Raw genomic sequence first — 60,948 nt, 5'->3', positions numbered from 1 at the left:
GCCAAGGCAACAAAGGAGTGGCTCAAGAAGAAGCACATTAAGGTCCTGGAGTGGCCTAGTCGGTCTCCAGACCTTAATCCCATAGAAAGTCTGTGGAGGGAGCTGACGGTTCGAGTTGCCAAACGTCAGCCTCGAAACCTTAATGACTTGAAGAAGATCTGCAAAGAGGAGTGGGACAAAATACCTCCTGAGATGTGTGCAAACCTGGTGGCCAACTACAAGAAATTTCTGACCTCTGGTATTGCCAACAAGGGTTTTGCCACCAAGTACTAAGTCATGTTTGCAGAGGGGTCAAATACTTATTTCCCTCATTAAAATGCAAATCAATTTCGTGCGTTTTTCTGGATTTTTTTGTTGTTATTCTGTCTCTCATTGTTCAAATAAACCTACCATTAAAATTCTGACTTATCATTTCTTTGTCAGTGGGCAAACATACAAAATCAGCAGTGGATCAAATACTTTTCCCCTCACTGTAACAAATTATTCATTTTTAGATGAGCTGGATATTGAGTTGTGTTTGGTATTCAACGCAACCAAATATTAACATTTGAAGGCGATGTATTTTCTGCTTGGATAGTTGTCTGCCACTGACAGACTGGCTTTAATTCTAGTTTGTCTACAAATTAATCATTTATATACCTCCATCACAACCAAAACTTAAAGAATCGGATTAAGCCAGTGGCTCAGATGAAACTTTCCAATCATTGGATACAGAACATCTCCTTTAAATGTTGATATTTGGTGACACAAACACAATTCAACATGACTTTTGTAATACAGTAAATAGCATGAAGTTAAGGCTATCTTACAAACTAATGTAAGAGTATTTATTTAACCTAATATGAGTAACACATCCATGGCCACATTGAGGTTACTGTTACTAAATGTCTTCTGTAATCATAGAAAGCGTGCATGTTCAAGACAGCATGCAAAGGTCGCTGGTCTGTGGAGATCTTCACAATTGCTATAATAATCTGCGCAGAATCTCAACCAGCATCACCTGCATCATGTACTTTTCATGTCATCTCAACTGCAACCCAGGTCATTTGGTTCTGCTATTAGATGAAGCACAGTGATAACACATGAAGTTCTTGTATAAATACAACATCTAACATTGTATTTCCATTTGAACTTTGTTCTGCTTTTTAAATGGCTGAAAGTGCACTAATAACACATTTAGATGACAACTAAACCAAAAATCCGACATTGTTTTTCCCATTGGAATTTGGTTGTGCTTTTAGATGATTTCAAAAGCATAGTGATAACACATTGGGAATTCAACAAACTCATGGCTTTCTTTTTGAGTGGGTGAATAAAGGTTGAAATCTTATTGATCAACGTCTCAACCAAATACTACCAACATTTCCATGTTGAAATGACGTTGTGCGCCCAGTGGGTAACCAACAGAACTTCTGGGCGTGTCCCGATGGACTCATGGTAGTGCACGGCATTCTACATTTAATAGTAGGAATTTGGATATGGGGAATGACTCTTCCTCTGCACACATGATGCACAATAACAATAACAAGTAGTGGACAAAACCGTATGAATCAGGCCCCACATTTGCTCACAAATAAACACTCCCGAACTCAGAGGAAACGTTCCCAAACCAAAGGGTTCCTACAATATGTTCCTTTGTAAATTAACACGAAGGAAGAATTTTGATTGAACACATTAGTACACCTTGTTCCAGAAACTGACAATGTTTAAAAAAAAGCTCATCGTTCCATAGTTGAACGTTCAAACAAAGACTTCCTAGAATGCTTTTGGAGGGAACTAATGGGGCTTGGATGAACGTTACCCCCTGGAAATGTTGTTTGTAGGGTACTGAGTGAAGTAAATAGGCCAGCACCTATGGTATTTGGTATCCTCATTCTATGCTATTTAACAAAGCTTGGTCGAGGTTTGCTGCACAGACTTGGGAGCGCAAATTAGACTTGAGTGGACAAAAGTGTATCTACTTTTGATACCAGAACAAATGACAACATACCCAGTCATTTACTTCTGGTCATCAGTAAGGGAGAAAGTACACCCAAAATCTTCTTGTTCATATGCCCGACACCTTGCGACTTGTGTGTCCAGCTCGTCTTCAGTGATATTGTCCTTATCCTTTGTCATTGGAGCAATGCCTGCCAAGACTAGAGGGACCTATTAGCTGTTTACGCTAAGATCAGGTGTTGTACTCACTAACATTAAAACAACTAACCAATCCATCAAACCGTTACAAACCGTTACTGTATTGCATATTGGATATAGCCATAGTTGTGATATTTGTTTGAATCAGACATTTTTAAAAATGGTTTTATGGTTTTGTTACCATGCTCATTCTCAGAAGACCTCTCGGAAATGAAACAAACAGATGTGCTGAGATTAGTATTCCTGGGTGTAATCTTTTGAGGCTCTTGTCCAGCATATTTGGTTTCCTTGTTAGTTGAAAAATGATTTAATCTCCCATGTCTCCAAAGCTCTTTTTCTCCTGTCATTTTACATTTTGTAGAAAAGGATTCCCAAAATGACCCCAAGAGGAGCTAGAAACTAGATTTGGCCTCTAAATTTGGCCTCCCATGGTATCTTTTGACAAGTAAACCACCCAGTACACCATGTTGAATGCGCCAAAGGACACCGGGAACAGGATGCGGGCATACTTGTCGATTTTACTGGTCCCACCCATACTGGCGGTGGTCGGCTGGGAGCATGGCGACTGCTTGGGCTCATTTTTGCCCATCATCTGAATGTGCTCCAGTCTGGGTCCTAGAAGGTCCCGGAGCGAGGAGTCAGCGGTGGGCTGGCTCTGGTTGGCTGGTGTTGTCATTGCTTTTTCAGTTGTGGGTGGAGCCAGGGGCGTGTTCATGGCAGACAGGGTCAAGGAGGAAGTGTTGGGTTGGCTGGCGGGGCCGGGGCTGGAGTGTGGTAGGATGATGGCGCCGCCAGGTGCCCCCTTAGATGAAGATGATTGGCCAGACTGGGGTTGTTTCCTGGTTACCCCTCTTGCCGCTGCTGTGCTGTTTGACTCGGCTTTCTGGCCATCTTGCTGGGACATATAGTTCATCCGTTTCCGCAGGTTACCATTGGTGTCAGGGTTATGCTGTGGAGAGGGAAAAATAACCATCAACCCAAAACTGCAGTGATGTGAATGAATTGTGCACATAGTTCACTCATGTGCAACAACAAGCAAGTCCCTTGAAGTGGAGCAATTTGAATTCAAATGTGACAATTTCTCCTTGATTCTTTGTGATAAGGTACAATATGACAATTGTACTGAGCTGAGAAATATCAACTATGCAGAGCTATACCATGTTAACCGTCAGGAACCACTGATTCTAAGCCTTTCTAAGCCTTTCCTATGTGCCGGAATATGACTGGCCTACTTTATACCGCCAACACTCTTTAGTCTGCATACATACTGCACTGCGTGGTAGAATAGCCCAGCTCACAGATGTTATTTGTGTAGGCTTTCACTCATTTCACACAAGCTTATGTCACAAAGTACTGTTCCATGGGGCGGCATGGAAGTACAGTAAAACATCAAAAGAGCTTATCTCCTGAGAGCTAGCATAGGTTTCAGCCCCAGAAGAGGGAGGTGCTGCACTATAGCCTCACCGGTGATAATTCCCCTACCGGAATGTGCTAACTGGCTAAGCGTATTGCTTACTGTCTGAGAGATGTGAGGCGCAGTGCTGTGGACACTAGGCTAGGTTTGACATCACTATGGCTGGGAGGTAAAAGGTTTTAGATAAATCTGAGCCACATCAATACACACCGCGGGCCCTAATGCCGAGATGATTTGCCCACTGTTAGCCGTGCGGGGCTGGAGCCACAGCTCTGTAGGAACAGAGTTCTCTCCCGGCGCCAGGGCTTCTGAAACTTGTACAGATGTGCCCCAGCAGTGTTGCTGTGGCAACCTGCTAATCCATTGATGTGCAGTTGTCACTAAAACTGCATTCAGGTGCGATTACTCCGCATGAAGATTTGAGATCCACAGGGCACACTTTAAACAGTCATCGGGCCATACAGGGGGAATGTATGGCCTTTTCCCGGTCAGTATCAGCCATCCATCAACAGTTGGACTGTGACATGAGATAGTTAGCATGTCATTTCCCCTTAACCGAAGGATTGTGTTCATACTACAGAAGAATGCAAATGCATGGAGTAATGAATGTAAACATGTTTGATCAACCCCCACTACACGCGATTCTGTACAAATACCATTTCATGAGACGCAGTATGACGAGCAAAACCCAAAACTTTGTCGGAGCCGTTCATACCAAAATGGCTCTTGCAAACATGCTTGCATCACATTGTAAATGTAGGTAACAAATGAAAATGGGACGAATATTCTACAACACGGGTCTTCAAAACATATTTATCTTCAAGCTGAAGATTTTTTTTTTTGAAATGATGAGAAAGCAAGCAAATGTAGGACGTTCAGAGCATATTTCGATTTTTTTTTTAGATAATATTGCTAAGCCTCTGCGCTGGATTTACAAATGGCGTGCATTGATCTAAGCAGACCGTTGTGCAGCTGTACTCTAAATGGGACAAACTTAACATGTATTCATCATTTACTATTCCTATTTGGCCTTCAGGAAGTGAATGTTTCTAGCTCGTGATATCACGGAGAGAGTGGGAGAGAAGGGAGAGAAGGCTGGCAGAGAGGGGTACAAAGAGAAAGAGAGAGGCACAAAGAGAACAAGAGAGGCGCAAAGGGAGAGAGCCAGGAAAAGAGACCCTCCAAACATAATACATTATCAATGCTAAAGTAACCTTCAGTTTACTGTCTTATATTTTAGTAAGTCCATTTATCCAATTTTGAGACTTGCAATGAATCTTAATTTGATGATCAGCATACAAATTAACGAAGGGGAATGAACAAGTGCATACTTCAGTCTCTGAAGTGGAAAAGGGTATAGGGAATGAGGATAGGTCTTAACACACCTGCAGAACTTCCTCCATATCCTTCACTTTCACTGGGGTTGTTTGGGGCGCCGGCGGGCATTTTGGCGGCTTCCTTTTCAGTCTCTCCATCTCTGCATTGGTGAAGTAGTTGACGGCAGCGAACTCTATGAGAGCCGAGAAGACAAAGGCGAAGCACACGGCAATGAACCAGTCCATGGCGGTGGCGTAGGAGACTTTGGGGAGGGAGTGGCGCGCGCTGATGCTTAACGTGGTCATGGTCAGGACCGTGGTGATGCCTGAAAATTTGAAAAAGTTTGTAACCTTGGCTGTAAATTGTAACCAAAATAATAGTTATGTCAACACACTCAAATAATACATACAGTACTAAAACAGTCGGTATAAGCCTAACCGTCCTATTATATAACCGTCCTATTATGTTAGCATTACTCAAACCATTCCTGGGGGACTCCCCCTGGCTGTTCATTGTATTTCATCTATACCAGGGCTAGCACACCTGATTCAACTTCTCATATAATCATCAATCCCTTGGCTAATTGAATCAGGTGTGCTAGTTCAGGGATACAACTACATAGAAAAATCGATGAAAATAATTTGTGGAAATCTAACACACTAATCAATGAATGCCGGCCTTAATATTTAACATGAAAAACAGGAAACTGAACGTTTCTGACACTGGAATGACCTGTAAACGTCTGGTCGATGACCTATTGACCTTTGCTTCCTGTGTTTTCCATCCTAATGAGGTTGCCCAAGCGACCACCTCACATAGCATACCTACTTTCCCTCACCTCCAATTCCTTTTAAGACAATAACCAAATTGTCTCCACTCTGAGGATTATACCTTTACAATAACTGGGGAGTTATAGTAAGCCTGCAGGTCACTTGGGATTATTAGCAAATAGCTGTAATGTGATTCAGAGAAAATCCCCTTTATGTTAGAGATACAGAAACATAACTTCATCCTCCATCTCCAAAACTCTGCCTACCTACAGAATGCATATGTAAGTGTATGAGGCAGAGGACTTCCAAAGGTACAGTAGATATTAGCTTTAATAAAAATGTGTCTTTCCTTGGATTAATTGGCAAGATCAGATGCACAATCGTTCCTGGTACAGATTAATGAGGTGTGACTGATGTAATCAGATGAGCTATAATCATCAAATTAAGGAGTAATAGCAATGACGGCTTCTGTTGGAGTACAGTCTTCATTCCTCATTGTGTGACACCTTGTTTAGATTAGAACGCATGGCTTTGGAGTTGCTTGGATTAGGACAAAATGGGTCTTGCTTACATTATATTGGGAGTAGAAAATAAGTTCTAGTCTACACTTGTTGTGTATTGATGTTCTTAAGGGCACCGGTAACACCCCGCCTGCTTACGTACATTGGAATGCTTGGAATGTATTGTTCTGTGAAATGCATTAAACAATGCCCACGTTAGTTTCTACTCCAGTCTCATGTCCTGTCCTTATATTACTTGTAGAAGTAATACAGTGTACTATAGAACACCGCTACTCTGTTCTGTAACTTCAATTAAAAATCTAATTGTATTAGTCACATGCGCCGAATACAACAGGTGTAGACCTTACAGTGAAATGCTTACTCACGAGCCCTCGACCAACAATGCAGTTAAAAAAAAATACAGATAAGAATCAGAAATAAAAGTATCAAGTAATTAAAGAGCAGCAGTAAAATAACAATAGCAAGACTATATACAGGGGGGTACCGGTGAAGAGTCAATGTGCCGGGCACCAGTTGAGGTAATATGTACAGGTAGAATTTATTAAAGTGACTATGCATAGATGATAACAACAGAGAGCAGCAGCGGTGTAAAAGAGGAGGGGGGGGGGGGCAATGCAAATAGTCTGGGTAGCCATTTGATTAGGTGTTCAGGAGTCTTATGGCTTGGGGGTAGAAGTTGTATAGAAGCCACTTGGACCCAGACTTGGAGCTTCGGTACCGCTTGCCGTGCAGTAGCAGAGAGAACAGTATGACTAGGTTGGCTGGAGTCTTTGACAATTTTTAGGGCCTTCCTCTGACTGCCTGGTATAGAGGTCCTGGGTGGCAGGAAGCTTGGCCACAATGATGTACTGGACCATTCGCACTACCCTCTGTAGTGCCTTGCGGTCAGAGGCTGAGCAGATGCCATACCAGGCAGTGATGCAACCAGTCAGGATGCTCTTGATGGTGCAGCTGTAGAACCCTTTAAGGATCGGAGGAGGACCCATGCTAAATCTATTCAGTCTCCTGAGAGGGAATAGGTTTTGTCGTGCCCTCTTCACGACTGTCTTGGCTTGCTTGGACCATGTTAGTTTGTTGGTGATGTGGACACCAAGGACACTTGAAGCTCTCAACCTGCTCCACTACAGCTCCGTCGATGAGAATGGGGGCGTGCTCGGTCCTCTTTTTCCCGTAGTCCACAATCATCTCCTTTGTCTTGATCACGTTGAGGGAGAGGTTGTTGTCCTGGCACCACATGGCCAGGTCTCTGACCTCCTCCCTATAGGCTGTCTCATTGTTGTCGTTGATCAGGCCTACCACTGTTGTGTCTTAGGCAAATGTAATGATGGTGTTGGAGTCGTGCCTGGCTGTGCAGTCATGAGTGAACAGGGAGTACAGGAGGGGACTGAGCACGCAACCCTGAGGGGCCCCTGTGTTGAGGATCAGCACGGTGGATGTGTTGTTACCTACCCTTACCACCTGGGGGTGGCCTGTCAGGAAGTCCCGGATCCAGTTGCAGAGGGAGGTGTTTAGTCCCAGGGTCCTTAGCTTATTGATGAGCTTTGAGGGCACTATGGTGTTGAATGCTGAGCTGTAGTCAATGAATAGCATTCTCACATAGGTGTTCCTTTTGTCCAGGTGGGAAAGGGCAGTGTGGAGAGCAATAGCGATTGCATCATCTGTGGATCTGTTGGGGCGGTATTCAAATTGGAGTGGGTCTACGGTTTCTGGGATAATGGTGTTGATGTGAGCCATGACCAGCCTTTCAAAGCACTTAATGGCTACAGACGTGAGAGCTACGGGTCGGTGGTCATTTAGGCAGGTTACCTTAGTGTTCTTGGGAACAGGGGCTATGGTTGTCTGCTTGAAACATGTTGGTATTACAGACTCGGACAGGGAGAGTTTGAAAATGTCAGTAAAGACACTTGACAGTTGGTCAGCGCATGGTCGCAGTACATATCCTGGTAATACATCTGTCCCTGCGGCCTTGTGAATGTTGACCTGTTTGAAGGTCTTACTCACATCAGTTGCTGTTACGGTTTTCTTCGGGTGAAAGAAAGTCGGACCAAAATGCAGCTTGGTATTCTTGATACATGTTTAATAAAATATAAACATGAACAAATACAAAACAATAAACGTAACACGAAAACCTAACAGCCTATACTGGTGCAAAACAAACACAGAGACAGGAACAATCACCCACGAAACACTCAAAGAATATGGCTGCCTAAATATGGTTCCCAATCAGAGACAACGATAAACACCTGCCTCTGATTGAGAACCACTCCAGACAGCCATAGACTTTGCTAGCGAACCCCACTAAACCACAATCCCAATACCTACGAAAACCCCAAGACAAAACACACCACATAAATAAACCCATGTCACACCCTGGCCTGACCAAAAGAATAAAGAAAACACAAAATATAAAGACCAGGGCGTGACAGTTGCGGAGAGCGTGATCACACAGTCTTCCGGAACAGCTGGTGTTCTCATGCATGTTTCAGTGTTATTTGCCCCGAAGCGAGCATAGAAGTAGTTTAGCTCGACTGGTATGCTTGTCACTGGGCATCTCTCGGCTGTGCTTCCCTTTGTAGTCTGTAATGGTAAGAAGCTCTGCCACATCCGATGAGCGTCAGAGCCGGTGTAGTACGATTCAATCTTAGTCCTGTATTGACACTTTGCCTGTTTGATGGTTCGTCGGGGGCATAGCGGGACTTCTTATAAGCTTCCGGGTTAGAGTCCCACTCCTTGAAAGTGGCAGCTCTAGCCTTTAGCTCAGTGTGGATGTTGTCTGTAATCCATGGTTTCTGGTTGGGGTATGCACGTACGGTCACTGTGGGGACAACGTCATCAATGCACTTATTGATGAAGTCAATGACTGATGTGGTGTACTCCTCAATGCCATCGGAGGAATCCCGGAACATTTTCGAGTCTGTGCTAGCAAAACACTCCTGTAGCTTAGCATCTGCTTCATCTGACCACTTTTTTGTTGATCGAGTCACTGGTGCTTCCTGCCTTAACTTTTGCTTGTTAGCAGTAATCCGGAGGAAAAAATTATAGTCAGATTTGAAGGGCGAGGGAGAGCTTTGTATGTATGTGTCTCTGTGTGTGGAGTAAAGGTGGAATTTTTTCCCCCTCTTGTTGCACATTTAGCATGCTGCTAGGACTTTTTGTAAAACGGATTTAAATTTCGCTGCATTAAAGTCCCCGGCTACTAGGAGCAGCGCCACTGGGTGAGCATTTTCTTGTTTGCTCATGGCGGAATACAGCTCATTCAATGCGGTCTAAGTGCCAGCCTCAGTCTGTGGTTGTATGTAAACAGCTAAAACTCTCTCGGTAGATTGTGTGGTCTACAGCTTATCATGACATACTCTACCTCAGGCGAGCAATAGCTTGAGACTTCCTTAGATATTGTGCACCAGCTGTTATTTACAAAAATACATAGTCCGCTGCCCCTTGTCTTAACAGATGCCGCTGTTCTATCCTGCCGGTACAGTGTATAACCAGCCAGCTGTATGTTGATAATGTCATCGTTCAGCCACGACTCCGTGAAGCATAAGATATAACAGTTTTGAATGTCCCGTTGGAAGTTTAGTCTTCCATGTAGGTCATCCATTTTATTTTCCAAAGATCGCACGTTTGCTAGCAGAATGGAAGGAAGTGGGGGTCGCCTACGAATTCTCAGAAGGCAGCCCGCCCTTTGGCGCTTGTTCCCGCGAAAACAGTATATCATTCACACTGGGCTTGTCAGACTCGTTAAAGGAAAAAAAGGATTCTGCTAGTCTGTGATGAGTAATCGTAGTGCTGATGTCCAGAAGTTATTTTTGGTCATAAGAGACGGTAGCGGCAACATTATGTACAAAATAAGTTAAAAAATAAGTTGCAAAAAAAACAAAAAAACCCACAATTGGTTGGGGACACGTAAAACGTCAACCTTCTTCTCCAGCATAAGGGTTCACGTTGTATTGACATTTCTATGCATATATTTTGTGGTGTGCAGCAGGTCAGCCACCAGGGGGAGACTCGTCGAGGCCTGGTGACAGACGGAGTATACATCACCAGGTGTTGGCTCCATCTGCTGGACGTGCCAGGCCTCGACGGGCTCTCCGGCCAGGACTAATTGGGTCTGATTGGGAGTTGGTGAGTAATCAAGGGCTGATTGCTCACCAGCTGTACAAGTCCCATAAAGCTGCCAGAAGGGCAGCACACAGGGGAGAGAGTGGGGGAAGAAAGGACTCCTGTATAGTTGGGGACGGTTGCAGAGGTAACAGGAGTGAGTTCAGTTTTTGATCCCCACAGGATACTGCAAGACCCAGAGCCCTGAAGATGGTATCCCAGAGAGGGTCTCTTGGGGGAGACCTGTTATTTTCTTTTGAACCATTATTTTAATAAACACCTTTGAAACTGAGCTAATCCTACTCTGTCCTTGTCTGACCCAACTCCCTGGTCTGCCGCAATATATATATATATATATATAACAGTAGGGTATTCAAAATGTATATGTGGACCCTGAGCCACTCTGGGGACATTCCCTGTGACTCCTCACAGTAGCCTACCGGATGTTGTAAGCCATGTTGGTACATGTTCCCCTGAGGAGGCCCTTTCATGGTTGGTCTTTCTGACTTTATAATATATGTGTTCAAACATCGCATCTACTTACAACATCCGGTAGGCTACTATGAGGATTGTGAATCACAATGAATGTCCCCAGAGTGGCTCAGGGCCCACATGTTAGTGTGTTCAGTGTCTCCTCCCGTCTCTACTGTTTCAATGAGTGCGTACAGGATGCATTGAGGACAACAAAGATTGAGAAATATTCCAGTAAGCACTCAGGTGGTAGAGAATGATTCATAGTAAAAAACAATGGGTCATTGAGAATTGAAACTGAGAAAAAAGTGAACGGGGGAAATGACACACTCCCAACACATGCTCTCACACACACACATATCCCACACAGAGCTCACACCATATTCAGTCAAATTGAGGATGGACACAGACTTACCATCGGTCAGTGTATAGGTTAAAAGGTTAGATAGAGATGAAAGAATCTACAAAAACAAGCTGCTATGCCACCTATGAAATGCTAGATGCATATCAGTCCCTCAAATGTATTGAAACATGACCAGTGCATGTCCAAGAGGCAGAACCAGTTTAACATTATTCTAGTCCCAGATCTGTTTGGGCTGTCTTGCAAACCACTTTGGCCTTCATCATGCCAAACATTGATTGGACAAACATATCTGAGACAAGGCTAGTTTTAGGCTGCAGTTGAAGTCGGAAGTTTACATACACTTAAATTGGAGCCATGAAAACTCGTTTTTCAACCACACCACAAATTTCTTGTTAACAAACTATTGTTTTGGCAAGTCGGTTAGGGCATCTACTTTGTGCATGACACAAGTAATTTTTTTACAATTGTTTACAGACAGATTATTTAACTGAAAACTCACTGTGTTACAATTCCAGTAGGTCAGAAGTTGACATACATTAAGTTGACTGTGCCTTTAAACAGCTTGGAACATTCCAGAAAATGATGTCATGGCTATAGAAGCTTCTGATAGGCTAATTGACATAATTTGAGTCAATTGGAGGTGTACCTGTGGATGTATATCAAGGCCTACCTTCAAACTCAGTGCCTCTTTGCTTGACATCATGGGAAAAAAAGAAAAGAAATCGGCCAAGACCTCAGAAAAAACCTTGTAGACCTCCACATGTCTGGTTCATCCCTGGGAGCAAATTTCAAATGCCTGAAGGTACCACATTCATCTGTACAAACAATAGTACGCAAGTATAAACACCATGGGACCACGCAGCCGTCATACCGCTCAGGAAGGAGATGCGTTCTGTCTCCTAGAGATGAACGTACTTTACTGCGAAAAGTGCAGATCAATCACAGAACAACAGCAAAGGACCTTGTGAAGATTCTGGAGGAAACGGGTACAAAAATATCTATAGCCACGGTAAAAACGAGTCCTATATCGACATAACCTGAAAGGCTGCTCAGCAAGGAAGAAGCCACTGCTCCAAAAACGCCCCAAAAAAGCCAGACTACGGTTTGCATCTGCAAAGACGTACTTTTTTGAGAAATGTCCTCTGGTCTGATGAAACAAAAATAGAACTGTTTGGCCATAACGACCATTGTTACGTTTGGAGGAAAAAGGGGGAGGCTTGCAATCTGAAGACACCATCCCAACTGTGAAGCACGGGGGTGGCAGCATCATGTTGTGGGGGTGCTTTGCTGCAGGAGGGACTGGTGCACTTCACAAAATAGATGGCATCATGAGGTAGGGAAATTATGGGGATATATTGAAGCAACATCTCAAGACATCAGTCAGGAAGTTACAGTAAAGCTTGGTCGCAAATGGGTCTTCCAAATGGACAATGACCCCAAGCATACTTCCAAAGTTGTGACAAAATAGCTTAAGGACAACAAAATCAAGGTATTGGAGTGGCCATCACAAAGCCCTGACCTCAATCCCATGGAACATTTATGGGCAGAAATGAAAATGCGTGTGCAAGCAAGGAGGCCTACAAACCTGACTCTGTTACACCAGCTCTGTCAGGAGGAATGGGCCAAATTTACCCAACTTATTGTGGGAAGCTTGTGGAAGGCTACCTGAAACGTTTGACCCAAGTTAAACAATTTAAAGGCAATTCTATCAAATACTAATTGAGTGTGTGTAAACTTCTGACCCACTGGGAATGTGATGAAAGAAATAAAAGCTGAAATAAATAATTCTCTCTACTATGATTCTGACATTTCGCATTCTTAAAATGAAGTGGTGATCTTAACTGATCTAGACAGGGAATTTTTACTAGGATTAAATGTTTAAATGTGTTTAGCTAAGGTGTATGTAAACTTACGACTTCAACTGTATATGCCACACATTTCACTAGATAATAACATATTGAGCCACCAGGGGGAGCTTCTTAATCATCCCTCAAGTCAATTCCTTTCTTTCCCTCCTTACACACGCATGCACACACACAGACACGCACACACACATGCACACAAGAGAGAGTACTGTAACAGCCCCACAGCCTGGGGGTTTGGCCAATGCAACAATATTTATGTTCCCACAACACCCTCCTGTCACATATTGGACAGTTTCATTAGCTCCCCGCTGAGACAGGAGGTGGGAGGGGACGCACTGGGGCGTTGCGTGAATCAGTGTGGCTGTGAAATAACACGCACTAGCTTCTACAGCTGCTAGGATATGAGTAGAACCCAGTGACTCAGCGATCATGTGTTTGTCTTTGTAAGAAAGTCAGCAGGCAAAGCAAATAGGCTCATAGATGCAACAGATGCAGATACACATATGTGGGGTAGCATGCAAAACAGTGCCAAAAGGTGGGTGCTCATTTATCTTTTCATCAACACACGAAAGGGCAAAAACGCATTGGAAAACAGTAAATGCACTGAAGCATACCAATTCGCCTTCTTCGCTGCCTAAGCAAGTTCTGTCTGACTCTGGCATCATAACTGAGAAGAACGGGATAAGTGATTATTTTAATCGTGATTTTATCTCGGCAGGCTTTTTATTTGAGTGTAACGGTGGTTTAAATTGACTCTGGTCAGTCAATCGGCTGTTCTTACCTCTGTCAGCCTTTTTTGTTTGTTATCATTTCAACAATTTACTACCTATGACGTGCTAGATGCCTTGCTTAAGATAGATGAGAAAAAAAATCGCCAGGGTGATATGCTTAATACATTTTTGCTGCAGCTCTCTGCCCCCTTCATTCCTCTGGACAGGTTTCATTTAAGCTTTCACTTGGATCTAGATTCATTCTAATCGCCCTTCTGGAAGGCAGACCTTTGAAATCCAGACTTGGGCAAGTCAGACTATTTTAAACCATGTCTGAGAAATGCCATTTCAGTTAGTCCAGTTAAAAAGTGCAATTTAGTCGAGGATTAGGCATCTTCTGTGTCAGTAAAACTGCCCCAATTTCTATCTACAGTGTTAAATCAGGTAACCTGCACTTGCACTTGATGTGTATGCTTTTGCCCCCACCGTTGACTATTCTCTATCTGAACTACATTCTGCCTTCAGTGTATTACAGAAAATCTTTATTGACCTGAAATTAGTACTGAATGATGGTAAAACTAAGTATATGTTGTTCTCTAGAGCGCATCAAAATAAGTCTGAAAACCATATTGATGCGTTAGTTAATGAGCTGAGTATAAAAAGGGGCTTCTTCTATAGAAATGGATCCTGCCTCTCGCTAAACAATAGAAAACAGATTCTTCAGTAGACGCTCCTATCTATATACACGTAGCTGCCACTTCATTAAAGTCGTTAGATGCAGTTCATCATAGGACACTGTGCTTTGATTACAGGTGTGCTATTACAGGTATGCCATTCAGTTTTAGTACTCATCCCTGCATTCTTAACCAGAAAGTTGGTTGGCCCTCTTTTGATGTCGTGTAGGTTTACATTGCTATGTTTTCATGTAGAAAACCCTTTTACAAAAACTCCCGCTGTACCTAACGTCTTTACTAAACTTTAGACGTATGAGTTACCACACCCAGTCTCAGGAATGGCCAACTTTAGAAATTCCTTTGGTATCAGTTAGGTAAATCAGCTTTTAGTTTTCTTGCACCTTATTTGTGGAACAATCTTCAAAATGTTCTTAAAATGTTATGTTTTGGTGCCTCTAGGGCAATTCAGAAAGCTGATTGAGGACCTTATTACTGTTTTGTTTTTTCTGAGTTTTTCTAGTGTGGCTAGCCGCTGGATAGCCACTGAATTTACTGTTAGCATGCAGCCAAGTTACTAGCTAACCATTAACTAGCGCTCTCAAATCGTATCCTGAGGTTGACATAACATGGCTAACTTAGCTAGCTAACATACATCCCTAGCTGTGTCCTCAGAGCATGTGCAGACCAGGTGGCTGGAGTGTTGACAGACATATTCAACCCCCCCTTATCCCAGTCTGTTGTCCCCACTTGCTTCAAGATGTCCACCATTGTTCCTGTACCCAAGAAAGCGAAGGTAATTGAACTGAATGACTATCGCCCTGTAACACTCACTTCTGTCAACATGAAGTGCATTGAGAGGCTAATTAAGGATCATATCATCTCCACCTTACCCTAGACCCACTACAATTTGCATACAGCCCCAACAGATCCACAGATGACACAATCTCCACTGCTCCACTGCCCTATCCAATCAGGACAAGAGGAATACCCATGCAAGAATGCTGTACCCCCTCCTCGGCTCCCGAGTGACGCAGCTGTCTAAGGCACTGCATGTCAGTGCTAGAAGCGTCAGTACACACCCTGGTTCGATTCCAGGCTGAATCACAACTAGCCGTGATTGGGAGTCCCATAGGGCGGCACACAATTGGCCGGTTAGGGTTTGGCTGGTGTAGGCCGTCATTGTAAATAAGAATTTGTTCTTAGCTGACTTGCCTAGTTAAAGAAAGAAAAAAAGAAAAAAAAAGGAATGCTCTTCATCGACTACAGCTCAGTCCTCAACACCATAGTACCCTCCAAGCTCAATTCTAAGCTAGGGACGCTGGGTCTGAAATCCGCGCTCTGCAACTGGGTCCTGGACTTCCTGGCGGGACTTCCTGCTGATCCTCAACACAGGGGGCCGACAAGGGTGCCACGCACGAACTCAATCATCAAGTTTGCAGAGGGCACAACAGTAGTAGGTCTGATTACCAACTACGACGACACAGCCTACAGGGAGGGGGAGAGGGCCCTGGCGAAGTGGGGCCAGGAAAATAACCTCTCCCTCAATGTCAACCAAACAGAGCTGATTGTGGACTTCAGGAGACAGCAGAGGGATCATGCTCCTCATCCACAACGACAACGGGGCCGCAGTGGACATCACTAACAACCTGAAATGGTCCATTCACACAGAGAGTATGGTGAAGAAGGAGCAACAGTGCCTCTAAAACTTCCATTCGAGCTTCATCACCACCTGGTACGGCAACTACAGGGCTGTTCAACCCCTACCATCTAGAAGGCTGAGACAATACAGGTGCATCAAAGCTGTGACGAGAGACTGATAAACAGCTTCTATCTCCAGACAATTAGATTGATAAACAGCTTCTATCTCAAGACCATCAGACTGACAAACAGCTTCTATCTCCAGACCATCAGACTGATAAACAGCTTCTATCTCCAGACCATCAGACTGATAAACAGCTTCTATCTCCAGACCATCAGACTGATAAACAGCTTCTATCTCCAGACCATCAGACTGATAAACAGCTTCTATCTCCAGACCATCAGACTGATAAACAGCTTCTATCTCCAGACCATCAGACTGATAAACAGCTTCTATCGCCAGACCATCAGACTGTTAAAGAGTCACCACTAGACGACCTCCGCCCAGTAACCTGTCCTGAAGTTTAGTTACTGTTACTAGCCGGCTACAACCCGGTACTCAACCCTGCACCTTAGAGATTGCTGTACATTGTCATTGAAAATTGGTCACTTTAATAATGTTTACATAATGTTTTACCCACTTCATATGTATAGTACAGTGCCTTGCGAAAGTATTCGGCCCCCTTGAACTTTGCGACCTTTTGCCACATTTCAGGCTTCAAACATAAAGATATAAAACTGTATTTTTTTGTGAAGAATCAACAACAAGTGGGACACAATCATGAAGTGGAACGACATTTATTGGATATTTCAAACTTTTTTAACAATTCAAAAACTGAAAAGTTGGGCGTGCAAAATTATTCAGCCCCCTTAAGTTAATACTTTGTAGCGCCACCTTTTGCTGCGATTACAGCTGTAAGTCGCTTGGGGTATGTCTCTATCAGTTTTGCACATCGAGAGACTGAAATTTTTTCCCATTCCTCCTTGCAAAACAGCTCGAGCTCAGTGAGGTTGGATGGAGAGCATTTGTGAACAGCAGTTTTCAGTTCTTTCCACAGATTCTCGATTGGATTCAGGTCTGGACTTTGACTTGGCCATTCTAACACCTGGATATGTTTATTTTTGAACCATTCCATTGTAGATTTTGCTTTATGTTTTGGATCATTGTCTTGTTGGAAGACAAATCTCCGTCCCAGTCTCAGGTCTTTTGCAGACTCCATCAGGTTTTCTTCCAGAATGGTCCTGTATTTGGCTCCATCCATCTTCCCATCAATTTTAACCATCTTCCCTGTCCCTGCTGAAGAAAAGCAGGCCCAAACCATGATGCTGCCACCACCATGTTTGACAGTGGGGATGGTGTGTTCAGCTGTGTTGCTTTTACGCCAAACATAACGTTTTGCATTGTTGCCAAAATGTTCAATTTTGGTTTCATCTGACCAGAGCACCTTCTTCCACATGTTTGGTGTGTCTCCCAGGTGGCTTGTGGCAAACTTTAAACAACACTTTTTATGGATATCTTTAAGAAATGGCTTTCTTCTTGCCACTCTTCCATAAAGGTCAGATTTGTGCAATATACGACCGATTGTTGTCCTATGGACAGAGTCTCCCACCTCAGCTGTAGATCTCTGCAGTTCATCCAGAGTGATCATGGGCCTCTTGGCTGCATCTCTGATCAGTCTTCTCCTTGTATGAGCTGAAAGTATAGAGGGACGGCCAGGTCTTGGTAGATTTGCAGTGGTCTGATACTCCTTCCATTTCAATATTATCGCTTGCACAGTGCTCCTTGGGATGCTTAAAGCTTGGGAAATCTTTTTGTATCCAAATCCGGCTTTAAACTTCTTCTCAACAGTATCTCGGACCTGCCTGGTGTGTTCCTTGTTCTTCATGATGCTCTCTGCGCTTTTGACGGACCTCTGAGACTATCACAGTGCAGGTGCATTTATACGGAGACTTGATTACACACAGGTGGATTGTATTTATCATCATTAGTCATTTAGGTCAACATTGGATCATTCAGAGATCCTCACTGAACTTCTGGAGAGAGTTTGCTGCACTGAAAGTAAAGGGGCTGAATAATTTTGCACCCCCAATTTTTCAGTTTTTGATTTGTTAAAAAATAAATGTCGTTCCACTTCATGATTGTGTCCCACTTGTTGTTGATTCTTCACAAAAAAATACAGTTTTATATCTTTATGTTTGAAGCCTGAAATGTGGCAAAAGGTCGCAAAGTTCAAGGGGGCCGAATACTTTCGCAAGGCACTGTATATAAAACAACGCAAGATTCAAGACTTTGTGCTTTTCAGCTAAAATTATTATATAGAATTCTTGCCACCAACAAAATGTTGAATATTTGGGGCATAAAATCATCGAAGCTCTGCAGATTTTGTTGTGAGGATACAGAATCAATAGATAATTTATTTGGTATTGCCCTCAGTTAGCCTGTTTCTGGTCTCAGGTTCAGGAATGGCTGAAAATGCATAGCATTGATCTAAAATTGACCCCAGAAATAGTACTGTCAGGAGATCTGGAGAGACAGGGTCAGTCAATTACTAATATACTAATACTCTTAGTAAAAGTATTTATCTTCAACACGCAATCTGTAGATTCTTTTCGATTAGATAGATATGTGTTGCGTAGAAACACGCAGTGGGTGGCCAGCAGAGATAGATGGGATGGGCTGAGGGAAGTTGAGGGTTGGTATGTGGAATTGGAGACAAGTGGGAGTGGAGTTGCTGTGTGAGAGAGAGAATGATGGTCAAAAGATAAAGGGAAAAAAAGTCTAAATAAAACATCATAAAAGTACATTTGAATGACACTAAGTGGCAGTATTTTTACAACTAATGCTGGTTTGCCTGAGGCTGATGCCGTGCAGGTGTTTGTACACATGCATATACACACACTCTCATTCAAATAAACACATACAAGAACACACACACACACACACATGTAATAGTGCCAGACATGAACACAAACATATACAGTTGGTATTGTTGTTATGATTTCAGTTGTCCTTGATGTCCCTTGTTGTAAATGTATTATAAAAAATAAAAAAATTGCATTGTTGTTTGCTGTTTTCTTCTGTCGTTTCCTTTTTTCTCTTTAGTTCATTCTCTTGGTTGTTGGTGCATTGGGGGGTTCTTGGGGTGGGGAATGGAATTAATTGTATTTTTCATTTCTTCCGGGGGGGACTGTGGGAGGGGTCTCGAATGGTTGAGGGACAGCTATTGGGGAACTGTGGGGGGATCTTGGAGGGTTCGGGTTTCACAAGGTTGTGATCATGAAAAAGGAAACTATGACATATTTTATATCACTATCATGCACAAGCACCTTCACACAGAAGGATGGCTCTGTTGCGGAAAGACTGACACGTTTGATAGTGTCTTGATGCTGTATTGTTTGTCCTTCATGTTTTAATACTTTAATGTTATTTGTATTTTTTGCAATACATAATTTAAAAAATATTGAAAACCACCCTCACAACATGATGCTGCCAGCCCCATGCTTCACGGTTGGGATGGTGTTCTTCGGCTTGCAAGCCTCCCCCTTTTTCCTCCAAACATAACGATGGTCATTATTGCCAAACAGTTATTTTTTTTGTTTCATCAGACCAGAGGACATTTCTAAAAAAGTACGATCTTTGTCCCCATGTGCAGTTGCAAACTGTAGTCTGGCTTTTTAATGGCGGTTTTGGAGCAATGGCTTCTTCCATGCTGAGCGGCCTTTCAGGTTATGTCGATATAGGACTCGTTTTACTGTGGATATAAATACTTTTGTACCTGTTTCCTCCAGCATCTTCACAAGGTCCTTTGCTGTTGTTCTGTGATTGATTTGCACTTCTCGCACTAAAGTACATTCATCTCTAGGAGACAGAATGCGTCTCCTTCCAGAGCGGTATGACGGCTGCGTGGTCCCATGGTGTTTATACTTGCGTACTATTGTTTGTACAGATGAACGTGGTACCTTCAGGCGTTTGGAAATTGCTCACAAGGATGAATCAGACTTGTGGAGGTCTACAATGTTTTTTCTGAGGTCTTGGCTGATTTTCTTTTGATTTTCCCATGATGTCAAGCAAAGAGGCCCTGAGTTTGAAGGTAGGCCTTGAAATACATCCACAGGTACACCTCCAATTGACTCAAATGATGTCAATTAGCCCATCAGAAACTTCCAAAGCCATGACATCATTTTCTGGAATTTTCCAAGCTGTTTAAAGGCACAGTCAACGTAGTGTATGTAAACTTCTGACCCACTGGAATTGTGATGCAGTGAATTATAAGTGAAATAATCTGTCTGTAAACAATTGTTGGAAAAAGTACTTGTGTCATGCACAAACTAGATGTCCTAACCGACTTGCCAAAACTATAGTTTGTTAACAAGATATTTGTGGAGTGGTTAAAAAACGAGTTTTAATGACTCCAACCTAAGTGTATGTAAACTTCCGACTTCACCTGTGTGTGTGTATACATACACACACACACACACACACACACACACACACACACACACACACACACACACACACACACACACACACACACACACACACACAGTGCCTTCGGAAAGTATTCAGAACCCTGCATTCAACCGAAATGTGTCTTCTGAATTTAACCCAAACCAATCAATTTCTATATATTGAACGCTGTAATACAGTATGCGATTTCCCAAGCTCAGGGGTAACACATAAGAAAGGCTGATTTACATGGAGTACTTGTAAAACCCAGGTTAATGAAAGTAATGGAAATGTGCTGTGCAATTGAGAAGTTCTAGAGCAGGGGTTCTCCAACCTTTTCACTCAGGCCCCCTTTACAGCATTGGGGAACATCCCCACCCCCGTTACGGGTGAGCACGCACCACTCATTTCTGTAGGCACAAGCACTGTTCATGACACACAATTTTCACACCCTTATTATTGGCAGAGAGAACATTTTACAGGTTTAAAGCTAATTTTCTTGCAGTTCGGTACATTTTGCCATGTCTAATGTGTATTCATTCAAAATCTATGGGCTAAAAAACCTGCCTAAAAAAAACGTTACCTGGCATGGGCTTGTTGAACAGGACATTTCTGAGAAGTTATAAATAACTCTTTAAGGTATGCAATGACTGACAAGACAAGAGGAAAACTGATGATGCACTACCCAATTTGAAAATTGCACCTTGTGCATTCTATGACAACCTTCAAGGGTAAGATGGAAGCCCATTTGTTAACAAACAGAAGTGTGGGTGGAGTGCACCTTTAAGCCGGGAACCGTGTGCACCTTGCATGGAATTAGAGTGCCTTTAAGGCTACCTTACCTGATGTTAAGTAAATATCCTCTTGTTTGCTTGGTCTCCTATGGACTATACACTCTAGCACAGTGTTTCCCAAACTGTGGGGTGCACCCCCGGGGCCCCACAGTTTGGGAACCACTGTGCTGGAGTGTATAGTTCCGGGTTTAAAAAGGTGCACTCCTTTAATCTTTGACTCCACCCACAGCGGGGCCCTGCCATTTCTGTTTGTAAACAAATGGGCTGGTTTTGGCAAATGCAACTGCCACTTGATGGATAACAACAATGAAAGTACAACACACATTTAATAAATCATAGCCCTTAATTGTTATATAAGAGGCTAAAGACAGCCAAGTCCATTGCTCAGCAGCACGTAGTCACAAAATGAAAATGGAGACAAAGACACACAGACGAGACACATCACTCTTCACACACTTTCACATCTTCTCTGCCTCTCAAAATAAGTATTTTACAGAATGGAGGGATTTGTGTGCAATACGTACCGAAAACCGTTCGAGCCGGGACCGATTCTTTATTTATCCAGAAGGACACTTGGGAGAGGATTACTGTCATGATGCAGGGGATATACGTCTGAATCATGAAGTAGCCCATTTTCCGCTTCAAGTGGAAGTGCACTGTCATCACCACGTATTCACCTGGAGGATAGCCATAGATGTGACGGTTGGTTTGTTCCATAAAAAAAAACAGACTGACGTGAGACAGTGAGCACCAGCACAGAAAATGATGGACTCCTGCTAGTTTGTATTGTGTCTTCACTGTTCTCTGAGGGATACAGCGTCAAACAAAATCATGCATTTTTACTGACAGTAGCGTAAAAGTTAATCATGATAAAATAAAATAAAATATAACTAGACAAGTTATTTTGGACAAAGCTACTGTACAGAAAACATATATTTACTGTATCTTACCAATGGCCTACCATACCTGTGATTGACTTGACCTCCTCACTGCTGACAGTGTGGCCAATGAGATCATACTGCACTAGGCTGGATGATTCTGGGGGAACCTCCACTGAATACTGTGGTCCTTTGGTCCAGGTATAAATCATCTCTGTTTTAGGGTATGCATCTGGGGGGAGAGAAGGAAAATATATATATATATTAATACAAATTCAAAATTGTAGCTGTAGATGAAAAAAACATGAGAGAAAGAGAGAGAGAGAGAGAGAGAGAGAGAGAGAGAGAGAGAGAGAGAGAGAGAGAGAGAGAGAGAGAGAGAGAGAGAGAGAGAGAGAGAGAGAGAGAGAGAGAGAGAGAGAGAGAGAGAGAGAGAGAGAGAGAGAGAGAGAGAGAGAGAGAGAGAGAGAGAGAGAGAGAGAGAGAGAGAGAGAGAGAGAGAGAGAGAGAGAGAGAGAGAGAGAGAGAGAATAGGGCCTTTATTGTGACAGAGAGAGAGCGTCATTAAGTGGAAATGTTAAAATGGTAGTCATATGTGAGTATGACTACTGTGTGCAAGTGATATCCTCTCCTTAACTCTAAGCTTTGTGAACACGAGAAACGTTTCTATCTCCCTCATCTAGTCAGCTGATCACAATGCATTTGTACGACACAATGATGTGTGATGTGATGGTGTGCAGTCCAGTTACGCATGGTTCCCCCACTTTATCTGTACATCCCTCACTGGCTTAATACATACAGACGTTGAAGATGACCTGAAATAGCGCACTCTGGATTTTGAGAGACCTTTTACTCGTAATTTGATTGAAAATGAGTGGTACAGTAGCATGGTAATAAAGGGTGTGGGTGTCTACTGTGTGCTCAAAGGGTAGACTTCTGTGTGCTCAAAGGGTAGACTTATGTGTGCTCAATGAGTCTGCGTTCAAACAAACTGCCAGGTCTCACAAGCTCTTTGTTGCATGGAAAAGTTTTTGCATATCCAACGTTGCAAAAAAACGGTGCAAAAACGTTGAAATGTGACATGAGGGTTCATACAAGAGGGCTGAAAGAAAAAACAACAACACATGCTTGGGTTCATGTCGGGGTCTGTTGTTCCCGTTTGTCGCTTCCCACAGGGGACTCAAAGTCGGCATGACACCAACTGCGCAGGGAAAATGGGCCGGCTGGGGCGTCGTGGAGTGGACTGCTGCCGGGGGCGCCGACTCACACTAGCTCTGGAGAGATCCAGAATAGGTCTGAGCTAACCTGGGGTGGGAAGAGGGATTCTGACCTTTCCCGAGCTACAGGCCCCATCGGATGCAGCGTCTGCTTCCCTGACTCTGGGCCAGGATGGGAGGATGGGATTTGGGGAAGGTAGGGGGGGGGACTATGTTAAACCAAGAATAACTTAACTGAATGATAACTGAGGAATCTATTTTGTCCTCTGCCTCTACAAATGTCACAATTGCTGATAATAGATTGGGGGAGGGTTGGGAAGTGCATGGGAAACCATCCTCCGATCCTTTCTTTTGCTTTTCCCTCAGTAGATGCTATCTTTAAATCGCTACTGTTTTCTGATAAGACCGAACCCTCATTTGAAAACTTCTTCCATTGGAGATAAGTCACTGTTTTGCTGACCGTATAGTGCTGAATTTGAGTTTCTTTGTTCTGTTTTTGGTACAAAATGAATGTCATGTATTATTAGCGTCATTGTCAGAAAAAAGCAAATTACTTCTTACTTGAGGAATATGTATGAAATTCCAAAATATGACAAAACGGGAAGAATACCACAAGCTTGACACTGCATAGGGTAACGGTAATGGTAGTATTTTTCTCAAAACAAACTAGTAATTTTTTTGTTGTTGACAAACTGGGATATATTGAGTACCTCTACACATTTCAGACAGAAGATGTGGTATATTATCTGTAACAAATACAAGGAAGTGTTAATAGGACCACCTTAAAAACAGACCCTTATTTACCACTTTATTTGCTGGTATTCCCCTTTTAAACATATCACTGGGTAGCTGGTGGATTGGGGGGGGGTTTGGGGGTGTTGTTAAACCATGGGGGCTGTTTGCATTTAACATTATGGAGGTGATAAGCAACATATGAAGAAAAGTCCGCAAAAAGTTGGCGGGATGCTGAAGTTGGCGGAAAAACGTTGTGTGAAAGGTGTATAGGTGGGTTTAAATTTGTCATGTTTTTAAAAATCCCTACCCCTTTCAGATACACCAAAAAGCAGAGGAAAAGAAGCCGGCTGGTAAATTGGTGTGATCTGTGTATTCAAATATGCATTTTTATAAACATTGCAAACTAAATCAAACAGGACAAAGAACTGTTAGAGCATGTAAACACATAAACCGTGTCAGGTTTAATATCTGCTAAGAAACGATATAGTCGGATTTGCATTGGGGTTTATTTCAATGCATAGTGTTCCGAAGAATGCATAGCCTACAATTTATTAGTCTCATGAGAAGAATGAAGAACCGCTTTTTTTTAAGTAACTTCTCAAGTCACTTCTATTACAATAGACTTAAAGTATATCATATCATACTTACAGCTTCCAAACTTGAGAGGGCATGCATGTCCATCCATGGGGAAGTCCACAAGCTTCATGGGACACTCTGCACTGATAGTCAACCTATGGGGATACATACATCTAAACATATTGAAACTATTGGGAGTTGGAGAGAGTAGGGACCCCTCCAAACAGAAGACAAACATGTATCATATCCATAAAGTGGAGAACTACCTTTAGGATGGATACTGTAGGTAGGCTGAGTAGCACATGCTGACCAAACCAGCTCCATCATGCACATGTTGATTTTGTCTATCCCCACCAGATGCGTTCATGACACGCAGGTTAAAATACCATAACCAACTGTGAATCAACTATACTATTTTGGGTACAGGTCGAAACCCATTAAACATTCATGGACATTTAGCTAGCTTGTTGTTGCTAGCTAATTTGTCTTGGGAGATAAACACTGGGTTGTTATTTTTTACCTGAAATGCATATGTGACCCATTTCAAGAAGGTATGTCGAACGTCACTACTTCACAGGAGAGGCATTTGATTTTTTTTTTATCAAAATGCTTTTTGGGCAGAAATGCCTTCTGGAACATGTGAACTTTCATGTGTCTTAATAACAAACTTGTATGCCATCTACAAATACAAATGCAATTGTTAAATTACGAGCCTAGTTGGTTTATCCATGGAAAAGGGCAAGAAGCTTCCCGCTAGCCATGATTGGCTAAGATAATGGATGAGCTGGACATGCTGGCTCGCTAGCTAACGCTACCATTATGATCTGTGTAATAATATTATTTGCATCTCAGAAATCCATTTGCATTGCTAGTTATAGCCTAATTTTAGCTAGGTAGCTAACATTGCACCTAGTTGGTTAACTTTTGCAACCTGCAGATCCATACTCCAGCATTTCATGCATGGTGGCTAGATAATGACTGTCCGTTTGTACTGTACCTATGGGTTGGGATTATGGTTCATTGTTTAGCTAGCTAGCTAGACAATGAACCATAACCTGAACCCATAGGTACAGTACAAACGGATTGTCATAGCTAGCTACATGTCTAAACAAAAGACTCCACTTCGTAAGAGAATGATTACATCATCCATTAAGTTAGCCAGGTGTGTCTGGGGGGGATTATTTCATGAACATGTGTACATGTCTAGACAATAGTGACCCATCCACTTAGCTCGATGTGGCTGGGGGGTGGTTATAGCATTTCTTTCACATGACTTATAAATGTCTGGGTAAGCATCATCAAATAATGATAAAATATGTATACAATAGGTTTATCTAGATCCTTTCAAAGTCAGATTAGGATATAAACCAAAGACTAGATAAAGTGTATGTTTACCTGGTGTTTTTCCTTATTGTGTAAAGAGATGGGTGGGGCTAAGGCTTAAGGGGATGTGAACAATGTTGAATAGTTGTAGACAAAGAGCAGCTCTTCAGTGGGTGTACCAAAACATTCTAGGGCCATATTCTCAAAAGTGGGGTTACAAACTGATCAACCTTCAAAGCAGAATTACTTTCCCATTATTCCTCAACATCAGTGTTGAGGATTTTGTAGCATTTTGTAGCTCTGCATCTCTACTTTTATCCAAAGTAAAAAACACAATTTGTCAAATTTTTCTACATAAGACTGAATTGAGGCAGTGGGTCACATGTGTTCCTTTTTTTTGCTGGATCTTTCTAGAATTTTGAGTCACACAAAATCATATGTTCTCTACAATTTATCCACAGATAAAAGGGGAAACTTCGTTTTTAGTTTTTCTTTGATTAATTTATCCTTGTTCATTCTCATTCTGCTCCCCCTCCTCCTTCTGCTTCTCCTTCTTCTTCTGTGGATTTTATACAGCGTTTGGCAACCAACTTTAAGGTGCATTTCCGCAACCAACTGGACTGGAGTGTGGCTTAAACTCTCAATCACCCAGGTGGGTTAGTAGGTGTCTAAAAACCAATGAGTAGATGGGAGAGGCAGGACTTGCAGTGCATCAAGCATCTAAAATATAATATATTTTAGCACCTGGCTTCGCAGATGCCCGCGATCAGTTTGGATGTATGTGTACATTTATTTTGCAACGCTCACACACCCAATGCTGATTGTTTGGACAGGATGTTAGCATGTTGAAAAACTGGCATGCTGAGTAATGTATGCATCATAGTGTAAAGCATTTTGGTATATGTAGTACCTCATGGTGTAAAGAATCGTGCCGTTCTTCATGATGCGGAACAACCTGTTGGGGGCAGTCATGTTGTGTGCCACAGACTTCTTGCCATTCCTGAAGAAGGTGTCAGGAGTCCACACATTGGCGACCATCATGTTGTTGAGTCGGAGGATCTCAATAGGACCCTCATACCTCAGCCTCCTGTCAACCCATGTCTGTCTGAAGAACACGTCCATGGTGTACTCCTGAGGAAGCAGAAACCAAAATCTAAACAGTTAACGCTGTCTTTTTCTTCTTCTATGAAACGTTATGTGTATTGTCTACACGAATCAAACTTTTTTGGGGGGGCTATTCATCTGTTTCAAGTTGTTGATTCGGCACATACCATTTCAACATCAGAGACAGGCCCGAAACTTGTCACATAAATGTCTGTTTTCACCTCTGTCACCGGACCTATTGAGAGAAAAATTCTATCAGTTTCACAATATCTAGAATATCCTAAGCATATCACAGCATAGCCCCAAGCCACTGTGCTTCTGCATCTGCATTGGCTGCTCTTTGGGGTTTTAGGCTGGGTATCTGAAATGCACTTTGTGACAACTGCTGACTTAAAAAGGGCTTTATAAAATGAATGTGATTAATTGATTGATTTGAAGTGACCGTACAGTGCCTTGAACTTTTTTTCACATTTCGTTGCATTACAAAGTGGGATTAAAATAGATTTCATTTTATTTACACAAAATACTCCATGTCAAGGTATGTTAGTGTTTTATTTTTCATGAATCTTTCACAAACGTTACAATTGTTCTTGCACTTTGATATTACAGAGTATTTTGTGAAGATCGTTGACATAAAATGACAAATCCATTTTAGTCCCACTTTGTAACAATATAATGTGAAGAAATCCAAGGGGTCTGTATACTTTCTACAGGCACTCTAGTTCTGGTTTATTAGGCAACCCTTTATGAACCAATCCTCAATTGAATTTAAGTAGAACTTGTGTTATTCACATGTAGGTCTGTCATGGAATAATATGTCAAACATAAAACCTCAGTAACAGCATAACATTGGCCAAAGGTTGGGTTGATAGTGCTGTGGAGATGTGTGCCAAAACCCTACAGTATATGCAATAGCCTGCAACGTATGCTTACCTAATAACCCGCACCAGGTTCTAAACTTTTATATAATGGAGTGAACCTGAGATAAATAGGTTTAAATCATACATTTCTGGGAGTAAGCCGATCAGTATCTAACCTATGCACACTTGGTGAGTTTTGAAGTTTACGCGCACTAAGGTAGAATCTTTTTGAGGGTGGAGTTGAAGGATGTATCCTAAGGTAGGCTATTTTCAAACGCACCGTCAAGTCTATAATGAACGAAAAATAGGTTACTTTTCCGTTATTAATTCACATTCAAGCATACAGTCTTTAAACATGTGTGTGTCTGGTACTTGGTGCTCGTGGAGAATTTGACACAAGAAAACGACACTGCACTCTTTCTATTTAAATAGTGCAATAAGCGGCTTTCCCCACGGCGATTAGACGACATATCTAAACTCGCTTAAACATTTGAAGGTAGCCTACCGTTTTCAGTCGCACACAAGAATCAAAGCAGTGATTATAAGAAAGTGTTAATTCAGGTCATGGACGACTAGCTTTTGAAACAAGGAATGTCGTGTCACATCTGTGGGAGGCAGTAGTCGTGGCTCAGTGGAGGAACATGTTTAATTTGAAACAGTAGGCTACGGAAAAGCTCATGCCCTCTGGTTGAAAAATACAATGTGATTTTGATCTGTCAACCTCATAGCCTATTTAAACAACTCAAATCAATACATTTGATTTATAAAGTCCTTTTTACATCAGCAGATGTCACAAAGTGCAATACAGAAACCCAGCCTAAAACCCCAAACAGCAAGCAATGCAGAAGCTTGGTGGCTTGGAAAAACTCACTAGAAAGGCAGGAACCTAGGAAGAACCCTAGAGAGGAACCAGGCTCTGAGGCATTGGTACAATAGTGGAAATCATAGTCGCTCATCTCTTTGAGCCACTGTAGCACACAAACTAATTGGACAGCCGAAAACTGTCACCGTTTCAGGTATGTACCTACCCCCAAATCCAGGTCGCAGTCTGTTGTCATACCCGTCCAGGAGTCTGTCTAAAATGCGTGTGAAATTCTCGGGATATATTCTGTCATCCTTTTTTATCGTTCCAGAGATTCTCTTTACACTGAAAAACGACACAAATAATCAAAATGATTTGTTATCGTGAAATTACAGTAGCCTCTCCGATACCCAAGCTATGGATGACAAAATTAGCATTAGGGAGTCGATTTTATCACAATTACAGCACTTTCAGATTTCAGCACCTAGAGTCTTCAGGACCATGGGCAGTGGCACCAGCGCAGCGCCAATATTCCCCCCAGATCATGTATCCTCGGAACTCACCAAGCAATCAAGCAGAAAAAGTAGAAGAGAGTCGAAATGTAACTGGGGTACATCGCAGTTACCATCTCCTTCTTGGCAGAAACCATCTTTGCATGCCATACTTTAAGCCTCTTCACATCTCCATTCGCCAAATGTATTGTCCCAACATGGAAACATTAAAGGCAGAGAGACAGAGAGAGCGGAATGGCGCCAAAGCAACTCCAGCAGCATCTCCCGCTATCGCCAAGGGGGGAAAAAAGCCAGGGTCAGCTGAGCATCTGAACGCGTGCACCTTTCCTGCTGTCGCCCGATGACTAAACCAAAAACAATCTTCTCTCAGTTGTCGGCATCCACCCCAAGTCCAGTAGGTGTCCTCTGTTTCACACCACGGTTTGACTTGAGATATGAGAATAGACGTGAACTGTGCTGCGTTGAAACGCAAGGTTTTATGGAAAAATTGGGTTGTCCGTTTACCGCGCAATAAATCCAGTGGTGAGACCAACAGCGAGAGAATAAGGGCGCAACAACCAGCTTTCGATTGAAGATCTGGCTGCTTGTAGTTAGTTACTCCCCCACCCACCCCCCAGAGCTCACATCTGATGTTGTCAAAGCCATGATCACAATAGTGCTGTTACACTTTTTCGTTTAGAGTAGGCCATATGCTCAGCCATATTAGGCAAAATATTATTTGGCGAGAAAATGCCAAATACTCTGTTTTAGATTGTGAAATAAATTTGTGTTTGTCCATCACTTCACCTCGCCTAAAGTAATTGATGAGAAGTCCTGAGTCTGTATAAGACTGAACAATTTATTAATATACAGCCTAAATTCAAATTGGTCAGTCTTGTGGCAATACCAGTCAGGAATACACACACAGTAGTGCAGAGGAACTGGCCACAAGCCACATGCCACTTCACAGATTTCTCTGCACCGGAGAGAGGAACTTCAGAGTGCGTGTGTCATATCTTTACAGATAAGGAGGGCTTTGGCAAAAAAAGTGTTTGTGCCTGTCACAGTTTATAGTGAAACCCTAACTCCACACAACACATTATTTAAAGTTCTCCAGCACACATCCCCAACACAGACGACCAGGACAGGTAAGTATACTCAAAGGCAAGTTTTATTCCCAATTCATAGGTTAACGTACTGGACTCCCCCTTTCCTACCTCCCACAGCAGACTGCACTATTCCCCAGACTGTCAGCACAGCAGAGCCTCCCCTCAGGCCCGTCAAACGTTGCGAACTCACTGCCCGTGCTTCTACACCAGCCCCGCCACCCACTTATTCTATCAATCTGTTTCATCTCATTTCTTGACATGCCCGGGTCTGTGTGTGCCCCTCTGAGTCTACGCCCCTGAAGGTTTGGTGCGGGTGAAATGTTAAGGGACAAACCATGTCTGGTTTCCACGAACCTGGTTATGCCACTTGGCTTTTAAAGTGCAGCTGCTCTGCAACCAGACAGGACATTACTGTCCAGGCTTTTACACAGTACTGCCTCTAACAGAGGAGACGCCAATTAGGACTCGATGGTTGGGAGGCTGAACAACGTGTTGGCAACTCAGGAGGTTGTTTTGGAGCTAGAAATGTGCATAGAGAGAGCAGAGTGAACCTGATATGATTTTCTGTTCCAGGGGTCATCATCTAGATTCAACCGCTGGGCCGTTTTTTTCCTTGAGTGGATGGTCTGGGGGCCGAAACATAATTACAAATCATTTATTGATTACATATTTAATGTATGAAGCCCAAAACGGATATCATGTTTGACTCAAACGTAGTCATTTCAAACCTTACTTACATTTGTATACGATCACGTGTCCCTCTGTTATGTGTGGGAATACTTGGAACACATTCCCTGGTGTTTTTACAGTCTTTTATGTCCAACAATGGAAATGTAATAAAAAAAAAAATATTAATTAGATTTTCTCAGAAAACTTGAGGGGCCACCAATTGGGGAACCCTGCCCTATTCCCTATAGTGTTTTACTTTCGGCCAGTAGGACTAGGACTCTGATCAAAAGTAGTGCACACTACAAGGAAAAGTAGTGCACTATATTGGGAATAGGATGCAATTTGGCATGGAGACTTAGAATCATGTGGTAACAGAGCAGTTCCCTAACTTCTACACACAACCCTGCCGCTAACTATGGTCCACCAACCATACACTGAAGCATCGCTTCTTTCATTGTGGGGGATTGAGTAATGCGCATGCTCATTGTGGGGCTTTGATCCAACTACAACACTTTATATTGTTGTTAATCCATTCGGCACGTAGCCTAGTGGTGTGGCCAGTAACCGAAAGGTCACTGGTTCTAATTCCAGAGCTGACTTGGTGAAACATTTGTCAATGTGCCCTTGAGCAATGGCACTTAACCGTAATACGTAAGTCGCTCTGGTCTGCTAAAATATAAAAATATTAAAACGTGTATGTTTCACTTGAGGACTCTGGGCATGAACAGAATTAGACATATATGTATTAATATTCATAAATGTGTGCAATGGAATGTTGTAAAATGTCATATTGTGACAGGAGTGCTTTGGTTAAAATGCATGCAAGGTTTTTCTGCTATCTTGACCTTTCCTAGTATGTCCTGACCTGTCTTAGAGAGAACAACATGTATTGTACTGTGCATTTTCTAGCCAAAAAACAAGGGATGTTGTTTTAGCCTTGAGACAATAACTTGTGAGGTTAGGATGGTGATGACAGAAATCAACATGTTTTCGTCTATGTATACCTTGTGTGTGTTTGGTAGTCTGCGTCCCAGGACTCCTTGAAACATGTTCCCTTGCTCTGTAAGCTATATACCCTGCAGCAATAATGACTGCTATGATAACCTAGTTTCTCACCAATGTGTGTGTGTGTTCCTTCCATCCTGTGTGTGCATGTGTGTGTGTGTGTGATGTGCGTGCGAATACATGTGTGGTGTGTGGTGGTGTGTGGTTGTTTTTGAGCATGTGTGCAGGCGTGCGTGTAGGTGTGTGTGGCTATAAACCTGTGTGTACATCCATGCTAAAAAATATGCTTGCTTAAAACCTAAATGCCAGAGAGAAAATATATATATTTTTGTGTGCAAAGTGCAAACCCCAGACATTTTCCCCCGATTTATAGATTTACAGTCAATCTTCACATTTTTGGTGTTTAAACAGAAAATGAAGCAACACAAATGCCATTGTAGCTGTGTATTTTCTATGTCATTGTGTGTCATTTGTTTAGGTAATTGCATTGGGCACAAAGAACGTAATGGGCAGGTAGAGAAAGAAAGCAGCCACTTTGCACCGGGGGGTGCGATTGATGAGGCTACATGGCGGCGTTGGCACATGGAGCTAATGAGTTGGAACTGTGAATCAAGCTGTCTAGTGATCACACCCCAGCCAAAGACTGGCATGTTGTGCCTCTGTTCAGGGAACAAGTATAGGCAAAGAGAGAAAGTGGAAAGATAGTATGTTTCCGAGCTAAAACACTCCGCAGGAAGAATGAATATGTTATTGACTGGGTGATCGTCGTGATCATCCAATTCCTCACCAGCACCATCATCATCATCATCATTAAAAGAGATCTCCAACAGTTAGAACCTTTCTATTTATATATTTATGAATATTTCTATTCATTTGATAATGTGCCGACATTCAAAACAATGTGTCAAAGATAAATCACCAAACCTAGCATGAGCTTTGAAAACTCACTAGAGCCACATCATGTTTACATTTGGGAATTTCTCTGAATTGTGGGGCATCTTGTAGACCAGCGCTTCTCAAACTGCCCCCCCCCCCCCCCCCCCCCCAAATCAGCTGTGCAAAAACCAAAGTGTGCACCCAGGGGGGGCCTCAGGACCGAGTTTGGGAGACCCTGTTGTGGACTAGCGCATTTTAATTAATTTAAAATCTTTCGAATAGATTTACAATGGCAGGAAATTACAGACTCATGTGGCTAACCTTAATGTGCACATTAGATCTGATGGCAAGCAAAACAAGGCTCCACATGCTGCAGCATGTCGTGGTGCTTCAGGAACTAAAACGATGGCACAGTTATTGTAACACGCAGAGTTTGGTGTGGTGTGTCAATGTTCTATCTAACTCAAGTTTATGATGTTGTCACTTGGTTTCCATCCCATTTGCTGTGGCTCAGCAAAAAAGCCCCAGCACAAGTGTTGTGCATACATCTGCTGCTAATGGTGGGGGGGCGGGTGCTGCCGTGGAAACGGATGAGGAAGTGATGCAGGATGCACACTGTGACCATGTTTTCATGATACCCTCATGAGGAGGCAAGGAGACGTGTACAAAGAGGAAAAAGAGAAAAGAGAAGCTTTCAGCGCCACAAAGCAGTCTGATAAAACGACACAAAGTGTTGTGTAGTTGTTGTTTTTTGGCTGCCAGACTTTTACTTTACGCGTAAGATCCAACGCAAAGGCTACTTAGAAACCAAGCACCGATAGAGATATCAAAATAATAAATTGTGCCCTGGGAAGGTCACGCCTATCAGAGTCGCTCTCTATCAAACATGTTTCCTACATTGAGCCCAAACTGAAATAGTTAGTGCTGTGCGTAGTGGTTGGAACGCAGAGCAATGCCCTCAAAGAGAAAGCCTTTCTGGAAACACTTCCATAGACACCCACACAGTACAAGTATACTGCCAATGTCAGAGTCAAAAAATTAGAAATTTGACAAACCCATGCAACCCAAATTAGTTTGTCTCTGTAAGAGGCTTTTATGAATCTGGGGTGGTTTCTTATTCCAAATAAATCATTTGGGAATAAAGAGATTTGGGAATAAAGGTGACGATTGTCTGAACCAGATAGAGACATGTAGGTAAATATGAATTTATCAGGAAATTACTTTAAAATGTGCACTAGGAATGTGTGTGTTTTAGAGTTACTCTCACACATAAGTATTGACATGTTTCGTAGGAAAACGTGCTCACGTCTCAGAAGGAGACAATTTTTTGCAACAAGTTTGAGGCCATTGGTCTACAGGTAGCTGAAATCTCTCCAGTCTATCTAGAGCAATCTCATCTGAAGGTCGTTGGGATGGTGTAGTGTTAATCAGGGAAGGTTGTCATGCTTCTCATGAAGGTGCAAGGTGCATTGCAGAAGCCATGATGTAGTCTGTCAAACTCAGGCCAAACAAATCAAAACACATTTTCCTTACAGTGAAATGCTTACTTACAAGCCCTTAACCAACAATGCAGTTTAAAGAAAATACCCCAAAAAAAAAAAATTTTTTTTTTTAAAAGTAAGGGATAAGAAAAACAAAGAATTAAAGAGCAGCAGTAAATAACAATAGCGGGGCTATATACAGGGGGTATTGGTTCAGAGTCAATGTGTCAATGTGCCGGGGAACTGGGGTCAAGGTAGTTGAGGCAATGATGTACATGCAGGTAGGGTAATTAAAGTGGCTACGCATAGATAATAACAGAGAGTAGCAGCAGAGTAATCAAATAGCTAATAAAATAGTCTGGGTAGCCATTTGATTAGCTGTTCAGGAGTCATATTTTTTATTTATTTTTATTTCACCTTTATTTAACCAGGTAGGCAAGTTGAGAACAAATTCTCATTTACAACTGCGACCTGGCCAAGATAAAGCAAAGCAGTTCGACACATGTAACAACATAAAGTTACACATGGAGTAAAACATACATACAGTCAATAATACAGTCGAAAAATAAGTCTATATACAATGTGAGCATTGAGGTGAGATAAGGGAGGTAAAGGGAATAAATAGGCCATGGTGGCGAAGTAAATGCAATATAGCAATTAAAACACTGGAATTGTAGATTTGACAGTAGATGAGTGTGCAAAGTAGAAATACTGGGGTGCAAAGGAGCAAAAAAAAACATGTTTTATTAATACAGTAGGGGAGGAGGTAGTTGTTTGGGCTATTTATAGATGGGCTATGTACAGTTGCAGTGATCTGTGAGCTGCTCTAACAGCTGGTGCTTAAAGCTAGTGAGAAAGATAAGTGTTTCCAGTTTCAGAGATTTTTGTAGTTCGTTCCAGACATTGGCAGCAGAGAACTGAAAGGAGAGGCGACCAAAGGTAGGAATTGGCTTTGGGGGTGACAAGTGAGATATACCTGCTGGAACGCGTGCTACGGGTGGGTGCAGCTATGGTGACCAGCGAGCAGAGATAAGGCGGGACTTTACCTAGCAGGGTCTTGTAGATGACCTGGAGCCAGTGGGTTTGCCGACGAGTATGAAGCGAGGGCCATCCAACGAGAGCGTACAGGTCGCAGTGGTGGGTAGTATATGGGACTTTGGTGACAAAACGGATGGCACTGTGATAGACTGCATCCAATTTGTTGAGTAGGGTGTTGGAGGCTATTTTGTAAATTACATCGCCAAAGTCGAGGATCGGTAAGATGGTCAGTTTAACAAGGGTATGTTTGGCAGCATGAGTGAAGGATGCTTTGATGTGAAATAGGAAGCCAATTCTAGATTTAACTTTGGATTGGAGATGTTTTATGTGAGTCTGGAAGGAGAGTTTACAGTCTAACCAGACACCTAGGTATTTGTAGTTGTCCACATTTGTAGTTGTCAGAACCATCCAGAGTAGTGATGCTGGACGGGCGGGCAGGTGCAGGCAGCACCTGATCGGTTGAAGAGCATGCATTTAGTTTTACTTGTATTTAAGAGAAGTTGGAGTCCATGCAAGGAGAGTTGTATGGCCTTGGCCAGGTCAATGAATACGGCTGCACAGTATTGTTTCTTATCGATGGCGGTTAAGATATCGTTTAGAACCTTGAGCGTGCCTGAGGTGCACCCATGACCAGCTCTGAAACCAGATTGTATAGCGGAGAAGGTACGGTGGGATTCTATAGCGGAGATGGTCGGTGATCTGTTTTGTTAACTTGGCTTTCGAAGATCTTAGAAAGGCAGGGAAGGATAGATATAGGTCTGTATCAGTTTGGGTCAAGAGTGTCCCCTCCTTTGAAGAGGGGGATGACCGCAGCTGCTTTCCAATCTTTGGGAATCTCAGACGACACAAAAGAGAGGTTGAATAGGCTAGTAATAGGGGTTGCAACAATTTTATCTGATAACTTTAGAAAGAAAGGGTCCAGATTGTCTAGCCCGGCTGATTTGTGGGCATCCAGATTTTGCAGCTCTTTCAGAACATCAGCTGGCTGAATTTCGGAGAAGGAGAAATGGGGACGTCTTGGGCGAGTTGCTATGGGGGGTGCAGGGCTGTTGACCGGGGTAGGGGTAGCCAAGTGGAAAGCATGGCCAGCCGTAGAAAAATGCTTATTGAAATGGTCAATTATAGTGGATTTATTGGTGGTGACAGAGTTTCCTATCCTCAGTGCAGTGGCAGCTGGGAGGAGGTGCTCTTATTCTCCATGGACTTTACAATGTCCCAGAACCTTTTTGAGCTTGTGTTGCAGGAAGCAAATTTCTGTTTGAAAAAGCTAGCTTTTCTAACTGCCTGTGTATATTGGTTTCTAACTTCCCTAAAAAGTAGCATTTTACTGAGCTGTTCGATGCTAATGCTGAACGCCACAGGATGTTTTTGTGCTGGTCATTGGCAGTCAGGTCTGGAGAGAACCAAGGGCTTTATCTGTTCCTGGTTCTACATTTCTTGAATGGGGCATGCTTATTTAAGATGGTGAGGAAGGCATTTAAAAAAAAATACCAGGCATCTTCTACTGACGGGATGAGGTCGATATCCTTCCAGGATACCCAGGCCAGGTCGATTAGAAAGGCCTGCTCGCTGAAGTGTTTCAGGGAGCGTTTGATAGGGATGAGTAGAGGTCGTTTGACCGCTGACCCATTACGGATGCAGGCAATGAGGCAGTGATCGCTGCGATCTTGGTTGAAAACAGCAGAGGTGTATTTAGAGGGCAGGTTGGTTAGGATGATATCTATGAGGGTGCCCGTGTTTACGGCTTTGGGGTTGTACCTGGTAGGTCCATTGATAATTTGTGTGAGATTGAGGGCATCAAGCTTAGATTGTAGGATGGCTCGTTGTTAAGCATGTCCCTGTTTAGGTCACCTAGCAGCACGAGCTCTGAAGATAGATGGGGGGCAATCAGTTCACATATGGTATCCAGACCACAGCTGGGGGCAGAGGGTGGTCTATAGCAGGCGGCAATAGTGAGAGACTTGTTTTTAGAGAGGTGGATTTTTAAAAGTAGAAGTTCAAACTGTTTGGGTACAGACCTGGATAGTAGGATGGAACTCTGCAGGCTATCTCTGCAGTAGATTGCAACACCGCACCCTTTGGCCGTTCTATCTTGTCTGAAAATGTTGTAGTTAGGGATGGAGATTTCCGAGTTATTGGTGGTCTTCCTAAGCCAGGATTCAGACACGGCTAAGAAATCCGGGTTGGCAGAGTGTGCTAAAGCAGTGAATAAAGCAAACTTAGGGAATAGGCTTTGAATGTTAACATGCATGAAACCAAGGCTTTTACAGTTACAGAAGTAATCAAATGAGAGCGCCTGGGGAATAGGAGTGGAGCTAGGCAATGCTGGCCTGGATTCACCTCTACATCGCCAGAGGAACAGAGGAGGAGTAGGATAAGGGTACGGCTAAAAGCCATGAGAATTGGACGTCTAGGACGTCCGGAACAAAGAGTAAAAGGAGCAGGTTTCTGGGGGTGATAAAATAGATTCAAGGTATAATGTACAGACAAATGTATGGTAGGATGTGAATACAGCGGAGGTAAACCTAGGCATTGAGTGATGATGAAAGAGATATTGTCTCTAGAAACATCATTGAAACCAGGTGATGTCGCATGAGTGGGTGGTGGAACTGAAGGGTTGGATAAGATATAATGAGCAGGGCTAGAGGCTCTACAGTGGAATAAGCCAACAAACACTAACCTTGACAGCAATGGACAAGGCATATTGACATTAAGGAGAGGCATGCTCAGCCGAGTGATCATAACTTCTTATGGCTGCAGGGGCAGTATTGAGTAGTTTGGATGAAAGGTGCACAGAGGTGCCCATATTCAACGGCCTGCTCCTCAGTCATAGTTGCAATATTTGCATATTATTATTAGTATTGGATAGAAAACACTCTGAAGTTCCTAAAACTGTTTGAATTATGTCTGTGAGTATAACAAAACTCATATAGCAGGCAAAAACCTGAGAAATTCCACTTCCTGTTTTTTTTCCTGGGGGTGGCAGATTTTCAACCAAGCTCTCATTGAAATTACAGCGAGATATGGATGAGTTTTCACTTCCTACGCCTTCCACTAGATGTCAACAGTCAATAGAACTTTGTCTGATGACTAATGTGAAGGGAGGTCGAATGACACAGGAAATAGTCACCACTGCCACGAGTTGACCATGCATTCACTATGCGCGTTCACAGTGGAAGTACCTGCGTTCCACCGGTCATATGAAGTCGTTCTAATTCTCCGGTTGGAACGTTATTCAAGATATATGTAAACAACATTCTAAAGATTGATTCAGTACATCGTTTGACATGTTTCTACTGACTGTTACGGAAGTTTTGGACATTTCATCACGTTATAGTGGACGCACTTTGTGACTTTGGAATTGTTTACCAAACGCACTAACCAAAATAGCTAATTGGACATAAATAACGGCCATTTTCGAACAAATCAAGCATTTATTGTGGACCTGGGATTCCTAGGACTGCATTCTGATGAAGTTCATCAAAGGTAAGGAAACATTTATCATGTATTTTCTGGATTCTGTTGACTCCAACATGGCGGCTAATTTGACTTCTGTTCTGAGCGCCGTCTCAGATTATTGCATGTGTTGCTTTCGCCATAAACTTTTTTTAAAATATGACACAGCGGTTGCATTAAGGAGAGGTATATCTATAATTCCATGTGTATAACTTGTATTATCATCTACATTTATGATGAGCATTTCTGTTGAAACGATGTGGCTATGCAAAATCACTTCAAGTTTTTGGAACTAGTAAATCTAATAAACCAATCTAAACTCAGATTCTTTGATATAAATATGAACTTTATCAAACAAAACATGCATGTATTGTGTAACATGAAGTCCTATGAGTGTCATCTGATGAAGATAATTCAAGGTTAGTGATTAATTCTATCTTTATTTCTGCTTTATGCTTTATGCTATATTTCGCTGGAAAATGGCTGTGCTTATTGTGGTTTGGTGGAGACCTAACATAATCGTTTGTAGTGCTTTAGCTGAAAAGCCTATTTGAAATCGGACCCTTTGGTGGGATTAACAACAAGATTACCATTCAAATGATATAAAACTCATGTATGTTTTAGGAATTGTAATTATGAGATTTCTGTGGTTTGAATTTGGCGCCCTCTATTTTCACTGGTAGTTGTCATATCGATCCCGGTATTGGGATTGCAGCCATAACAAGATAAGGGTCCAGTGAGTAGTGAGGTTGGTTGGGGTAACGGCGATTCAGACAGCTAGCCGAGCCATGGGTATCTAGCTAGCAGAAGATGGAGGTCTGTTTTTAGCCACCCCATGCGTTTCCGTCGGTAGATTAGTGGGTTCCGTGTGGTAGAGGGGACCAATCCAATTGTCAAAATAGTTATAGTTATAGTGGCCCAAGAAGATTGTTTTATAGACCTTTTCAGATAGCAGCCGATATGCTCAAGACAGCTAACGATTAGAGGGCCGCAGTTAGCAGATGGGCGTTCAGGTTATGTCGCGGAGGGGCCAGTTGAATAACTCCCTCGGGCAGATAACGTCGGTATTTCAGTCATGAAGGCCCGGTGGGGCTCCGCATTGGCAGTAAAACGGGTCCGGATAGGTGAATGTAGCCCAGGAGTGGCTGATGGATCTCTTCAGCTGGCTAGCTCCGGGATAATTGGTGTTTGCTCCGGAATCGACATTAGCCAATAGTCACTCGGATAGCAGCTAGTTAGCTGTGTTACTTAGTTACTTATGGCTTGGGGGTAGAAGCTGTTTAGAAGCCTCTTGGACCTAGACTTGGCGTGCAGGCACCGCTTGCCGTGCGCTAGCAGAGGGAACAGTCTATGACTAGGATGGCTGGAGTCTTTGACAATTTTTAGGGCCTTCCTCTGACACCGCCTGGTATAGATGTCCTGGATGGCAGAAAGCTTGGGCCCGGTGATGTACTGGGCCATACTCACTATCCTCTGTAGTGCCTTGCGATCGGAGGCCGAGCAGCTGCCATACCAGGCAGTGATGCAACCCGTCAGGATGCTCTTGATGGTGTAGCTGTAAAACCTTTTGAGGATCTGAGGACCAATGCCAAATATTTTCAGTCTCCCGAGGGGGAATAGGTTTAATTTTCCCCTCTCCATCGGGCCATCCTTTTCCTGTAGTCCACAATCATCTCCTTTGTCTTGATCACGTTGAGGGAGAGGTTATTGTCCTTGCACCACACGGTCAGGTCTCTGACCTCCTCCCTATAGGCTGTCTCATCGTTGTGGGTGATCAGGCCTACGACTGTTGTGTCATCAGCAAACTTACAGACTCAGACAGGAGAGGTTAAAAATGTCAGTGAAGACACTTGCCAGTTGGTCAGAGCATGCTCGGAGTACATGTCCTCGTAATCCGTCTGGCTCAGCTGCCTTGTGATTGTTTACCTGTTTGAAAGTCTTACTCAGATCGGCTGCAGAGGGCGTGATCACACAGTCATCTGGAACAGCTGATGCTCTCATGCATGTTTCAGTGTTACTTGCCTTGAAGCGAGTATAGAAGTAATTTAGCTCGTATGGTAGGCTCGTGTCACTGGGCAGCTCTCGGCTGTGCATCCCTTTGTAGTCTGTAATAGTTTGCAAGCCCTGCCACATCCGACGAGCGTCGGAGTCGGTGTAGTACGATCCGATCTTAGTCCTGCATTGACACTTTGCCTGTTTGATGGTTCGTCGGAGGGCACAGCAGGATTTCTTATAAGCTTCCGGGTTAGAGTCACACTCTTTGAAAGCGGCAGCTCTACCCTTTAGCTCAGTGCGAATGTTGCCTGTAATTTATTGCTTCTGGTTGGGGTATGTATGTACAGTCAATGTGGGGACGATGTTCTCGATGCACTTATTGATATATCCAGTGACTGATGTGGTGTACTCCTCAATGCCATTGGAAGAATCCCAGAACATACTCCAGTCTGTGCTAGCAAAACAAGCCTGTAGTTTAGCATCTCTTTCATCTGACCACTTTTTTATAGACCGAGTCACTGGTGCTTCCTGCTTGAATTTTTGCTTGTAAGCAGGAATCAGGAGGATGGAGTTATGATCAGATTTGCCAAATGGAGGGCGAGGGAGAGTTTTGTACGCATCTCCGTGTGTGGAGTGAAGGTGGTCTAGATTTTTTTCCCCTCTGGTTGCACATTTAACATGCTGATAGAAATTCGGTAAAACTGATTTAAGTTTCCCTGCATTAAAGTCACCCGCCATTAGGAGAGCCGCCTCTGGATGAGCGTTTTCCTGTTTGCTTATGGCACATTGCGTGCGGTTTTAGTGCCATCCTCGCTCTGTGGTGGTATGTAGACAGCTATGAAAAATACAGATAAACTCGCTAGGTAGATAGTTTGGTCTACAGCTTATCATGAGATACTCTACCTCAGGCGAGCCAAACTTTGAGACTTCCTTAGATATCGTGCATCAGCTGTTGTTTACATAAATGCACTAATTTTCCAAGATGGCGTAGCAGTAGGACGTGTTGTCGTGTTCCTTGTATATATCGTTTGTTTTCGTTTCGTTTTCGTTTTTTTCTTCACATATCTTTAAAACTTTTTGCTGAACCTCAACTTCTTCTAAATACTCTCCTGCAACCCGCCTCACCCAACGTAGCTTTTTTCCTAAAGTATTTATATTTACTTCGGATCTGGAACCCCTCAACTGAAGCTAGCCAACTAGCCAACTAACTACCAGCTTCAGCAAAACATTGCTAGCGGTCTTCAGCTAACCGGTCAGCTAACCGGTCATCAGCTAACCTTTAGCTCGGAAAGCTCTCGCCAGTTCGAACAACGCGACTCTAACCAGAGCATAACGGACCTATCTATTATTCTATTATTTTATTTTATTTTTCACCCCCGGATTCCCATCGCAAACGGAACATTTTGAGCTCCTGGGCTACAATATCCAGACCCACGACCGGTCCATTGATGTCACCGCATGAAGAGGAATAAACAGACTCCCCCCATCGCGACGTCCCCAAAGGCTAACTCTCTAGCCCCTGCTATCTCCTTGCTTGCAAATTCGGCCTGCTAACTGCTAGCTTGTTTAGCCCGGTCCGCTAACTGCTACCGTGTTTAGCACCGTCTACTAACTGTTAGCTTGTTAGCACAGGCCTGCTAACCATCTGAATCGCCGCGTCCCAAACACTCACTGAACCCATATTTACTTTCTATCCCTTTTCGATTTTTAATTTGTTTATACCTTCCGGTAACCTGCCTCACCCAATGTGATACGGAACCGCTATTATCTTTACATTTTTAGAACACACTCAAGAACCTTCAGAAGCTAACCAGCTAACTGGCTACAAGCTATTTAGTCATTGTTAGTTTTCTAACCTGGATAACACTCGCCAGTCCAGCTTCCCTGCCCCATCCACCGCTGCCCCTTGGACACTGATCACTTGGCTACATAGCTGATGCAGGCTGGACTGTCCATTAATTCACGGTAATCCATTCTGCTTGTTTTATGTTTTATCTGTCGGCCCCAGCCGCACTTAGGCTCTGTGTGTAGTTAATCCGACCCTCTCTGCCTAATCTATCGCCATTCTACCTGCTGTTGTTGTGCTAGCTGATTAGCTGTTGTTGTCTCACCTACTGTTTTAGCTAGCTCTCCCAATTCAACACCTGTGATTACTGTATGCCTTGCTGTATGTCTCTCTCAAATGTCAATATGCCTTGTATACTGTTGTGCAGGTTAGTTATCATTGTTTTAGTTTACAATGGAGCCCCTAGTTCCACTCTTTATACCCCTGATACCTCCTTTGTCCCACCCCCCACACATGCGGTGACCTCACCCATTACAACCAGCATGTCCAGAGATACAACCTCTCTCATCATCACCCAGTGCCTGGGCTTACCTCCGCTGTACCCGCACCCCACCATACCCCTGTTTGCGCATTATGCCCTGAATATATTCTACCATGCCCAGAAACCTGCTCCTCTTATTCTCTGTCCCCAACGCCCTAGGCGACCAGTTTTGATAGCCTTCAGCCGCACCCTCATACTACTCCTTCTCTGTTCCGCGGGTGATGTGGAGGTAAACCCAGGCCCTGCATGTCCCCAGGCACCCTCATTTGTTGACTTCTGTGATCGAAAAAGCCTTGGTTTCATGCATGTCAACATCAGAAGCCTCCTCCCTAAGTGTGTCTTACTCACTGCTCTAGCACACTCTGCTAACCCTGATGTCCTTGCCGTGTCTGAATCCTGGCTCAGGAAGACCACCAAAAATTCTGAGATTTCCATACCCAACTATAACATCTTCCGTCAAGATAGAACTGCCAAAGGGGGAGGAGTTGCAGTCTACTGCAGAGATAGCCTGCAAAGTAATGTCATACTCTCCAGGTCCATACCCAAACAGTTCGAACTACTAATTTTGAAAATTACTCTCTCCAGAAATAAGTCTCTCACTGTTGCCGCCTGCTACCGACCCCCCTCAGCTCCCAGCTGTGCCCTGGACACCATTTGTGAATTGATCGCCCCCCATCTAGCTTCAGAGTTTGTTCTGTTAGGTGACCTAAACTGGGATATGCTTAACACCCCGGCAGTCCTACAATCTAAGCTAGATGCCCTCAATCTCACTCAAATCATCAAGGAACCCACCAGGTACAACCCTAACTCTGTAAACAAGGGCACCCTCATTGACGTCATCCTGACCAACTGGCCCTCCAAATACACCTCCGCTGTCTACAACCAGGATCTCAGCGATCACTGCCTCATTGCCTGTATCCGCTACGGAGCCGCAGTCAAACGACCACCCCTCATCACTGTCAAACGCTCCCTAAAACACTTCTGTGAGCAGGCCTTTCTAATCGACCTGGCCCGGGTATCCTGGAAGGACATTGACCTCATCCCGTCAGTTGAGGATGCCTGGTCTTTCTTTAAAAGTAACTTCCTCACCATTTTAGATAAGCATGCTCCGTTCAAAAAATGCAGAACTAAGAACAGATATAGCCCCTGGTTCACTCCAGACCTGACTGCCCTCGACCAGCACAAAAACATCCTGTGGCGGACTGCGCTAACATCGAATAGTCCCCGCGATATGCAACTGTTCAGGGAAGTCAGGAACCAATACACACAGTCAGTCAGGAAAGCTAAAGCCAACTTCTTCAGGCAGAAGTTTGCATCCTGTAGCTCCAACTCCAAAAAGTTCTGGGACACTGTGAAGTCCATGGAGAACAAGAGCACCTCCTCCCAGCTGCCCACTGCACTGAGACTAGGTAACATGGTCACCACCGATAAATCCATGATTATCGAAAACTTCAACAAGCATTTCTCAACGGCTGGCCATGCCTTCCGCCTGGCTACTCCAACCTCGGACAACAGCTCCCCCCCCCCCGCAGCTACTCGCCCAAGCCTCTCCAGGTTCTCCTTTACCCAAATCCAGATAGCAGATGTCCTGAAAGAGCTGCAAAACCTGGACCCGTACAAATCAGCTGGGCTGGACAATCTGGACCCTCTATTCCTGAAACTATCCGCCGCCATTGTCGCAACCCCTATTACCAGCCTGTTCAACCTCTCTTTCATATCGTCTGAGATCCCCAAGGATTGGAAAGCTGCCGCAGTCATCCCCCTCTTCAAAGGGGGCGACACCCTGGACCCAAACTGTTACAGACCTATATCCATCCTGCCCTGCCTATCTAAGGTCTTCGAAAGCCAAGTCAACAAACAGGTCACTGACCATCTTGAATCCCACCGTACCTTCTCCGCTGTGCAATCTGGTTTCCGAGCCGGTCACGGGTGTACCTCAGCCACGCTCAAGGTACTAAACGATATCATAACCGCCATCGATAAAAGACAGTACTGTGCAGCCGTCTTCATAGACCTTGCCAAGGCTTTCGACTCTGTCAATCACCGTATTCTTATCGGCAGACTCAGTAGCCTCGGTTTTTCGGATGACTGCCTTGCCTGGTTCACCAATTACTTTGCAGACAGAGTTCAGTGTGTCAAATCGGAGGGCATGCTGTCCGGTCCTCTGGCAGTCTCTATGGGGGTGCCACAGGGTTCAATTCTCGGGCCGACTCTTTTCTCTGTATATATCAATGATGTTTCTCATGCTGCGGGCGATTCCCTGATCCACCTCTACGCAGACGACACCATTCTATATACTTCCGGCCCGTCCTTGGACACTGTGCTATCTAACCTCCAAACGAGCTTCAATGCCATACAGCACTCCTTCCGTGGCCTCCAACTGCTCTTAAACGCTAGTAAAACCAAATGCATGCTTTTCAACCGTTCGCTGCCTGCACCCGCACGCCTGACCAGCATCACCACCCTGGATGGTTCCGACCTTGAATATGTGGACATCTATAAGTACCTAGGTGTCTGGCTAGACTCTAAACTCTCCTTCCAGACCCATATCAAACATCTCCAATCGAAAATCAAATCAAGAGTCGGCTTTCTATTCCGCAACAAAGCCTCCTTCACTCACGCCGCCAAACTTACCCTAGTAAAACTGACTATCCTACCGATCCTCGACTTCGGCGACGTCATCTACAAAATTGCTTCCAACACTCTACTCAGCAAACTGGATGCAGTTTATCACAGTGCCATCCGTTTTGTCACTAAAGCACCTTATACCACCCACCACTGCGACTTGTATGCTCTAGTCGGCTGGCCCTCGCTACATATTCGTCGCCAGACCCACTGGCTCCAGGTCATCTACAAGTCCATGCTAGGTAAAGCTCCGCCTTATCTCAGTTCACTGGTTACGATGGCAACACCCATCCGTAGCACGCGCTCCAGCAGGTGTATCTCACTGATCATCCCTAAAGCCAACACCTCATTTGGCCGCCTTTCGTTCCAGTTCTCTGCTGCCTGTGACTGGAACGAATTGCAAAAATCGCTGAAGTTGGAGACTTTTATCTCCCTCACCAACTTCAAACATCTGCTATCCGAGCAGCTAACCGATCGCTGCAGCTGTACATAGTCTATTGGTAAATAGCCCACCCATTTTCACCTACCTCATCCCCATACTGTTTTTATTTATTTATTTTTATTTTTCTGCTCTTTTGCACACCAATCTCTACCTGTACATAACCATCTGATCATTTATCACTCCAGTGTTAATCTGCATAATTGTAATTATTTGCCTACCTTCTCATGCCTTTTGCACACAATGTATATATAGACTCCCCTTTTTTCTACTGTGTTATTGACTTGTTAATTGTTTACTCCATGTGTAACTCTGTGTTGTCTGTTCACACTGCTATGCCTTATCTTGGCCAGGTCGCAGTTGCAAATGAGAACTTGTTCTCAACTAGCCTACCTGGTTAAATAAAGGTGAAATAAAAAAATAAATAAATAAAATAGGCCCCTGCCCCGTGTCTTACCAGAGGCTGCTGTTCTGTCTTGCCGATAGAGTGTATAACCAGCCAGCTGTATGTTCTTAATGTTGTTGTTCAGCCACGACGTGGTGAAGATATTACAGTTTTTAATGTCCCGTTGGTAGGATATACGTCCCTTCAGTTCGTCCCATTTATTTTCCAGTGATAGAACATTAGCTAGCAGAACGGAAGGCAAAGGCATATTAGCCATTCGTCGCCTGATCCTCGCAAGGCACCCAATCTCAGTTTCTTTCTCCAGTGAATCACTGGGATCGAGGCCTGGTCGGGTGTCTGCAGTATGTCCCTTGCTTCCGACTCATTGAAGAACTACTCTTCCAATTTGAGGTGAATAATCCCAGTTCTGATGTCCAGCAGCTCTTTTCGGTCATAAGAGACGGTAGCAGCAACATTATCTACAAAACAAGTTAGGAACAAAGCAAAAAAACAAACAAAATAGCATGATTGGTTGAGAGCCGATAAGACAGTAGCCCTACCCTCCGGCGCATCATAACAAAAAAACTGTTCAAGCAGTGCATTTCTTGTCAACCTAATGGAGAAAGGTGCTGGGGAATGCATCTTGAAAGCCCAAAATACCAATTTGGGGTAGTTAAGCAGTAATATACTCTTCATCGTTAATTGTTATAGATGAACAGTAGCCGCCAGGGGATTTGTGAATCGCTGGGGAAAGGAGAAAGCTGAAATCTAATCAGACCATTTTATGCTTTTGTCTTTCACATTGGCTTTCATTATAAAAGTTAACGATTCAATTTACAAAATATGATGACAAGGAACAAGTAATTAAGCAAGTAGACCATTCAAGGGTCACCAGTGGGGCATTAGAAATGTATCCATAGATTACATTCTACATGATCTGAAATTCAAACAGCTCTGGAAAAGGACCATTCTATATGATCCAATATTCACAGGAGGAGAGAATGTGGGCTTGCTGTATTTGACTGCGTTTGGATGGAGAAAGAGAGAGGAAGACAAGACTGCCTTGCAACAATCATCAGTTTCCAGTCTTACTGGAGTTATGTACACCAATCGATTGGAGAGGGGGTGCTTCATAAAGTGCACAGTTCATGCGCTGGAGGAGTAATGCATTCACATAAAGTGGAGAGGGAGGAGAGAGAACTACACTTGCACACACCATGAGCTCCAGGGCAACCGTTTTCCCACTAACGTTATGTTAATGCCTCTCCTTTCATCTCCCACCGGCCACGTACCCCAGAGACGTGCAAGTTCCTCATTTCCACCCTTGTTGAAGACAGAAATACCTGTCGTCTACAAGTGCAAGTGTAGCACGACACTGTAAGTTAGCTTGTGTGTTCAGAAAACAAAGCATGGATCAACGAGTCTCATCAATGTCCATTAGGTAGAGGGGAGAAAGAGAGGTCACCAGCTGCTTAAATGCCTCCAATAACAAGCTTGAAGACTTTTAATGCGTTTCATTGTATGTTTGGTACGTCTTAACTTTGGATGTCATAATGGTCCAAGAAAAAAATAAAAAAGTTGTCCATGTGACTTTAGCTTAAGTTTTCATTCTGGAAGTTTATTTTTAGTGTCTTCCTTAATGCCTCTTCCTTAATGCCTCTGCATTAATGTTGTTTGTGAATTTGTGTTCACTGCATTGAAGAACCAAGGAGGACTCCACCTCATTAGAATCTGTACCCTGAAGCTGCTGCAAACACATCCGGCACAGTTGGTGACTTTACACCAGAAATGGCTACGCACGCCAAGCACACACAGACACATAGCAAAAGGCTAATGAACTCAATCACTTCCTCTAGAAAAGGCGTTTAGGTATGATGCACACCTCCTATTGCGATACACTTACCTACTTTATTGGGGTGATCATGAACCTCATAAGTCTGAGGATTTAAACGGACCTGAACACCCATAATACTCAAGCAAGCTACAGTTTTGATTCAACAAAGCCCTTAGTCGGTCAGATTACTGGCCTGATTGCTTGGAAGATCCGGATCATTTTGCCTCTCTATTGAGACAAGCAGCACTCTATAAATAGCCTAGCACACTGGAAATAGCCCTGGGTTCTCATAGGAGGCTCTCAGGAGATGGCTGAACCCATGGCCAGATACCAAACTGCTACCCTCAACATAGGGCTTACTGTAACTGTAAGACATTCAAAACGGATGTTTTGTGGAATCCTTTAAAAAACAACAAGTTAAAAAAACATGGTTTTGTTGTCAACATGTACCAGATACGTAGGTGCAGTGAAATGAGTTGTTTTACAGGGTCAGCCATAGTAGTGCATCACCCCTGGAGCAAATTAGGGTTAAGTGCCTTGCTCAAGGGCACATCAACATATTTGTCACCTTGTCGGCTCGGGTAACCACTAAGTTACTGGCCTCCCACTTTTATAGTTTATGAAGTTGTGTTATTTTGGTAGCATATTTGAAGTGGGTGTCTTTCAGGAATTGAGACACCCTCTTTTGAATCACGCGTACCCTATGTAGAGGATCTGGAATGAAGGATAATTTATTCTAGACAGGTTTAAGAAGGTTACACAAATAGCCAAATTATGCATTATTATGCATAACTGCAAATCAAAAGGTTTGCCAACTGCAAACCAAAAGGTTAGCTACAAGTATGTCTGGGTGTGCGTGACATTTACCCTCGTCCACTTGTTCAATGCGACTCTTCCAGCTAACAGGCATATTTCCCTCTATCTTTCCTGTCCTGAATATTGTTTATGTGATTATGTTGAGCATTAAATGAAGAGAACCATTAACAGACATGTTTAACGTTCTCCCTCAAGTATTCCATGGTCTCTGCAGCCCAAAGGTGCTAATGAATATTTATTTTCCCACTTTCATCGCAGACATAAGCTGCAGTCTCACTTCTTCGTCCTAATTCGTAATGACCACACGACTCCCGGCGATAACTTCCAAAGACTCAAATCAAGCAACTTTTGTCCGCTGTCATTATTGTCTTCGCTCACACACACAGTAGTTTGGCGCATGCAATTGAGCAGGGCACACATGACTTAATGAGAAATGATTGGAAGTGATGTCGTTTTTTTGCATGTGAAGTGTGAAGGTTTTCCACATCACTGCTGCCCCTGCAGCGGATGTGTACGCAAACAGAATGAGAGCGGTCGACACTCTGGGATGGTGAGTATTGACCTCATTTGATACTGCTGAACTGGGGGCCAAGGCATGAGAAGCACAGTGTCTGTCAGTGGTGTCCTTCATCTGCTGTGACAGGTCAGTGGCATGCAATACGTGTGCCCCTTATAAAGCATTTTTGACTTCATTGTTAGTAGTTTAAAGCCATCGGGGTGTAATTCATATCTTTCGGCCTGTGATAGCGGACCGAAGCTGCAGGAACCTGGGTCAAGCATAATGTAAAACATCCCTCCTGTGGACTGACCATTCAGCTGACCATAACAGCAGGACCCGATGAGCAATGACTTGTGATAATTGCCAGCCGGATGGAGGGAAGCAGAACCTATGTCAGAATTGCAATGAAGCATAGTGGGCAGAACAAGCAAGGTGGTGGGCAGAGCCAAGCACGAGCTAGCGAGATTCTAGCATGTATTTGCATATTTCCGCCGGGGAACAACTTTTCTGTGAAGTACACGTGTGCAATAAATCAATTCATAGATTGTTATAAAATACTTTATTTCAGTTGTATGGAATGATTGTCAAATAGATAAATTGCCCTTTGTCTGCTCAATAAGCAAGAATATAAAATGTTCCGATGATAATACCCACCAGAGGGCGAAATTGTCTTGGAAATGATTGGTTGCGATCAGAACTAAAGATAACCCGAGACATCCGTGTTATGGAAAGGTAAATCGGTGATGGTTGCAATTGAGATCATCTGTGCGATTGATATTTTTTTTTTAGAGCGTATTGATGTTTTAACGAGAGATCAGCTGGCGATAATCTGGTTGCCATCAGTGGTTGCAATTGGCCCAATCTTTCCGGAAAGCAAGAACCCACTGCCTGGGCACTGTCATCACTTCTGTGCCTAGATTGTGTCACTATTTCATTAAGCTGTCAATCAAAGTCATTTGAAATTGTTTGTTGAAGGTTGGGTGAAAAAAAAAAAAAGTTCTATAAATGCGTGTACGTTGATGACTTACAAATTCATGATGTTTTAAAACGTGGCTACAACATTGTCTCATGGAAAATGGGCAGCTTGTGCCCAGTGGGAGTAGTGTCAACAGTGGACAAGGGGGTTAAAGCTGAATAGTACAGCTCTCCTCATGACATTTGCATGTAAAGTGCTACTGCAATAACTTACCTAAGACAGACTCCTCAGGAACAACTGCTTCAATCCTCCACCCCAAAACAGACATATTGAGTAGAGTACATTACCAGTATCTACAATAACTCCAATATATAAATAACGCGCCCTGATGCTGTACTTACTTAACTGACTCATAGCTAACATTAGCACAATGGCTTTATGTGTGGGTGAATACAAATCAACGAATCCCAGTGGACTAAAATGACTGCTGAGTAGATCCAACCTAAATCTCCCTCACTTCCCTCCCCTGGGCAGCTCAACCCTTCAAGGGAGACTGATTTGCATGCAATTGTCCTCTGATGAAATCCCAATCTATTTTTACCACATTGATGAAACAATCTTTGTGAAGAGTCCTCTTTTAAAATAGAGCTGGAGGTCTTTTCAACTCCATACCGATACAAAAGCCATGCCACGAATCTGTCACTGCTTCAAAGCAGGTGACGATAAAGTAAGTGTTTGGGTCAAGCATATAGATTTCTCATTGATGGCGTGGTCTTGAATGACTGCCAGGCCATCACCACTCTAGGTCGACAGGGAGCCTAGTGGTTAAAGCATTGGGCCCGAAAGGACACTAGTTTGAATCCCCGAGCCGACCAGGTGAAGAATTGGCCGATGTGACCTTGAGCAAGGCACTTAACCCCAATTGCTCCAGGTTTGCTGTTGGCAGACCCTGGCAGTGACCCCACTCTCTGAGGGTGTCTCAGGGTGATTTGGGATATACAAGAAACATATTTCGCACATTCATATTTAACACACTTGTACTTGTGTGAAATAAGACAGATATAAGCACCCACAATGTTTTATTGTCTATCATAAAGAATGATACATGGTCAATATATTACAAGAGTAACCTTAGCGACACCTCCAATGTAAAGAAATTGGCAATAACGTGCAGAGACCATTAAAATCATGTACTGGGCTTTTGATCGTTGGGAAAAATAATAATTGAGTGTCTCCTTGGATAAATTAAACCTTAACCTTAAATATGTTTTTTTGAGGTCAAGGTGAAAAGTTACATCATCCTTAGTCATTTCTGTCAGAATGGTGGATTGAGCAGTACTCACAGTAAGTCTCACTGGCAATTAATTTATCAGCGGCACAGTGTATTAATAGTTTATTTATTTTAAACCTGTTCTCTACGCTTCACATTACGTTATTTTAGAGACTGTATGAGGATTAAAACCTGTCACACCCTGAACTTAATGAGCCTGTTTATTTCTCTATTTCATTAGGTCAGTGTGTGATTTTATTTTTTTGGTGTTCACTTTCCAACCTGCGCTTTGGTCTCATTCCAACGACGGTCGTAACAGAAGATCCCACCACCAAGTGACCAAGCACCGTTCACAGGAGTGGAGGACATCCTGGACCTGGGAGGAGGTAATGGCAGGGGACAAGACCCTGCCATGGAAGCAGGCGGAGGCAGCGAGAGAGGAACTACGAAAAGACCAGGAATATAGGACTTGACGCAGGCACGGGAGGCGTGGTCGGCAGAGCCGAGGGTTGAGCCAGTCAGGGAGTCGAGTGAGGAGCTTGACACAAGATTCCGGAGAGAGGTGCTGGCGTTGAGAGCGCTGCAGAGCGGATGTGCTGAGGAGCGTGACACTAGTCTGTTGTCATGTGCACAGCCCAGTGCATCCTGGGCCAGCACCCCGGGCTAAAGTGAGCATGCAGCCAGGACGGATTGTGCCAGCTCTACGCTCCAGACCTCCAGTGCGCCTCCACAGTCCAGTACGTCCTATACCTCCTCCTCGCACTCGCCCTGAGGTGCGTGTCATCAGTCCGGAGCATCAGCCCATACAGTGCATTCTGAAAGTATTCAGACCCCTTGAATTATTTTACATTTTGCTACGTTAAAGCCTTAATCTAAAATTGATTAAATTGTTTTTTCATCAATCTACACACAATACCCCATAATGACAAAGCAAATTTTAGCAAATGTATTAAAAATAAGAATCATTTACATAAGACCCTTTACTCAGTACTTTGTTGAAGCACCTTTGGCAGCGATTACAGCCTTGAGTCTTCTTCGGTATGACGCTACAAGCTTGGCACATCTGTATTTGGGGAGGTTCTCCCATTATTTTCTGAAGATGCTCTCAAGCTCTGTCAGGTTGGACGGGTTAGTGTCGCTGCACAACTATTTACAGGTCTCTCCAGAGATGTTCGATCGGGTTCAAGTCCGGGCTCTCTGGCTGGGCCAGAGAGGACATTCAGAGACTTGTCCCGAAGCCACTCCTGCGTTGTCTTTGCTGTGTGCTTAAGGTCATTGTCTGTTGGAAGGTGAACCTTCGCCCCAGTCTGACGTCCTGAGCGCTCTGGAGCAGGTTTTGATCAAGGATCTCTGTACTTTGCGCCATTCATCTTTGCCTCGATCCCGACCAGTCTCCCAGTCCCTGCCACTGAAAAACATCCCCACAGCATGATGCTGCCACCACCATGCATCACAGTAGGGATGCGGCCAGGTTTCCTCCAGACGTGACACTTGGTATTCAGGCCAAAGAGTTCAATCTTGGTTTCATCAGACAGAATAATCTTGTTTCTCATGATCTGAGAGTCTTTAGGTGCCTTTTTGCAAACCACCAAGCGGGCTGTCATGTGCCTTTTACTGAAGAGTGGTTTCCGTCTGGCCACTTTACCGTAAAGGCCTGATTGGTGGAGTGCTGCATAGGTGGTTGTCCTTCTGGAAGGTTCTACCATCCCCACAGAGGAACTCTGGAGCTCTTTCAGAGTGACCATCGGGTTCTTGGTCATCACTCTGACCAAGGCTCTTCTCCCCCGATTGCTCAGTTTTTTTATTTCACCTTTATTTAACCAGGTAGGCTAGGTGAGAACAAGTTCTCATTTGCAACTGCAACCTGGCCAAGATAAAGCAAAGCAGTTCGACACATACAACAACACAGTTACACATGGAATAAACAAACATACAATCAATAATACAGTAGAAAATCTATATACAGCATGTGCAAATGAGGTAGGATAAGAGAGGTAAAGGCAATAAATAGGCCATGGTGGCAAAGTAATTACAATATAGCAATTAAATACTGGAATAGTAGGATGTGCAAAAGATGAATGTGCAAGTAGAGATACTGGGGTGCATAGGAGCAAGATAAATAAATAAATACGGTATGGGGATGAGGTAGATTGAATGGGCTATTTACAGGTGCATTGATCTGTGTGCTGTTCTGACAGCTGGTGCTTAAAGCTAGTGAGCGAGGTAAGAGTCTCCAGCTTCAGAGATTTTTGCAGTTCGTTCCATTCATTGGCAGCAGAGAACTGGAAGGAGAAGCGGCCAAAGGAAGAATTGGCTTTGGGGGTGACCAGCGAGATATACAGTGCCTTGCGAAAGTATTCGGCCCCCTTGAACTTTGCGACCTTTTGCCACATTTCAGGCTTCAAACATAAAGATATAAAACTGTATTTTTTTGTGAAGAATCAACAACAAGTGGGACACAATCATGAAGTGGAACGACATTTATTGGATATTTCAAACTTTTTTAACAAATCAAAAACTGAGAAATTGGGCGTGCAAAATTATTCAGCCCCCTTAAGTTAATACTTTGTAGCGCCACCTTTTGCTGCGATTACAGCTGTAAGTCGCTTGGGGTATGTCTCTATCAGTTTTGCACATCGAGAGACTGAAATTTTTTCCCATTCCTCCTTGCAAAACAGCTCGAGCTCAGTGAGGTTGGATGGAGAGCATTTGTGAACAGAAGTTTTCAGTTCTTTCCACAGATTCTCGATTGGATTCAGGTCTGGACTTTGACTTGGCCATTCTATATGTTTATTTTTTAACCATTCCATTGTAGATTTTGCTTTATGTTTTGGCTCATTGTCTTGTTGGAAGACAAATCTCCGTCCCAGTCTCCATCAGACTCCATCAGGTTTTCTTCCAGAATGGTCCTGTATTTGGCTCCATCCATCTTCGCATCAATTTTAACCATCTTCCCTGTCCCTGCTGAAGAAAAGCAGGCCCAAACCATGATGCTGCCACCACCATGTTTGACAGTGGGGATGGTGTGTTCAAGGTGATGAGCTGTGTTGCTTTTACGCCATTGCATTGTTGCCAAAAAGTTCAATTTTGGTTTCATCTGACCAGAGCACCTTCTTCCACATGTTTGGTGTGTCTCCCAGGTGGCTTGTGGCAAACTTTAAACAACACTTTTTATGGATATCTTTAAGAAATGGCTTTCTTCTTGCCACTCTTCCATAAAGGCCAGATTTGTGCAATATACGACTGATTGTTGTCCTATGGACAGAGTCTCCCACCTCAGCTGTAGATCTCTGCAGTTCATCCAGAGTGATCATGGGCCTCTTGGCTGCATCTCTGATCAGTCTTCTCCTTGTATGAGCTGAAAGTTTAGAGGGACGGCCAGGTCTTGGTAGATTTGCAGTGGTCTGATACTCCTTCCATTTCAATATTATCGCTTGCACAGTGCTCCTTGGGATGTTTAAAGCTTGGGAAATCTTTTTGTATCCAAATCCGGCTTTAAACTTCTTCACAACAGTATCTCGGACCTGCCTGGTGTGTTCCTTGTTCTTCATGATGCTCTCTGCGCTTTTAACGGACCTCTGAGACTATCACAGTGCAGGTGCATTTATACGGAGACTTGATTACACACAGGTGGATTGTATTTATCATCATTAGTCATTTAGGTCAACATTGGATCATTCAGAGATCCTCACTGAACTTCTGGAGAGAGTTTGCTGCACTGAAAGTAAAGGGGCTGAATAATTTTGCACGCCCAATTTTTCAGTTTTTGATTTGTTAAAAAAGTTTGAAATATCCAATAAATGTTGTTCCACTTCATGATTGTGTCCCACTTGTTGTTGATTCTTCACAAAAAAATACAGTTTTCTATCTTTATGTTTGAAGCCTGAAATGTGGCAAAAGGTCGCAAAGTTCAAGGGGGCCGAATACTTTCGCAAGGCACTGTATACAGAGAAGAGAGTCGGCCCAAGAATTCAACCCTGTGGCACCCCCAATAGAGACTGCCAGCCCCTCCGATTTGACATACTGAACTCTATTGAAGAAGTAGTTGGTGAACCAAGCGAGGCAGTCATTTGAGAAACCAAGGCTGTTGAGTCTGCCAATAAGAATGTTGTGATTGACATAGTCGAAAGCCTTAGCCAGGTCGATGAATACGGCTGCACAGTATTATCTCTTATCGATGGTGGTTATGATATCGTTTAGGACCTTGAGCGTGGCTGAGGTGCACCCATGACCAGCTCTGAAACCAGGTTACATAGCGGAGAAGGTACGGTGAGATTCAAAATGGTCGGTAATCTGTTTGTTAACTTGGCTTTCAAAGACCTTAGAAAGGCAGGGTAGAATAGATATAGGTCTGTAGCAGTTTGGGTCTAGAGTGTCGCCCCCTTTGAAGAGGGGGATGACCGCGGCAGCTTTCCAATGTATGGAATCTCATACGATACGAAAGAAAGGTTGAACAGGCTAGTAATAGGGGTTGCAACAATTTCGGCATATCATTTTAGAAAAAGGGGTCCAGATTGTCTAGCCCCGCTGATTTGTAGGGGTCCAGATTTTGCAGCTCTTTCAGAACATCAGTTATCTGGATTTGGGTGAAGGAGAAGTGGGGAAGGTTTAGGCAAGTTGCTGTGGGGAGCGCAGGGTTGCTAATCGGGGTAGGGGTAGCCAGGTGGAAATCATGGCCAGCCGTAGAAAATTGCGGATTTATCGGTAGTGACAGTGTTTCCTAGCCTCAGTGCAGTGGGCATCTGGGAGGAGGTGCTGTTATACACCATGGACTTTACAGTGTCCCAGAACTTTTTTGAGTTTGTACTACAGGATGCAAATTTCTGTTTGGAAAAGCTAGCCTTGGCTTTTCTAACTGCCTGTGTATTTTGGTTCCTAACTTCCCTGAAAAATTGCATATCACGGGGGCTATTCGATGCTAATGCAGAACGCCACAGGATGTTTTTGTGCTGGTCAAGGGCAGACAGGTCTGGAGTGAACCAAGGGCTAAATCTATTCCTGGTTCTAAATTTTTGAATGGAGCATGCTTATTTAAGATGGTGAGGAAGGCACTTTTTAAGAATAACCAGGCATCCTCTACTGACGGAATGAGGTCAATGTCATTCCAAGATACCCCGGCCAGGTCGATTAGAAAGGCCTGTTCGCTGAAGTGTTTTAGGGAGTGTTTCACAGTGATGAGGGGTGGTCGTTTGACCACAGACCCATTACGGATGCAGGCAATGAGGCAGTGATCGCTGAGATCTTGGTTGAAAACAGCAGAGGTGTATTTGGAGGGCGAGTTGGTTAGGATGATATCTATGAGGGTGCCCGTGTTTACGGATTTGGGTTTGTACTTGATAGGTTCATTGATCATTTGTGTGAGATGGAGGGCATCAAGCTTAGATTGTAGGATGGCCGGGGTGTTAATGATGTTCCCATTTAGGTCACCTAGCAGCACAGCTCTGAAGATAGATGGGGGGCAATCAATTCACATATGGTGTCCAGGGCACAGCTGGGGGCAGAGGGTGGTCTATAGCAAGCGGCAACGGTGAGAGACTTGTTTCTGGAAAGGTGAATATTTAGAAGTAGAAGCTCGAATTGTTTTGGTTCAGACCTGGATAGTAAGATGGAACTCTACAGGCTATCTCTGCAGTAGATTGCAACACCGCCCCCTTTGGCAGTTCTATCTTGGATGAAAATGTTATAGTTAGGGATAGAAATGTCAGAGTTGTTGGTGGTTTTCCTAAGCCAGGATTCAGACACGGCTAAGACATCCGGGTTGGCAGAATGTGGTAAAGCAGTGAATAAAGCAAACTTAGGGAATAGGCTTCTAATGTTAACATGCATGAAACCAAGGCTTTTACGGTTACAGAAGTCAAAAAATGAGAGCACCTGGGGAGTAGGAGTGATTAACCTCTACATCACCAGAGGAACAGAGGAGAAGTAGGATAAGGGTACGGCTCTAGGCTATAAGAACTGGCCGTCTAGCACTTTCGGTACAGAGAGTAAATGGAGCAGGTTTCTGGGCACGATAGCATAGATTCAAGGCATAATGTACAGACAAAGGTATGGTAGGAGGAGAGTAATTGGAGGTAAACCTAGGCATTGAGTAATGATGAGAGAGATATAGTCTCTAGAGACTGTATACCAGGTTATGTCATCACATATATGGGAGGTGGAACTACATGGCTGGTTAAGGCATATTGAGCAGGGCTAGAGGCTCTACAGTGAAATAAGACAGTAATCACTAACCAGGACAGTAATGGACAAGGCATATTGATATTAGGGAGAGGCATGCGTAGCCAAGTGATCGTATAGGTCCAGTGAGTGGTTGGGCTGGCAATGGACACGGCGATTCGGACAGTTAGATGATGAGGTGGCGGATGGTCTCCTGAGGGATCTCCTCCCAGACCTGGACTAAAGCATCCACCAACTCCTGGACAGTCTGTGGTGCAACGTGGCGTTGGTGGATGGAGCGAGACATGATGTCCCAGATGTGCTCAATTCGATTCAGGTCTGGGGAACGGGTGGGCCAGTCCATAGCATCAATGCCTTCCTCTTGCAGGAACTGCTGACACACTCCAGCCACATGAGGTCTAGCATTGTCTTGCATTAGGAGGAACCCAGGGCCAACTGCACCAGCATATGGTCTCACAAGGGGTCTGAGGATCTCATCTCGGTACCTAATGGCAGTCAGGCTAGCACATGGAGGACTGTGCGGCCCCCCAAAGAAATGCCACCCCACACCATGACTGACCCACCGCCAAACCGGTCATGCTGGAGGATGTTGCAGGCAGCAGAACGTTCTCCACGGTGTCTCCAGACTCTGTCACGTCTGTCACGTGCTCAGTGTTAACCTGCTTTCATCTGTGAAGAGCACAGGGCGCCAGTGGCGAATTTGCCAATCTTGGTGTTCTCTGTCAAATGGCAAATGCCAAACGTCCTGCACGGTGTTGGGCTGTAAGCACATCCCCCACCTGTGGACGTCGGGCCCTCTACCACCCTCATGGAGTCTGTTTCTGACCGTTTGAGCAGACACATGCACATTTGTGGCCTGCTGGAGGTCATTTTGCAGGGCTCTGGCAGTGCTCCTCCTGCTCCTCCTTGCACAAAGGCGGAGGTAGCAGTCCTGCTGCTGGGTTGTTTTCCGTTTCGTGAAAGTACCTGCATAATTGCGCAACCAGCTCACTCAGGTGCTTCGCTTTGTCACATTTGACGTTGTACCTAAGCTTGAGTTAATTTGCACACAAAAAATCATACAATGATGGAAAGACCTGTGTGTTGTCCTTGTTAATGCAGACAGAAAAGAGCTCCAACTTCTTAATCATAGACTCAATTCTGTCCCACACGTTTAATATAGTTGCGGAGAGTCCCTGTAATGCTAGATTCAGATAATTTAGGCAAGAAAGAACATCACCCAGATAGGCCAGTCTTATGAGAAACTCATCATCATGCAAGCTGTCAGACAAATGAAAATTGTGGTCGGAAAAGAAAACTTTAAGCTCGTCTCTCAATTTTTTTAAAACGCGTCAATACTTTGCCCCTTGATAACCAGCACACTTCAATGTGTTGTAAAAGCGTTACATGTTGCCCAAATCACTGCATAGTGCAGAAAATACATGAGGGTTCAGGGGCCTTGCTTTAACAAAGTTAACAATTTTCACTGTAGTGTCCAAAATGTCTATCAAGCTGTCAGGCATTCCCTTGGCAGCAAGAGCCTCTCGGTGGATGCTGCAGTGTACCCAAGTGGCGTTGGGAGCAACTGCTTGCAGATGCTTTACCACTCCACTATGTCTCCCTGTCATGGTTTTTGTTCCATCAGTACAGATACCAACACATCTTGACCACCAAAGTCCATTTGATGTCACAAAGCTGTCCTTTACTTTAAAAATATCATTTCAGGTTGTTCTGGTTTCCAGTGGTTTGCAGAAGAGCATGTCTTCCTTAATTGACCCCTCCATAAACGTAACGGACATATACCAGAAGCTGTGCCAGGCCCTCCAAGTCTGTTGACTCTTCCAGCTATAACGCATATAATTCACTGGCTTGTATGCGAAGCAGTGATTGTTTCAAAACATCTCTGCCATGTCGTTGCGTTGTAAAACAATGTTGTTTGATGAAGACATTGTCTGTATAGTTTTTTGGGGCCTTTTCCCCCAGCATTGTCCCAGCCATATCTGCGGCAGCAGGAAGAATTAAGTCCTCCACAATAGTATGGGGCTTGCCTGTCTTAGTCACTCTGTAGCTCATTATATAAGACGCTTCTAGCCCCTTCTTATTATCTGTTATCTTATCTGTTGCTATTATACATGTTTTACTACTCAAAATGTGTTTTTATTCTCGCTCAAATAACTCCCTTGGCTAATTTTTCAAATTTTCATGTTTCGTTTCTAACTGGCTGCGCAAGTTTCCCCGCAAGAGAGTAACGGTTAATTATTTGACTAGATTACCTGCATTTGCATTTTTGGGCTCCCGAGTGGCGCAGCGGTCTAAGGCACTGCATTTCAGTTTAAGAGGTGTCAGTGTAGTCCCTGGTTTGATTCCAGGCTGCATCACATATGGATGTTATTGGGAGTCCCATAGGAAGGCGCACAATTGGCCCAGCATCGTCCAGGTTTGGCCGGGGTAGGCTGTCATTGTAAATAAGAATTTGATCTTAACTGACTTGCCTAGTTAAATAAAGGTTAATAAAATATACAAATACATTGTGTTGTTATTTCGCTGAACACTAGATTTAATGTTATTTTTGGCAGTGAAACGAGGCTATACTCAGGCGAGAGTATATTTCTCGCCTGTACTCAGGCGAGAAAAAAAACTCACCCAAATGTATAGCCCCGTTGGAAAATATAAATGTACTGTTTGAAAATGTGAAGAAAAAAGAAAATTATATTGTTTTTATTTTTTAATAAAATGTTTATTTGGCGTACCCCCAACGGCATTGCGCATACCCCTGTACTAGAAGAAATGGGGACAATTTTAGAAGCAGTGCATGGGGATGATGATACCAGTAAAGTGTTAAATATT

The 60,948-nt window shown here is 43.6% G+C and overlaps 1 protein-coding gene across 2 annotated transcripts; it reads right to left on the bottom strand.

Moving 5' to 3' along the window:
• Positions 1-794: 794 nt before the first annotated feature.
• On the bottom strand, positions 795-32,092 carry LOC139390502 (gamma-aminobutyric acid receptor subunit alpha-6-like). 2 transcript variants are annotated; one of them, XM_071137644.1, is made up of 9 exons: positions 29,278-32,092; positions 28,941-29,059; positions 27,220-27,287; positions 26,859-27,079; positions 24,698-24,780; positions 22,186-22,329; positions 21,744-21,896; positions 4,936-5,192; positions 795-3,085 (listed from the first exon to the last, which is right to left on the bottom strand). In XM_071137644.1, exons 1-9 carry the CDS (start codon positions 29,361-29,363, stop codon positions 2,549-2,551), a joined length of 1,668 nt encoding a protein of 555 aa, XP_070993745.1. In that variant the 5' UTR covers positions 29,364-32,092; the 3' UTR covers positions 795-2,548. The 2 variants fall into 2 exon arrangements, with proteins under 2 accessions (XP_070993745.1, XP_070993746.1); XM_071137645.1 differs by having other exon boundaries at positions 29,199-29,280.
• Positions 32,093-60,948: the final 28,856 nt, after the last annotated feature.

Source organism: Oncorhynchus clarkii, chromosome 31 (assembly GCF_045791955.1).
Source record: "Oncorhynchus clarkii lewisi isolate Uvic-CL-2024 chromosome 31, UVic_Ocla_1.0, whole genome shotgun sequence".
In the NCBI taxonomy this organism is placed as follows: Eukaryota; Metazoa; Chordata; class Actinopteri; order Salmoniformes; family Salmonidae; genus Oncorhynchus; species Oncorhynchus clarkii.
This window is presented reverse-complemented; position numbering and strand designations above follow the sequence as displayed.

Excerpts from the sequence above, each read along its gene's own strand:
- LOC139390502 (XM_071137644.1), bottom strand. The coding sequence starts at position 29,363 with ATGGTTTCTGCCAAGAAGGAGATGGTAACTGCGATGTACCCCAGTTAC. Across the intron at positions 22,330-24,697 it reads CCCTCTCAAGTTTGGAAGCT|ATGCATACCCTAAAACAGAG; the intron begins GTAAGTATGATA and ends CTCTCCCCCCAG. Across the intron at positions 5,193-21,743 it reads CCCGGCTCGAACGGTTTTCG|GCATCACCACGGTCCTGACC; the intron begins GTACGTATTGCA and ends TCAAATTTTCAG.